Genomic DNA, 60,000 nt, shown 5'->3' with positions numbered 1-60,000 from the left:
CAAGCTACCCATCCATACCCCCCTTAATAGTACGGCCAAAAGAAAAACAAAGTCCTAAACTACTCTAAGTGTCTCTTCAACACCAAACGACACTTAGAACTAGTCCATCCTTAACCTTGTCGTCCATCCTTTGAAAACTAAAACGATTTCCATCGTAGGGGCATGACCACCATGATAGCCAAATTGATCTATATTACTATGACCTAACTTAATTGTCTCTATAAAACACACGTTAGTCATAGTAATCACGTATTGTCACTAATCACCGAAACCCAACTAGGGGCCCAGATGCTTTCAATCTCCCCTTTTTGGTGATTGATGATAATACCACCTCGAGTATGTGAAAGAGTTAAGGTTTTTAACATGTTTAGTTCATACAAGCTTTTGACAATAAGAACAAAAGAGTCAGACATACTTATATAACCCAAGCCAATATAATGTACTCAAAAGATATAAAATAAGCAGGAGTACAAGAAATAAAGCTCATTTGCATCGGAGTAAAACGTGAAAGCAAAGCAAATGAGCATAGCACAAGTGATATAACATATAAATAATTCAAAGTAGAGAGCACACATGTCATATATCACGATCACGTAGATATCACTATCACATAAATATAGTTTGATGCACAAAAGTAAACACGCGAATGCATAATAGTGTATCACACATAGAAACCAAATATAATAGATAATCTAATAGATAAACAAAGCTCCCCCTAAGACTATCATACTCGATCCCTCTCCCCCTTTGGCGTCAAACACCAAAACCTAAGGGTCGATCAGCGGGGCTGCAGCGGACGAGTCGGGCGTTGAGGTACGATCGTGGTGATTGTGAAGGGGTTCTTGACCTTTCCCCAATGGAGAGTGAAAGGTCCTAATGGCTAGAGAGGGGTGAATAGCCTAATAAAATTTCTACAACAACACTTAACAAAATGGTTAGACAATTATGAGGCGAAGCAAGTGTTGTGCTAGCCTACTCAAAAAGCAAGCCACCTACCACAATTCTAGTTTAGATAGTATCTATTCACATAATAGCTATGATACTACTCTATGTTAGTGTGCTCTCAAAGGCTAACTAACGAGCCACACCAACCAAGCAAGCAAGCTCTCACAACTAGTTACACTAAAGAGCTTGTCAACTAGTCTACGATAATATAAAGAGAGTGGTCAAGAAGATTATACCGCCGTGTAGATGAAGAAACTAATCAATCACAAGGATGAATAACAATAAAGACTAATCACCTCGGAATCAATGATGAACACAATGATTTTTACCGAGGTTCACTTGCTTGCCGGCAAGCTAGTCCTCGTCGTGGTGATTCACTCACTTGGAGGTTCACGTGCTAATTAGCTTCACACGCCAAACCCCCAATAGGGTGCCACACAACTAACATAAGATGATGATCACACAAGCCATGAGCAATCCACTAGAGAACCTTTTGGCTCTCTATCGGGGAAAGGTCAAGAATCCCTCACAATCACCACGATTGGAGCCGGAGACAATCACCAACCTTCGCTCAACGATCCTCGCTGCTCCAAGCCATCTAGGTGGCAGCAACCATCAAGAGTAACAAACGAAATCCATAGCAAAACACGAACACTAAGTGCCTCTAGATGCAATCACTCAAGCAATACACTTGGATTCACTTCTAATCTCACAAAGATGATGAATCTATGATGCAGATGAGTTGGAGAGCTTTGGGTAAGCTCACAAGGTTGCTATGTCAATAAAAATAGCCAAAGGTGTGAGCTACAATCAGCCATAGGGCTTAAATAAAAGCCCCCACGAAATAGAGCCGTTGTACTCCTTCACTGGGCACAACGCGGGCTGACCGGAAAATTCGGTCATGTTGACCGAACGCTAGACCTCAGCGTCCGGTCGCTCGACGACCGCCATGTGTCACACTGTGTTCAACAGGAGTCGTCTGATCTCAACGGTCATCTGTTGACCGGATGCTCTGTTATAACTGACCGGACTCTGAGCCTCCAGCGTCCGGTCATTTCCAGTAAGGTTCTAGAAATGTATTTTGCCGACCAGACTTGTCCAGTCGTGCTTGACTGGACCCTGCCAGCATCCGGTCAGACGATGTCTCCTCTGTGCGCCTCATGTCAGCGTACGTCAGCACTGACCGGACACACCCTGCCAGCGTCCGGCCACAGAGCAACCCAGCGTCCGGTCATTTGACCGACGCCACCGTCTTTGCTATTACACCTGACCGGACACGCTGGTCCAACCAAGGCCATCATCCAGTCACTTCTAGTGACCTTTGTCTTTTCTGTCTAGGGCATCGGTGGCACCGTCAGACTGTCCGCACTCTACGGGCGGACACTCTGCCGGTGGAGTTACTTACCCTTGCACCTAAACTTCACCACCCTTGATTAAATATGCCAACCACCAAGTGTATCACCTTGTGCACATGTGTTAGCGTACTTTCACAAACATTTTCAAGGGTGTTAGCACTCCACTAGATCCTAAATGCATATGCAATGAGTTAGAGCATCTAGTGGCACTTTCATAACCGCATTCCGATACGAGTTTCACCCCTCTTAATAGTACGGCTATCAAACCTAAATGTGATCACACTCTCTAAGTGTCTTGATCACTAAAACAAAATGGCTTCTACAATTTATACCTTTGCCCTGAGTCTTTTATTTTTCTCTTTCTTCTTTCTAAGTCCAAGCACTTGATCATCACCATGGTATCATCATCATCATGCTATGATCTTCATTTGCTTCACCACTTGGAGTGTGCTACCTATCTCCTGATCACTTGATAAACTAGGTTAGCACTTAGGGTTTCATCAAACCACCAAAACCAAACTAGAGCTTTCAGAGAGTCAAAAGGTACTCTAGTGGATTGCTCGTGGCTTGTATGATCCTCATCTTGTGTTGGTTGTGCAGCACCCTATTGAGGGTTTGGCGTATGATACCAATTAGTGCGTGAACCTCCAAGTGAGTGAATCGCCACAACGAGGAGTAGCTTGTCGGCAAGCAAGTAAACCTCGGTAAAAAATCGTTGTGTTCATCATTTGATTCCAAGGTGATTGGTCTTCATTGTTATTCATTCTTATGATTGATTAGCTCCTTTCTCGATACGGCGGTATAACCTTATTGCTCACTCTCTTTATATTACCGCAAACTAGTTGCCAATCTCTTTAGTGTAGCTAGTTGTGAGAGCTTGTTAGTTTGGTTAGTGTGGCTCTTTAGTTAGCCTTTGAGAGCACATTAACTTAGTGTAGTGACATAGCTATTGTGTGGATAGAAACTATATCAACTAGAATTATGGTAGGTGGCTTGTATTTTTAGTAGACTAGCGCAATACTTGCTTTGCCTCATAATTGTCTAACCGGTTTACTAAGTGTTGTTGTAGAAACTTTTATTAGGCTATTCACCCCCCTCTAGCCATTAGGACCTTTCAACGGGGACGGCGTCATGGGGCATGGCGGTGGTGGCGCACGGCGCGGAGGCGCGAGCGGTGGCGTGGGCGCGGCATAGAGAAGCTTGGTGGCGGCGCTCAACGCGGGCAGCGGCGGCGGTGGTGCATGACGTAGAGGCGCGAGCGATGGCGCAGGTGCGATGTGGAGAAGCTCGGTGGCGTGGGATCAGGGCGAGCATGGTGGCGTGGTGGCTCGAGTAGGAGCAGCGACGATGCGGAATAGGATAGGTCATCCACATGCGTGGCGATTTATAGTGGCCCCCGCGGAATAGAATAGGAAACGGAGAAGAGAGTTCGATTCCCGCAAGTTTTCTTCTAACCGGACGCTCCGGTGACACCCAGCGTCCGGTCGATTCCTAAGAGGTCCAAATCCTATAGAATCGCGACTGGACGTGTCCGTTGAACACCAACCGGACGTACCCAGAGTTCGGTGCAAGCTGCCTTCATCGTCTTCGATCGACCAGACGCTGAATCGCCATCTGACCGGACGTTGGGAAGACACTGTTTCAGTGTCCAGTCACTCCTCAGTAGCAATTCACCTCATGTGAACCGACCGGACGCTGGACTACAGAGTCCGGTGCAGCGTCCGGTCACTCTTTTTTCTAGCAAATCTTCAAAGTCCTTTGTGTTGTCTATTCCCAATCAAGTTCCAACTCCAATAAGATGCTCAAAGTAAATGCTCAAAGTAAAGAGAGAAGGAGGAACACGATGATGTTTTGCTAAGGTATCGGAGAGTCGTCACTCCCCACTAGTCCTCGTTGGAGCACCCGTGCAAGGGTGTAGCTCCCTCTTGATCCGTGGAAGGATCAAGTGCTCTCCACGGGTTGATTCTTTGACACTCTGTCGCAGTGAATCACCTACAACCACTCATAACTTGAGTTGAGCTATCCACAAGCACCGCCGAATGATCACCAAGCTTTTAATCACCATCAAGCCATTTAGGTGATGACGATCACCAAGAGTAACAAGCACAAACTCTCACTTGACCACGACAAGCCTAATGAGAAGGGTGGATGCACACTTTGCTACTATTGATCTCACTAATGAGGGCTCTCTTTGGGATTCTTAAATCTCAATCACCTCACTAGGGCCTTGCTCTTTTTGGCACTCTCAAAGGTGTTTCTCAGCTGTTGGAATGAGCAAAAGTACCCACACACGAATGGAGGAAGTATTTATAAACATGGCTGAAAAACAAACCGTTATGTGCCTCTGTGGGGTGACCGGACGCTCTAGTCATGTTGACCAGACACGCCGGTCAGTTCACCCTGAATTCCAGTGATCAAATGGTGACCGGACACTGGACAGTGTTCGGTCATCACTGACCGGATGCGTCCGGTCATGATTTTCCCTCTCTAGAACCTTACTGGAGTCGACCGGACGCTGGCCCTCAGCGTCCGGTCAATTCACCTCTTAGCGTCCGGTCACTTTCAGACGACTTCACCTTGATCAAATGAACTGACCAGACTCTATGTCAACGTCCGGTCAGTATTTGACCCTCTATTCACTTCCAATTTTCGATCGTACGTGAATGAAGTTTGCTCCAATAGATCTAAGGGTTTTTTAGGAGCTACCTAGTGCTAGGTTTAGCAATTGTGCACCACACCTAACCCACTAGACTCATCTAGGTCAAGCTACCCATCCATACCCCCCTTAATAGTACGGCTAAAGGAAAAACAAAGTCCTAAACTACTCTAAGTATCTCTTCAACATCAAATGACACTTAAAACTAGTCCATCCTTAACCTTATCATCCATCCTTTGAAAACTGAAACGATTTCTATCGTAGGGGCATGACCACCATGATAGCCTAATCGATCTCCATTACCATGACCTAACTTAATTGCCTCTATAAAACACACGTTAGTTATAGTAATCACGTATTGTCATTAATCACCTAAACTCAACTAGGGGCCTAGATGCTTTCACCATTATAATGGATGACATCTCCTGAGATAACAGCCTTAGGATCGACGATACGATTTTAGCAGCAGAGAAAGAAAATCGATACACATTCGCTATTTATACATTCGCTATTTTTGCTCACGTGACACGCCAGCACCTCATACCAGCGTGGATCCGAGTCAGCAGCACCATGTGAAATGACCGCCTCTGGCCCTGGTGTCTTTCTACTCCAGTACTCCTGAAAGCTCTAGTTTGGTTTTGGTTAATTGATGAAACCATAAGTGCTAACCTAGTTGATCAAGATGATTACGAGATAGGTAGCACTACTCCAAGTGATGAAGCAATGGCGAAGATCATGACAATGGTGATGGCATGGTGATGGTCAAATGCTTAAACTTGGAAAAGAAGAAAGAGAAAAACAAAAAGCTCAAGGTAAAGGTATAAAATGTAGGAGCTATTTTGTTTTGGTGATCAAGACACTTAGAGAGTGTGATCACATTTAGGATTGATAGCCGTACTATTAAGAGGGGTGAAACTCGTATCGGAATGCGGTTATCAAAGTGCCACTAGATGCTCGAACTCATTGCATATGCATTTAGGATCTAGTGGAGTGCTAACACCCTTGATAATATTTGTGAAAATATGCTAACACATGTGCACAAGGTGTTTGCAGGGTTGAGATGGGTTTGGGTCCCTCGGATTTGGCGCTTTTGGGAAAATAAAATGTCTATTTTCTATTACGCCGGATGCAAAATTCTTGGTGGTTGGCACATTTGAGCAAGGGTGAAGAAGTTAGAGTTGAAATAGAGTTGGTCAAAATAATGCTGGCGTTGGTCTACTGACCGGACGCTGGGTCACTCAGCGACCAGACGCTAAAAGGCTGTGTCCGATCGAGCTGTCAGACGGCACAGTGGCTAGGGTTGAGCACCGGATGTTGGTCTGCGTCCGGTCAAGGTGGACCGGACGCGTCCGGTCGAAAAAATATGCCTCGGGGAGCTTACTAGAAATGACCGGACGTTGGGGCTTCAGCGTCCGGTCAGTTTTATCGGAGCATCCGGTCAGCTTCGTAGCCGTTGAAATCTGACGAACAGCGTTTGAAGCTGGTGACGCGTGGTGTCCATCGGGCGACCGGACGCTGAGGGCCAGCGTCCGGTCAGTATGACCGGAGCGTCCGATCAGAGCGCGTTTTGCCCAGTGAAGGGGTATAACGGCTCTATTTGATGGGGGCTCTATTTATAGTCCCATGGCCGGCTCAAGGGAGAACTCTTGCACATTTTCATTGACATAGCAACCTTGTGAGCTTAGCCAAAGTCCTCCCACTCATCTCCATCATTGATTCATCATCTTTATTAGATTGGGAGAGAATCCAAGTGCATTGCTTAAGTGATTGCATCTAGAGGCACTTGGTATTCGTGTTGCGCTGCGGTTTTCGCTTGTTACTCTTGGTGGTTGCCACCACCTAGACGGTTGGAGCAGCGGTGGAGGATCAGCACGAGTTGGTGATTGTTCGTGGCTGTCTCCGGTGATTGTGAGGGGAGTTGTACCTTCCCCGGCAGAGCGCCGAAAGGTAACTCTAGTAAATTGCTCATGTCATTGAGTTACCTCACTTGTGCGTCGGTTCTTGCGGTGTCCAATCGTGTGGACGAGGTTTGTGAAACACCTCTTAGCCGCCGAACCACCAAGTGTTGGTCGACACAACGGGGACGTAGCGTGTTGGCAAACACGTGAACCTCGGGAGAAAATCGATTGTCTCTTGTCTTTGGCATTCTCCCCGTGATTGGCTATATATTCATCTTGTGATTGGTTCATCCCCTACACGTCGGTATAATCACCTTACTCATTTATTTACATTCTTGTAAACTAGTTGACACAAGCTCTTTAGTGTAATTAGAATTGAGAGCTTGCTTTATTTTTTATATTCATCTAGTTGAGCTCTTTAGAGTAGCAAGGTTGAGAGCTCTTAGTGAGTAATTATATAGCAAGTTTGTGTGCCTAAGTAATCATTGCAACTAGAATTGTTGGATAGGTGGCTTGTAACCCTTGTAGAGCTAGAGCAAGTTTGCATTACGCTATTTGTCATACTAATCAAATTGCTCTAGTTGATTTGTAGATTTTTAAATAGGCTATTCACCCCCCTCTAGCCATATTAGGACCTTTCAACTCCCCCGTGCGGCCCACTCGTTTCACCCCAATCCATTCTTTCTCTACTCCAGTACTCCACAACGAGGAGTAGCTTGCCGGCAAGCAAGTGAACCTCGGTAAAAAATCGTTGTGTTCATCATTTGATTCCAAGGTGATTAGTCTTCATTGTTATTCATTCTTGTGATTGATTGGCTCCTTTTTCGATATGGCGGCATAATCTTCTTGCTCACTCTCTTTATATTACCGCAAACTAGTTGTCAAGCTCTTTAGTGTAGCTAGTTGTCAGAGCTTGTTAGTTTGGTTAGTGTGGCTCTTTAGTTAGCCTTTGAGAGGACATTAACTTAGTGTAGTGACATAGCTATTGTGTGGATAGAAACTATATCAACTAGAACTATGGTAGGTGGCTTGCATTTTTAGTAGACTAGCGCAACACTTGCTTCGCCTCATAATTGTCTAACCGGTTTGCTAAGTGTTGTTGTAGAAATTTTTATTAGGCTATTCACACCCCTCTAGCCATTAGGACCTTTCAACGGGGACGACATCATGGGGCGCGGCGACGGTGGCACAAGGCGCGAAGGCGCGTGTAGCGGCGTGGGCGCGGCATGGAGAAGCTTGGTGGCGGCGCTCAACGCAGGCAGCAGCGGCGGTGGTGCACGACGCGGAGGCGCGAGCGGCGGCGTAGGCATGGCGTGGAGAAGCTCGGCGGTGCGGGATCAGGGCGAGCATGGTGGCATGGTGGCTCAAGCAGGCGCAACGACGATGCAGAATAGGATAGGTCATCCACATGCGCGGCGATTTATAGTGGCCCCCATGGAGTAGAATAGGAAACGGAGAAGAGAGTTCGATTCCCGCACGTTTTCTTCTGACCGGACGCTCCGGTGCCTCCCAGCATCCGGTCGATTCCTGAGAGGTCCAAAATCCCCTGGAATCATGATCAGACGTGTCCGGTGAACACCGACCGGACGTGTCCGGTGAACACCAACCGGACGCAGACAGAGTTCAGTGCAAGCTACCTTCATCGTCTTCGATCGACCGGACGCTGAATCGCCATCTGACTGGACGCTGGGAAGGCACTGTTTCAGCGTCCGGTCACTCCTCAGCAGCAGTTCACCTGATGTGAACTGACCGGACGCTGGACTACAGAGTCCGGTACAGCGTTCGATCACTCTTTTTTCTAGCAAATCTTCAAAGTCCTTCGTGTTGCCTGTTCCCAATCAAGTTCCAACTCCAATAAGATGCTGAAAGTAAATGCTCAAAGTAAAGAGAGAAGGAGAAACACGATGATATTTTGCTGAGGTATCGGAGAGTCGCCACTCCCCACTAGTCCTCGTTGGAGCACCCGTGCAAGGGTGTAGCTCCCCCTTGATCCGCGTAAGGATCAAGTGCTCTCCACGGGTTGATTCTTTGACACTCCATCGCGGTGAATCACCCACAACCACTCATAACTTGAGTTGGGCCATCCAGAAGCACCGCCAGATGATCACCAAGCTCCTAATCACCACCAAGCCATTTAGGTGATGACGATCACCAAGAATAACAAGCACGAACTCTCACTTGACCACGACAAGCCTAATGAGAAGGATGGATGCACACTTTGCTACTCTTGATCTCACTAATGAGGGCTCTCTTTGAGATTCTTAAATCTCAATCACCTCACTAGGACCTTGCTCCATTTGGCACTCTCAAAGGTGTTTTTTAGCTGTTGGAATGAGCAAAAGTACCCACACACGAATAGAGGAATTATTTATAAGCATGGCTGAAAAACGAACCGTTATGTGCCTCTGCAGGGTGACCGGACGCTCTGGTCATGTTGACCGGACGCACCGGTCAGTTCACCCTGAATTCTAGTGATCAAATGGTGACCGGACGCTGGACAGCGTTCGATCATCACTGATCGGACGTGTCCGATCGTGATTTTCCCTCTCTGGAACCTTACTGGAGTCGACCGGACACTGACCCTCAGCGTTCGGTCAATTCACCTCTTAGCGTCCGGTCACTTTCAGATGACTTCACCTTGATCAAATGAACTGACCAGACTCTGCGTCAGCGTCCGGTCAATATTTGACCCTCCATTCACTTCCAATTTTTGATCGTACGTGAATGAAGTTTGCTCCAATAGATCTAAGGGCTTTTTAGGAGCTACCTAGTGCTAGATTTAGCAAGTGTGCACCACACCTAACCCACTAGACTCATCTAGATTAAGCTACCCATCTATACCCCCCTTAATAGTACGGCCAAAGGAAAAAACAAAGTCCTAAACTACTCTAAGTGTCTCTTCAACACCAAACGACACTTAAAACTAGTCCATACTTAACCTTGTCGTCCATCCTTTGAAAACTAAAACGATTTCTATCGTAGGGGCATGACCACCATGGTAGCCTAATCGATCTCCATTACCATGACCTAACTTAATTGCCTCTATCAAACATACGTTAGTCATAGTAATCACGTATTGTCATTACTCACCTAAACCCAACTAGGGGCCTAGATGCTTTCACTATTATAACGGATGACAACTCCTGAGATAACAGCCTTAGGACCGATGATACGATTTTAGCAGCAGAGAAAGAAAATCGATACACATTCGCTATTTTTACATTCGCTATTTTTGCTCACGTGACACGCCAGCACCTCATACCAGCGCGGATCCGAGTCAGCAGCGCCATGTGAAATGACCGCCTCTGGCCCTGGTGTCTTTCTACTCCAGTACTCCCCCGTGCGGCCCACTCGTTTCACCCACTCCATCCTTTCTCTACTCGTCGAGCTCGTGCTTGGCCCGTGGCTCAGGCCGGTCTGCAGCGCGCGGCGCACGGTCAGGAGGCTCGCCAGCAGCCGTGCCTCTCCCTCGTCATCTTGGCCCACTCCCACCCAGAGCATCGACCGGGGCGCGCTTGCCCCATGGTGGCCCTGTTCGCTGCCGCCTGTCTCCTGGCATGTCGCACCGTCACGGTCGTTGTGGGGCTGCCGTCGAGCGCCGACATTCCGACAACACGCGCCCGTTCGTGGTGGGCAGCGAGGGCATGGAGTGCCACAGAGCGACTTTGGGCGGGGCGCGACACCGAAGCTGGGCGAGGCGCTGGCCGCCACGACGAGCTCGAGCTCGGCCTTCCCATGACGGCACAGGACACGGTGGCTGGCCGCGCACGAGGCAACGAGGTAGGGCGGCGGGCCGGGCCGCCGGGGCAGGGAAGCCGCTAACTGCTGGGGAAGGGCAGGGCACGCCGGTGAGGCTGCTGCTTGCCCCTCACGCGCGGCCGATGTGCACGAGCTCGGTGTACGGACGGGCAGAGGAAGAAGATAATTAGCTATTTTTAGTCTATATTTAATACTTCATGTATGTATCAAATATTTGATGTGACCGGATGTAAAGTTTTGACGTGGGAACTAAATAAGGGCTTCTTATACCACAAGTCTACTATACTTTCAAACAGTTATATTTTTTTGTTCGTCCTCCCTGTGTGGGCTGTGGCTGAGGCCTTGTTTAGTTGGCTGAATTTTTTAAAAAATAGTACCGTAGCACTTTCGTTGTTATTTGGTAATTAGTGTACAATCATAGTCTAATTAGGTTTAAAAGATTCGTCTCGTGAATTTCGTCTAAACTGTGTAATTAGTTTTATTTTTTATTTATATTTAATGTTTCATGCATACGTTCAAATTTTTGATGTGACGAAAAATTTTAAAAAAATTTGCGAAATTTTAAAAAATTTTGCAAAATTTTAGAAACTAAACGGGCACCGAGGATGTGACGATACTTGGCTACTACTAGCTAGCTAACCTGTAAAGCTAGTATAGGAGGAGCTAGCCTGGTAGGACCGCCACCATATCCTCCTAGTAAAATCAAATACTGTCGACGATGCCTTTCTTCTCGCATGGGCTGCAGAGCTGCTGCAGGGAGCCAGGAAGGAAAAGGAGCACGGCCGCTTGGTCGCTACTGCCTTTTGCATGCATGCGTGTAGAGCGACGGAGACTACTCATTGCTCATTAGTCAAGCCCAAGTCCTTGTTGACTGTACCTCGGCTTAGCAAAAGACAGCAAGGCCAAATAGAAAAGCCACGACGGTGTGCGTTCACTGTGCCCTAGTTTATTTATGCCTTCCGATGTGGGTGCTTGTTAGTTTGGTAATCGAACTAGAGTAGGCCTTTTCAAGATCTTGTCTTTTCTATGGCATATAGAGAAGATGCATGCTAGCACAGGGAAGCATGCTAACCTTGCTGCTCGCAGCTCTTTAATTACGAGCATCAGGAAAAGATATTCTTGCTGAGCCTTTTTATGTTTGTGCATGTGTTTCTCCAATTTGCAAGTACGCAATGGGAGCTAGCTGATGGCTGTGAGTAACGTACCTTTGCTCGCGGGTTGGTAGCAGCCACAGCCGACAGCTGCCTATGATCTCTAGTGCATCTTTGTTTAACATTATCAGTGAAGCATTCCTCGAGTTTTTTCGCTCTCTTTTCATCACATCAAATTTTTAGACACATGCATGGAGTATTAAATGTAGATTAAAAAAATAACTAATTATACAGTTTGATTGTAAATTACGAGACGAATCTTTTAAGCCTAGTTAGACCATGATTGGACAATAATTGTCAAATACAAACGAAGTGCTACAGTGCCAAATACTGATTCCTAACAGCGATCTAAACAAGGCCCTTATCCTAGTTGGGCCGCGTTTAGGTGCCCCAAGTTGGGACTGCCGGAATCACTGTAGTGCATTGTAGCGCACTGTAGCATTTCGCTTGTATTTGGTAATAATTGTCCAATCGTTGACTAATTAGACTCAACACGTTCGTCTCGCAAAGTACAACCAAACTGTGCAATTAGTTTTGATTTCGTCAACATTTAGTACTCCATGCATGTACCGCAAGTTTGATATAATGGGGAATTTTCTTTTTACATAGTGCAAAAGTTTGAATTTTGGGGTAACTAAACAAGGGCTTGATAGAAAACCAGCTGCCAGTAGAAATAGCAGCATGTAAGAAGCAATATCACGCAGTAGTAATAAGAACTTCAAAATGCAGCAAGTGCATGCAGTAATAGACCAAACTAGAACCCGACTAAGTAAACTGAAACTATCATAACAAACCTGCAAAGACGAATTCAGCACAATCGCACTCTTTCATGCTACACTGAGAGTTTAGTCGACTCAATGTGTTCATCTTTTGTTTTTCTGAGGAGTTAGATTCAATAATAATGTTCACCAGACGAGGAGAAATGGCAGGATTTTGACAGTTGAAGAATGTAGCATAGGCAATAGCATGCAATTACGCTAGGACAGAGGCCATATGGGGCTACATAAAACCAGCATAATCGTTGTCCATATGCAGCATGTTCGTTTCATCGTAAATGATCGTGAATTATTTATTGCTGGCTAGTTTAGTGTGAGAAAAAAATATTATTCCAGATTATAATCCACGATCGTATACGAGCAAACGAACAGGCTGCCATCATGCATGGGGAATCAGGCAGCATGCATGCATGTCTTTCATCTATCTATATACAAATGCAGACAATTGTGAATTTCTCGAAACCGTTCCCCCAGAAACATTGATAAGAGATGCCCTCCTCGATTCTAAATTATAGCCCACTTTAATAGTAGCAAAAGTCATTTTTCTAACTTTAACGATGTTAATGAGTAATCTTTTTATTTGAAGCTCAAGTTAATGAATAATCAACATCTACAAGGTAAAATTAGTTTCATTGAAATGTCCATAAAATTTGTTTAATGGTGCATTTATTTAAATTTTAGATATATTAGTGTATTTCTCTAAAAAAATTATTAAAGTTAGAGAAATTTAACATAGGATAAATATAAAGTGACCTAATTTAGAACAGAGAGTATTATGTATGGTTGACCACTACTGTAACGGTAGAACATATGTAAGTAAAAAATTGCAAGTAAACCGATGCTTCCTAGTTATAGACTTACAGTGTGCATAGTACTGAAGTAATCGGTCATACCCATACGAAACAAATTGAATTGCCTGACCAATGATTTGATCAAAAGATTCACATAGGTAGTGGAAGATCCAGTAGAAAAGGATTGCATCATGTATCATAAAAATTTTGTATATGGATCTCTATTGGATTTTTTTCTTGAGATCATCATCTATATGGTTATTGCTAACACATACAACATGTCTACGACTTTAGATTAACAAAGGCAAATGGTAGGTATATGTGCAGCAAAGTATATGTAACTAAAGAAAGTGGGAGATGCAAACAGAATAGGCAGTTCCTGATCCTGCAGCGAATGGCTCCGTTAGCTTGTCTTATGAGCCGTATTATTTCAGCGAACGAACAGTATTTTTCTTTCACAACAAATCAGCGAACAACACTTTCAGCCATGACTTTTCTGTAAAGCGAACCGGGTCGATGCTCACCTCGCCTTAGCGCAGCGAGAAACTGGTCGGATCACAATTTTGCTGGTGGGTGGGCGATCGAGCTGTTCTTAAATTCTAGTATGCTAGTAAGCTTTTGGCTGGAGAGAAGTTTCGGTTCACTTGAGTAGACCGGTAAGACGAGGCTTTAATCCCATAGGCGAGTCCATGCAAACCTTGCTCAGCGTCTGAACGCCGCAAATTTCATCATCCTGAAAAGATCGAATATGACAGGCGTGCTGCTTGACTAGACATTCCATATACCCTTTGAATTTAGTACTCTACGTACACTCCTTGATCTAAATTTAGGTCCTGGTTCCGGCTGTGCCTCCTAAATTTCCTATCATATCGAATGTTTGAACACATATATGAAGTATTAAATATAAATTAATTACGAAACTAATTGTACAACTTGTGACTAATTTGCGAGACGAATCTTTTAAACCTAATTAGTCCATGATTTGACAACATGGTGCTACAATAAACATGTGCTAATGACATATTAATTAGACTTAAAAATCATCTCGCAAATTAGCCTCTATCTATATAATTGATTTTGTAATTAATCTATATTTAATGCTACTTATTAGTATCTAAATATTTGATGCGACATAAATTTTAGAAACTACTGTAGAACAAAACATCCCTTAAAACAAGGCCTTGTTTAGATGCCATCCAAATTCCAAGTTTTTTCACTCTCTCTCCATCACATCAATTTTTAGCCGTTTGCATAGAGTATCAAATGTAGGTAAAAAAAATAACTAATTGCATAGTTTAGTTCGAAATCACGAGATGAATCTTTTGAGCCTAGTTGGTCCACGATTGGATAATATTTATCAAATAAGACGAAAGTGCTACTATTTATTGGATTGAAATTTTTTCGCAATCTAAACTAAACGAGGCCCAAGCCTCAAGCCTGCCTGTGGTCCACGTGCACCACTGTCCATGGTCAGTAGCAATTATATAAAAATTCGGTTAAAGCACCATACGCAGATGCAGTACTGCACTGATCTACGATCTCTTAGCAGATGCAGGCCTAGAGATGCTTAGCAGAGCTTAGGTGGTCCTCTTAGGCATATATGCATGCGTACTTGTGCTCCTCACCTCTCACATCCAAAGCCGCGGCAGCGTACTCTCCACTCCCGGCTCACCCAGATGAGCTGGGTGCAGGTTCGCTTTGGAGGGCTAGCGGAGGGGAGGTGGTGGTACTCATATGTGAGAGCAGTGACAGCAACTCGAGCAAGACTGTCACTGTTCACTCCCTGTACTTTGACAGGACCAAAGAATGCAACGCAAGTCTGGACGGCGCCAAAATGGTGGTACTGTTTACGAGAGAATGCATTGTTTTGCCGAAATGTAACGAGCTCTACGGCCTTGCTTAGATCATCTCTAAATTCCAAAGTTTTTTCACTCTCTCTCCATCACATCAATTTTTGGACGCATGTATGGAGCATTAAATATAGGTAAAAAAATAACTAATTACACAGTTTGATTGTAAATCACGAGACGAATCTTTTGAGCCTAGTTAGTCCATGATCGGACAAAGTTTGTCAAATACAAACAAAACGTGCTACCGTGTCCAGATTGCAAAAATTTGCAATCTAAACGAGGCATACGTTTCTCTACTGTACTTTGGAGCTTTTGTACAGGCCCAGGTGAAGGCTTTTGCACTGCACACATCTGGGAACAGTGCTAGATACTTTCACCAGCCAGTAACCAGTTACCACAGTTTTGTTCTTACTCGATCTCGCTTCTATACGTTTGTTCAAACAAAAAACAAAGAACATGAAGCCATATGCAACTCCAACAGAAGAATTTATGAATACAGAATCATACCACACTGGCATGTAACAATGTCAAAGGTCAAAACAACTACATTTGTCTTTAGTTCAAGGTTCGTTAGTTTTCACATTGAGAATATTTTGATATTAATCTAACTTGGTAAATGTATCAAAGAGGTACTTCTTCCGTTTTGAAATCAAATATATAACGTTTGAGACAAGGTAATAGGTAAAAATAATAAACTAAATAGATTTTTGCAATGAGAATGAGTTATCATAATCTAATTTGATAAATGTATCAAAGAGGTACTTCCTCCGTTTAGAAATAAATACTCCTATATAACATTGAGGCAAGGTAATCAGTTAAAATGATAAACTAATTAGATTGTCCTAATTTCACAAAACATATTTTAAATCGGTGTATGACCAACTGCATTTATGCATTTATCTTTAACTTAAACTGCAAATCGTCTTAGCAGCCAAGCAAGAATATACGGAGTGGTTTGATTTCTTTGCTGAAGTTTGGAAATGGTGGGCGAGCTAAGGTAAGCATAGTTTTAAATAGAGGCATCTTTTTTTTTTCAGGGGCTATACAACTATAGCGCCGCTATAGCGGAGCTATGCCAGATAACGGTTTATAAGAAAGTCATAAAAAATATGAGTAATTGATTCATAAAAACATGGCAATCATGAAATTTGATGAACACATATCTTTTCAAGGTTCTAAGGATGTAGGAAACAAAACTTGATATGATATTAGAGCAAGATTTATAAAACTCAAGTGTTCAATTTTGCTAAATAACAACTTTAAAACAAAATATAAGTAGGTAATAATTAGATTGTTACTATTATACCCGAAATTGAAATAGCGACGCTATAGCGCAATATAGCGGTCGTAGTTGACGTAGCGGCAAAAGTGACAATAGCTTAGCGTTATCTCTCTCCGGCAGCTATAGCGTCGCGCTATTTAAAACTATGAAGGTAAGGCAAGAAATCGGAGATGAACTGAAGTTTGGAACCTGGACAAGCTCATCTCGATGCCTCTGAAGGCAAGGATTTGTTGCTGGGCGAGCATACCAAACGAGGCCATGTAGTATACTCCTATGTTGTATTTCTACTTCCACTCGCATATGAACGTAGCCAGCAGGCCATGAAAGTAATTCTAACCAGTCTGCCGCGCGCACTGGCAAAGCAGGAGTCTCGAAAATATCTCCAGCATGGGACACATTAGCCAAGCCAAGGTCAGAATCCTCAAAGATCAGGTTGCAGCTTGGTAGTAGTTTAAACCCCCCAACAACATCTGACGGCTAGTATCTAGCGCCAGCAACATGCTGACATGCGTAAGCGGCGTGTGCGCGGTGCCTTCCCGGCGTTTCCGCTGCCAATGGCGTGCACGCGTCCTCGCGCGTGCTGTGCCTGTGCGTGAGCGCGAGCGCGGGGTGGTGGTGGTGGTGGTCCTGCGCCTACTACGGTCGCCTGCATCGGCCATCAAGGAGGAGCGCAGCCGGCAGCCCTGTGCGGCGCGCGTTTGTCCATGAATGCGACTCATGTACCCCAGTCCCGTACGATCGCTCTGCTAACCTGTAGCGCCAAGCGTTGCTGAACTACCTAGCCGCGACGATTCAAACCCTAGAACAGCGCAAAGGGGCTACTACGGCGAAGACATGGTCCCGCGATCCGTGACCTAGAACTTGAGGAGGGAGCATCCATGGCTAGATTGCTACGTAGAGTAGTTGTTTAGACGGAGGTTTTATTTCAGCAATCGCACCTGTACTGACGATCGCCAGGTAGCGTGCAGCAGCGAGATCGCCGCTGCCTCCGCCGCCGCGCCGCTTCCCCGGCCCCAGGGCGCGGCGCCAGATGGAAGGGCGCACCAAAATTTCGAACGGCGTGGCCGCCCGCCGCCCGCCGTACCCCTGGTGCCGGCGCCGCGGCAGCCGCCTACTGATTGAACAGGACAGGACGGCCACGCTTTTCAACCTGGCACCTGCTGCGCCGACTGCCCGACTCGCGTCGCTTGGGCGTCTTTGCTCGGCCTCGCGGGCCTCCCCGCGTCTGGCCCATGGAAACTCCCATTCCACCTGGACTCGGTTCGGACGCGGGCAGAGTAATAGCCCAAAGCGAATTCTAAGCGATGGAAGCCCATAATGAGCAGCACAGTGCCAAGCTGCTAATTCTTAGCCCAGGTCGGATCCGCGGAAACCGGCACAGGCCCAAGGCAGACACGACCACGAATGAAAAACGCGAATCAAGGCTCAAGGGAGGGGTGCGGACGAGACGGCAAATTCGAGCTGCGAGTCCCGGCGCTCGGACCAAACAACCGGGTGGCACTGGCACCGGTACTGGCATGTATCCTAGACCGCGTTTAGTTGCCCCGAATCAGCGCCGCCCGATTCACTGTTTATAACTGTAGCGCACTGTAGTTTTTCGTTTGTATTTGGTAATAATTGTCCAATCGTTGACTAATTAGGCTCAAAACGTTCGTCTCGCAAAGTACAACCAAACTGTGCAATTAGTTTTTGATTTCGTCAACATTTAGTACTCTATGCATGTACCGCAAGTTTGATGTGACGGGGAATCTTCTTTTTGCATAGTGCCAAAGTTTGGATTTTGGTGAAACTAAACATGGCCCTAGTTGAATGAATTCTTGGTCTGGCGTAGGCGCTCAGCGAGCGCCATTGCCACGAGCTCATGATCACAGATCACGCCAAGCTAAGCCACGGCAGCGGCCTTTCTCGACTTTGGGAGCTCCTTGTTGAAACTGAAAGCAAACATGTACAACCGTGAACAGCATGCGTGCTAACTACTTTGTACACTCCTACGTGGTTCCTCCACACGCCGCCCGCCCTGCCCACCTGCTCTGACCCGCGCCGTCGACGGACGGCGTGTCTACACAAAGGGAGGCGGCACCATCGCGGCTGCGGCGGGACGACCTCGGGCGGCGGCCTGGGCGGGTCCACCTCTGGGAGCTGCGGCGGCGGGTTGGTGCCGTGCCAGGCGACATACAGTGAGCAGGGAAGCCGTGTCATATAAACAGTTAGCGTAAAAGTCTATTTACGTTTTCCTGTGAGACACTGTCGTGTGGGCCCTGATGGCCAGTCTCTATAATAGCACATAAGTGCTGCTCCGTTTACTGTACCGACATACATTCATCATAAATTAAACACAGCCAAGGTAGAGGGGTTTACCCTATTAGCGTCTTCGTCACCGATTCCTCTTGCGTGCTCATGTCGACGGCGATCGCCGGCGGCCAATGGTGTGACAAGTGGTATCAGAGACAACCTATCCTCGGCATGGGTGACGAGCGCAACGCTCTTCCTCATCGCTTCCTACCCGCAACTCCGACGAATCCAGCAGCGGATCCAGTGGTCCGACGCCCTACCACCACCCCACCTTCACCATCCCCGCAGTTGACTGTTCATGCTCGCCGTCTGCTCTTCACTCTCAGGTACCGTCTCGATCCCGTCACTTCGATCTACAGCTCGTAATTCCGGTGGGCAGGTTGATCTTAGTCACACCCGTGTGGTGTTCGACGAGAGGTCCCAGAGGTCCCTCCTTTGGGTTGAGTTGGGTCAGTGATGGTTTTGGTGTCGGCTACCTGCTCCTCCCCATCTCCACTACTCCAGCAGCCCCCATCACTCCCACCAAACCCTACCCTTCCTCCGGTTATACCGAGTTGATTCAGATTCTGCCCATCAGTCACCATGGCTCCACTTAAACCATCGAAACAGACCCAGATTCTGTTGGACACCATGGCTAGAAGTGCTGACGACGAGAAGCAGTTCATGGACCAGGTCATGGAGCAATTCAATATGTTGTTCACCAGAGTCAATGATATTGGGGAACTTCAACAACAGATGAAAGCCCAAATGGATATCAGGGGAGCAGCCATGGATAACTACTCTGTTGAACAACACATGATAGCCCAACAAGTCAAAGCCAATGGAGCAGCAGTGGCACAGTTGACGATGAGACAGTTTGATAATGAGGTTGCATATGATGATGATGATGGGGTATTCATGTTGTTTGAGGAGAAGGCATCATTTCAAAATGTCTTTGCTAAGGATAAAGGAACTGTTAAGGCAGAAACTTCCAAGATCAGGAGACCGCCATCAAGAATTGGGAAAAGAGACACATTGCCTAGCCAAGCTATGCCCAAAATGTAGTTTCCCAAATTTGATGGTACACACCACAAGATATGGAAGGACAATTGTCATAGTTACTTTGAGCTTTACCAGCTGCCAGAGGGCATGTGGATTACAGCTGCTCATTTGCATTTTGAGGGTAATGCTGCTAAGTGGTACCAAGCTTACAAACTAAACCATACTTTCAGGGATTGGGATCATTTTTGTGCTGTGGTAGAAGAGGAGTTTAGAGCTGATGACTATCGAACAACAATGAATGACTTATTGGACCTCAAACAGACTAGGACAGTGGCAGAATACACCACCCAGTTCCAAGCCTTGCAATTCGCTGTAACCATGCACAATCCTAATTATGATGACATGTTTTTCATAACTCATTACATCAGAGGACTCAAGGAAGAAATCAGAAGGACAGTAGAGAGTTAGATGCCACCAACGGTGCATAAAGCTTCAATCATTGCTAAGATCTAGTAAGGAGTGCATGACAGAAGCAAGGCTAGATATCAATGAAATGTCACTCAACCAAAACCATACATGCCACCAAGACTTGAAACCAAGCCAGCACCTCAACCCACTTCTCTATGGAAGGATAGGCAATTAAGGGACTACAGGAAGGCAAATGACCTTTGTTTCAATTGTGGTGATAAATTTGTACCTGGCCACCTAGAAGTGTGTCCTAAGAGAAACAAGCCTCAAGCCAATGCATTGGTCATTAATGACCTTGATCGAGAAGTATCTGATGATGTCCTCAATCAACTGGCAGCTGAAGACACACTTCATGAGGAATTTTGCCAGTTGTCACTACATGCTATTTCTAGTGTGGACAACACAAACTGTATCAAGCTGAAAGCCATAGTCCAGGATAAGGTGATGCTCATCCTTGTTGACAGTGGTAGCTAACATAGCTTCATTAGCTCTCAGTTTGTTGCTTTGGCCAAGTTACCTACAATGTCCACTCAAGATAAAAAAGTGAAACTAGCAAATGGTGAATGGATGATCACCAACAGCATGGTACAAGGCTTGTCCTGGTATTGCCAAGGCCATACACTGTCTACTGATATGGTGGTCTTGGATATGCATCCATATGATGCCATCCTTGGTTTTGATTGGCTTCAATTCAATAGTCCCATGCAATGTGATTGGCAACACAAAACTCTAGAATTTTGGGTCAAGGGCAAACCTGTCAAGCTGAACAGAATCACAGAACCCCCTCTACAACTTCAGTCCATATCAGCCACTAAGGTATTTAACTCCACCAAGGGCAATGACATCTGGGCTTTTGTTCTTCTAGACTATGTACCAGCAACCAATCCAACCACACCTAATGGCACTTCCCCACCATCTGAAATTCTTGCCATTCTTTCAACCAATAGTGATGTGTTCACTGATCCCAAAACCTTACCACCCCAAAGAGCCTATGACCATACCATCCCACTTTTGCCTGGATCTATTCCAATCAATTCTAAACCTTACCACTATTCACCATTACACAAAACTAAGATAGAGAGACAAGTCCAGGAGCTTTTGCAAGTTGGCTTGATAGCTCATAGCCAGAGACCTTTTGCTTCCCTAGTCCTTTTGGTCAAAAAGAAGGATGTCACCTGGAGATTTTATGTAGACTATAGAAAATTGAATGACATCATAATCAAAAACAGATTTCCCATGCCAGTCATTGAAGAAATCTTAGATGAATTATATGGAGCTAAGTTCTTCACCAAGCTTGATATGAGGTCAGGATATCATCAAGTGAGAATGCATCCAGAGGATGAGTACAAAACTGCATTTAAAACTCATCACGGCCACTATCAGTTCAAGGTGATGCCATTTGGACTCACAAATGCACCTGCTACTTTTCAGTGCATCATGAATCAAATTTTGCAGCCATTTCTCAGGAAATTTGTTTTGGTCTTCTTAGATGACATCCTAATTTTTAGTGCCACTATGGAAGACCACAAACATCATTTGCAGCAGGTTTTAGCCAAATTGAGAAAACCCCAATTGTTCCTCAAAGAGAGCAAATGTTCTTTTGCACAGTCAAGTTTGGAATATTTAGAACACATTATCTCAGCAGCAGGGGTGTCCACATATCCAAACAAGATCTCAGCTATGCTCCACTGGCCAGCTCCTACTTCTTTCACAGAGTTGAGAGCATTCCTAGGTCTTACAGGCTACTACAGACGCTTTATAAAAGGTTATGGAGTTCTAACCAAACCACTGACCACCTTGTTGAGGCTAAAATAGTTTACTTGGCCTCCTGAAGCCCAGTCAGCATTTGACAGTGTTAAAGTGGCAATGACAAGAACACCTGTCCTGGCTTTGCCCAACTTCCAAGAACCCATTATAAATGAAACAGATGCTTGTCATGATGGCATTGGAGCTATGTTGATGCACCAAGGTCGGTCACTTGAGCTTTTCTCTAAGAAATCGAATGGCAATACAAACTTCCCAAGGCTCTTCCACAAGATGAAAGCTCTTGGGCAATGCCTAGCCAGCTAGGGGCAAAGCCCCAAGAGTAATAGACGCAAAACCAACCGGCTTGACGAAGAAATCAAGTGCTCAAGCTTGCCAAAGTGATTCTCTGACTTAATCCACTCTCCTTTCACTCAAAACCCCAAGGGAATCAAAGATTGGAGCAAAGAATGGAGGAGAGGGGTGCTCTTGTTGCTTGGGAGCTGTTAGAACGAAGTTGGGTCAACTATGAATGAGTCCGTAACGGTTAGAAGTGAAGAGAGGGATATTTATACTCTTAATAGAAATCTAACCGTTTAGATCTACGTCGGAAGTTCTGACACAGATATTGGGACTTCCGACGTTAATATAAGGCACTGTTCACACAGAGTCAGAAGTCCGCGCGTGCAAGTCAATGTCGAAACTCCTGGCAAACGTCGGAACTTTCGACGTACGTCGGGACTTCCGACGTGCGCAGTTAAACAACCAATAAAGCTCCAGGTGTCGGGACTCCCGACAAGGTCTGGGACTTCCGACGAACGCAGACAGCCAACCAGCAGAACCATATGTGTCGAGACTCTCGGCTTGGGTCGGGACTTTCGACGTCCATAGTCACCATGCAGGCTAAGTGACTGGGAGTTAGAACTTCCGACATGAGTCGTGACTTCCGACGGTCGGGAGTTCCGGCTTACGTCGGGACTTCCGACACCGACAATCATAGAAAAATAATCTACGTGCTCGTGGAGTGCTAGAGTGTCTCTCTTTTGATTTTATTTATATGCTTGAGCACTCTATCTTCCTCAGACAACTAAGTTTGCATTCCTCTTTATAGTGCGGCGGATCCTAAACTCAAAAACAAAAATAAAACCTTTGAAGAACGTTTTGAGTTCGTCCATTTTTACAACTTCAAGAATTGAGGGATACCATTTCATCTTTATCAACTCTTTGAATCTTTCATGGGACTAATAGCTGCGATATATCTCATTAAGATCACATTAGCCCCTAATTTGGATGTCATTAATACACCAAAACCCACATAGGGGGCAAATGCACTTTCAATCATATTTTACAATTCCAGTTTGGGTGTAAATTCTGTGTTTAATTGGTGTAAATTGATTGTTCGTAAATGAGAATGATCAGGATTACTTGAACAGTTATCTGATCTTTTTTTTTACTTTTTTTTAATTTTTTGTATGTTTTATTTGGTTATCCTTTGAAATTTTCCAATTTGCCTTCCATAAAAATAATCCGGCTATTTTTTTGTTTTATTTGTTTATTATTATTTTTATTATTTGAATAATCTTTTTTGTTCATTTAATCTAGATCTAACGGTCATGCAATCGAGCGATGCTTAGGCTCCGTTCGCTTCGCTAAAAAAATTAGCCAAAATATTATTCTGTCTAAAAAAACAAGCTAAAAAGACGGATTATAAGAGAAGCTAACATGGCCTTAAACGAGAAACACTCGATTTTCTTTTTTTGTCCCAATCGAGTGAGCATGTGGTGTTGAACACTCAGGTGTTAGCTGACCCTGGAACACCCGACCGTGCTATAGACAGACCCATTTAGTTTGGGTGGTAGTTTGGTTCTTAACCATCCTTTGGGTACAGAAAGTTTGGCACGTGCAACACCCTTGGTAAGGAATTCTCATCAAAGATCTGCCAAGCGAATCGATTGCCAAACTCCTCACGAGACTCCCGGACGTCGTGCTATGGCTACCGGTCAGGAAAAATAGTGGGCACCGAAGGCCACGTTTGGCCAGGCTCCGCCCGCGGTGAGCCGGAGCCGGAGCCGGAGCCGGAGCCGGACCGTACGTGCAAAAGGGCTTCGGCTCCTCCGGTAGACGGGCAGAAGCGGCTCCTCCGGCCAGCGTGTTTGGTGCGGCTCATCCGTCGGAGCTGCCGCCGAGCTGGAGCTAGAGCCCGGCCAAACACTGTCTAAGACAGTACGCCATTACCGGTCATTGTGAGCAAAAGTGGTGCGCAGGGTCTTTTTGATCGTCTTACTACTTAGAACTGAAAATTAATTTAAATTAGTTAAAGTTGGCTGACGAGTACTTTAGTTCGCTAAGATGTTTGAGCTAGTTACTAGCTGAGGCTTGAACCGCGTAATTAGTTATAGGTGAATGTAAAATCATATATAACATATATAATTGATGCAAAAAAAAGAAAAATAGTTGAAACGAAAAAACTATGATATTTTTTTCCACATTTCCTATTGTACAGTCGCCTGAAATCTGGGCTCTCTCTCAGGCGACGTTCGTGCGCTTTGGGTATGATCTTTCTTATCGGGTCCGGGCACTGGAGGCCGCATCCGCTACTACCCAACGGACCGAGAACCCAATTCGGAGACTGTTCGTATTCCTCGATCCCCGCGCACAGAAAGGTATCGTGCTTTCTGGAGCTCGTCGCGGTGGCGATTGTTCTGCCCCTCTCTGTGGTCCTCCCCGTCGAGGCTCGTCGACGTCCCCTCCTCGGCGATTCGGAGGCTCGCTGCTCCGCCATTCGGAGGCTCGCTGTCCGCAGGTACCTTCTTACGCTGCGCTCTCTTCCCTGATTCGAGCTCTGTTTTTTTGGGTCATCTGTGTTTATGGTTCAGTAGATCTACGATTTGATTGCATCTTTGATGTATTTGTGGTTCGATTTCATGGAGGATGAGTCTGCTTGCTTTCGCCTCACCTGGACGGGCGTTGTCTCGCCGAGGATGAGTCTGCTTGTGTCGTCGCTTCAGCGGCAGCCGACGAGCGACCGGGCGGAAGCAAGGTGGGGTGGGGATGATGTCAGGCGAGGTGGAGGAGGGATGATTTGCGCTTATTTAGCCCCTTGATTTTGCGCTTGTTTGATTTTGTTGCGGGTTTTCAGAAGTCCCCCTGCTTGAGGGGTAGCAGGACAGGCACCAGGGCAGCTGCAGCTTGCCTCCATGCTGGGTCTGGTTCGATTTGCGGCTGGGGTCGAGGGGGAGCTAGGATTTGTTTGATTTTTCATTTTTTTAGTCGCCCTGAAGGAGCCTGACAATTGTGAAGATGCTTGCATTGCTGGTAGAAGATTGGATCCAGGTGAAGTATAGGGGATCCAACAGATCCGGAGGAGCATTGCAATATGGTGTCGATTTGCATATGCTGCTACATGATGTGGTGTCGATTTGCTTGATTGGTAAAATCTTCTAGCGTCAGGAGGTCATAGGGTTAGAGATTGGTGGTGTTTATGTTTGTTGTGTTGGGTTGAGCGAGCTAGCTACGACCCGTGATGTGCGCCATGGTGTAGTAGCCTGAGCATTAGGGCGATTTGTTATTGTTCTTTGTGCGCAATGGTTTTATGGTCAGCAATGGTGCTTGCTTTTTTTTGCTTGGTATGCTTGTTCAATGGTTTATTTGATCTATAGTTGAAGAGAGGACTATACCACAACATATTGAAAAATTGAAAAGGGCTATTCTCTACCTGAATGTGCTGCTTACTGATCTATTATTGGTTTTATCCTTAACAAAATGCTCTGCAATATAGATTATCATCATATATGTGTGAGGACATTTTTTTACATTTACCAATGCTTGTGTTTTTAGTTCCATTTTTTTCAACAGTCAGATTTCTTGCTTTTGGTTGGTGGTCTAGCCATGATTTATCCTTGTGCAGGTCCTCTACTGAACCTATTTCCTGATCTATCTAAATAAATCACTGGTGTTTCATGTACATGCACAGCTTATTTCAAAATTATTTCTGATCATTGGTTTTGTATTGCTAGGCTATCTTGTGGCTGTTGTAGTAGAATAGTAGGAGCTTACATCTTTTAACTGTGTGTTGCATATACTGTACAATAAATATGTGTGTAGTATGCATTTCTTGATTGCACATTTATAAGTAGTAAATTGCACACTTAAATTACTGCAATTATGGTGTTTAACATGTGTAATATCCAGTCTTTATCTGTGTGTTCCATTCTTTTTTGTTCATTTCATATTCATATACTAGTTTTGATTTACGGTGAGTTGTTTGGTAACTTGATTAGTTTTAATTTTTTTATGGTACTGAGCTTCCATCAGAGTATGGTTCTCTATTGAATATATGCTATTGCTATTGCTAATGCTATGATATGATTTTAGATTCAGATATAATGTATGCTATATATGCTATTGCTAATGCTATGACATGATTTCGATCCTCCATGTATGTGCAGATGTGCTCGTTGATTCACATGCTTAAATAGGACTGTCATTTAGTAGTTTTTGTTTATTTGGTTCTGTCAGATACGTTAAATAGGACTGAATTGATTTGTGTTTGTGTCTGCATGTGTCTGTGTTCTTCATGTGATTGGTTCTTGCATGCAATATGCCTCTTCTAAGATAACATAGCTGACAAAATTGCAATGGACCACATGGTGTTTGAGGTTGCACAATTGGATGGAGCAATATTGATTTGTTACAATAACATTTTTTAGTAATTGCATGGAGCTCATCTAGTTTTTACCGTCTCCTGACTTTGGCAAGTACTGCATATATTGGGATCTATTTTTATAAGTTTGAGCTCACATGCATAGTTTATTTTAGAAATTTGTTTAAGCTCCCACAACTTACTGCATGTTTTGGAGTTTTATGGGCTCCTGGTATTTCAGTCAGTCCTTGTGGACTCTCTTGACATAGGTGATACACATGTGGCACCTGATTTTGTGTGCCTTTGTTATGTAATTTTGATAACTGAATTATGTGTTGTACTATACTATTGTACTATCTGCATATTAATAACAAACCATGAGAGTGCTATGCATTCCGCATTTCAGGACTGAATTTCCTTTGCACAATATATGAAAATTCTATAGGGTGAGTAATACTGTCCACAAGCAGCATGTCAAGCATCTAGGTGTTCTGGTCAAAATCATGCTCCTGTTCTAGTAATTTTCTTCTTTATATAGAAGTCCTTGTACTAGTAATTTTAGCTTCTTATGCACTTGACATGCTAGGCCCTGACCCCTCATCTGTAGAGAGCTTTGCTAAATTTCAATTCGATTAGTTTTTTACTGCAGCTAGCAATGAGATCATTAACCATTTTTTGTTATATAGCCATGGATGATGATGAGTTTCTTTCTGATGGTGAGTCTACAAATGGTGAGAGTGAGGACGATCTTCCTAACAACTCAGAAGAGGAAACCTCTGATCCTTTCAATGATGGCGAGGTACTAAGTTCATTTTGACTTTGTTTTTGTGTGTGCACTTGTGTATTATAATAATTTGATATTTGATATATCTTGTTGCCTTTTTTAGGATCCAAATCCTGAAGATGATAATATTGATACTAGTGAAATGCTGAAAACTTTGAAGCATGTTCAAAAAGCCGTTTGTGGAGTATGTTCTGAAACCTTTGTCTGTTAATATCTGATATATCGTGTTGTGGATGTTTTAGTTTTGTATTACTCCTGTAGTAGTAGTAGTTTAGGGTCCATGCTAGTTTTATTGTTCGTGTATATACTGCATGATTATTATACTATAGATGATTGAGTGATACTGGTGTCATTGGTCCTTGCCTATTTTTCTTTTCTGTTCTTGAATGCTTGATCTCATCATGCACTTTTGTTCTTGTATAGTGCTATTTGCATTTGAACTATACCTGATATTTTTGTTTCTATTATGTATTCTCAGTTTGCTAAGTTTGTTGAGAAGAAAGGGAAAGCAAGGGGTTCAGGTGTCCAGACTGGAAAGGTAAATTCAGTAGCATTACGATTGAGCGGATGCATGATGAGCATGATATTTCAGGGAATAGGTTTTGTTCAAAAAACATAGCCAACTAATCAAGTTTTTTGCTAAATTTGTCACCATGTTTAGTGATTCTAGTATCCTAACTAGATTTTCTTTTTTGTTGCATTGTTTTACAGAGTATCAGAACAGTTAGAGGTAGAGGTAAAGGGAAATTGAGTGGCGCTGCAGGTACATCAGAGAGACCAGGAAGTAGGTTTAATAGCAAGTACTTTGGAGAAAAGATAATAGCAAAGTTGGATGAGCGCAAAAAGAAAATTATCAGGCATCATGGCTTTGGAATTTTACTGGAGTACGCTGGTTGCTCAACACCCAGAGAATTTGTGCAATGGATAGCAGATCAAGTAGATGTGAGTTGTAGTGACATAGTAGTTGGAGGGAAAGTGATTCCATTGGATCCATTGTCAGTCCATCTCTTTTTAGGGCTTCCAAATGATGGTGAAGATATTAAGGAGAATTATACTGAGTCTACGAAGAGCAATTTCCTTTCAGCAATCAAAGAGCCCTCTTTGCCCACGATCAAGACATTTGGGGACAAGTTGGTAGGAGGCACGTTATCTAATGATGACGTGCTTCGATACTTCATGGTTGTAGCCTTGTCTACATTTCTTTGTACTAATTCTAGTACTTATCCGAGCCCACAGTATCTAGGTTCATTGATTGATGTATCTAAGGTGAAAGAATGGAATTGGTTAAAGTTCATCTATGATTGGATGTTTTCTTCCATTACAAACTACAGAAAGAAGCATCGGAGTACAATTGGTGGTTGCAGATACTTTCTAGCTGTAAGTGTGCCTATATTTGTATTTTTTTCCTTTATTCAGTTGTCCATTTTTTGGTTATGCAACATGTTTTAGTGATGCCTTTGAAATCATATGTAGGGTTATTATCTTGATTATATCAACTTTGGAGTACGTAATCAGCTGCCCCTAGATCTGCCAAGAATCCATTGTTGGAAGGGCTCGATGATCAAGACCTTTGCTTCATATGATCGTGTGTCTGGTGAGATTTATGGAAAGCGACCGGTGAGTAGTGAACCTAAAAATTCATATTTGTAGTTGTGATGTTGTGTATCCATGAGCTTTATTGATGTATCATGTATCCTTGCTGCATGAGTTTAGATCTTTTTAGAGTTGTATAAATGTTTCTTAGTCTTAGTGCCCTAAGGCTCTTCTGATTCTTACTGTCAGCAAAATGTTGATCTTGTGCTTTCTTAGAAAAAATTCTCTTCTGATTCTGCTAACACAACTTTTCATCTATTTATTTTGGTTTTGCTTGCCCAATATACATTGGTGTTGTATTGTCTAGTATGAAAAAAATCTACCAAAAATCTTGAGTGTTGATCTTAGGTTGCTTACTTGATCAAAGGCATCTATTGCAATCACCAATAATATAAATTACAAGCTACGACCATTGCAATTTTAGTTATAAGCATGTGCAATATGCATGTTAAATCTGTGCAAGTGTCATTCTTGTATTAAGTTCATAGCTCAAGATTGTGATTTCTGTAGCGATGTTGTTGGTCTGACTGTGATTAATTTCAGAGGCTGCCTATTTAGTTTTTAGAACCAGTGGCTATCTATTTAGTGAAATTTGGTAATACATTGAAGAAGCATGTTTTAGCCAATTATCTTGATGGATTGATAATGTTCTGTAGTCATACAAGAACAAATCTTTCTTTAACTTTTTCCTTTTTTTATATCTTTGTAGTAGTTGCAGGCAGTGTTTCATTTTGTCCTGTGCAGTATTTATTAAGATTTAGAAGTAATTTATCTGCTGTGTGATATCTCAAAACTTTCTACATCTACTTGTCCTATCCAAATAAAAGCTCTCCTTTACTTCTCTTAGCCAAATAAATGGTCTGAACACCCTACTAAAAGAAAGCTGTGTTGAAATAGAAAATATCTTCCTCTAAATTTTATTCTAAAAATCATACATGCATGATGAATCCTAGGGCGTTGGATGGTAATCTAATAGCCCCTAGTTCTCTATGAAGTTTGTGTGGCTGCCCATGCCTTGTTAACATTCTATTATTGGGTTTTTGTTGACTTCTAATGCACATCTAGAGTTGTATTAGCTATAAGGATTTTTTGAGATTACTAGTTGAGTTGATTTTATGTAGGTGAAATCCATCGATGACACATGCTATGCTGAAGAGTATCTACCGGAAGAGGCTTGTGCTCTTTTTAGGAGAACTTTGGATAGACGTTGTGATTTCATCAGGACAAATGTATGTGTCTTTGTGCAATCCTTTGATTTGATCATTTCATTACTCTTGTATAATGAAATTTACATGATTCATATGTTACTATTAACTTGGCATTACAGGACATGGATAACATGTGCAATATTTTTGAAAACCACCATACAAGACTAGGCTTTAGGAGCCCGGGCACACTTGTTGCTAAGATGTTTATGTACATGCATAGGACTCATGTAATTAATCGTGGTGGTGATGCTTCTGATGAGGCTGAGGGTTCTGCTGCTAGAGTGCCCCCTCCAAGACATGATGATGGTGATGATGGAGTTGTTGATGGTATCCCTGCTGAATATGAAGCTCCTCTTCCTTCTCCAGCACATCATAATGGTGATGATGATGCTGTCCGTGCTGAATATGAAGCCCCACTGCCTTCTCCAGGACATTTTGTTGTGCAAGATGATGTCTTTGATGCAGGAATGACCGGTGATACAAGTAAAATAGCTGTGAAAGAAGTGGATGGTGCTGCTACTACTGCAAATAATACCATTATTGAAGATGTGCATCCTACAGTTGCTGCTCCTACTGAAACAAATGAAGAAGAATGCTCTGTGATTGATAAAATTGAATCTGATGGATTATACGATGGATCTGGTGGTGAGAATTGTCGTGCTTCTTAGTCAACTGAAATTATTCCTTCCAAAGACTCATCAGCTGAAGGTACATGGAATGTTGTGTAACATTTATTTCTGCATTTAGTTGATTTGTTTGTATGTGTGTTTATAATCTTATGATTATTTTCAGGTTTAGCTATAAGTAAAAGGAAGAGGAAAAGATGTGCATCACAATATTCGAGCACCAATAGTGTAGCGTCTAGGACTCGACTCTCTCAACGTCTTGGCAAGTCCCCTCTGAGTCACATTGAAAGCATCTAGGCCCCTAGTTGGGTTTCGGTGATTAATGACAATACAAGATTACTATAACTAACATGTGTTTTGTAGATGCAATTAAGTTAGGTCATGGTAATGGAGATCGATCGGGCAATCAAAGTTGTCAAGCCCCTACGATGGAAATCGTTTCGATTTTCAAAGGATGGACGACAAGGTTAAGGATGACTAGTTCTAAGTGTCGATTGGAGTTGGAGAGACACTTAGAGTAGTTTATGACTTTGTTTTTCCTTTGGCTGTACTATTAAGGGGGGTATGGACGGGTAGCTTGACCTAGTTGAGTCTAGTGAGTTAGGTGTGGTGCACACTTGTTAAAACTAGCTCTAGATAGCTCCTACGAAGCCCTTTGATCCCATGGAGCAAACTTCATTCACAAATGATCGAGAGTTGGAAGTGAATGGAGGGTCAAATACTGACCGGACGCTGGCTTTGGTACGACCGGACGCTGGCCGCAGGGTCCGGTCAGTTCATTTGACCAAGGAGAACAAGTCTGGTGTGACCGGACGCTGGAAGGTCAATGTGACCGGACACTGGCCCTGAGAAAGTGTGACCGGACGCGTCCGGTCAATACTGACCGGACCCTGAGGGTTTAGCGTCCGGTGGAGTCCAGTAAGGTTCCAGTAAGGGTTTTATGCGACCGGACGCGTCCGATCAGTGCTGATCGGACCCTGCCAGCGTCCGGTCAACTCATTACTACTGGTTCGCGGGTTGAACTGACCAGAGCGTCCGGTCAACATGATCGGAGCGCCCAGTCACCCCGCAGAAGCTCATAACGGTTCGTTTTTTAGGCTGCCTTATAAATAGAAGCTCCACTCGTGTGTGGAGTCACTTTTGCTCATTTCAACAGCTGAGAAACATGTTTGTGAGTGCCAAGAAGAGCAAGATCCTAGTGAGGTGTTTGTGATTTGAGAATCCAAGAGTGAAACCTCATTAGTGAATCAAGAGTAGACAAGTGTGCATCCATCTTCTCATTAGGCTTCGCGTGGTCAAGTGAGAGTTCGTGCTTGTTACTCTTGGTGATCGCCATCACCTAGATGGCTTGGTGGTGATTGGGAGCTTGGTGTTCACCCGGCGAAGCTTGTGGGTGACCCAACTCAAGTTGTGAGCGGCTTTGGGTGATTCGCCGCGACGGAGTGTCGAAAAATCAACCCGTAGAGAGCACTTAATCCTTGCGTGGATCAAGGGGGAGCTACACCCTTGCGCAGGTGCTCCAACGAGGATAAGTGGGGAGTGGTGACTCTCCGATACCTCGGCAAAACATCGCCGCATTCCTCTCTCCATTTACTTTGAGCATTTACTTTAAGTATTTACTTTGAGCAATTCAATACTTGTCTTTACATTCATAGAATTGCCATGCTAGAGTAAGTTTGGAACATAGGTTGCAAGTCTTTTGTGCATTAATTTGATAGAAACACTTTTCTAGGCATAAGGGGTTAATTGGGCTATCCATAGGATTTGATTATTGCAAGAAATTTAGAATTAGCCCAATTCACCCCCCCTCTTGGGCATCTTGATCCTTTCAATTGGTATCAGAGCCTCGTGCTCATGTTTTTAAGCTTAACCGCTTAGAGTAAGATGTCTCACGGGGATGGACCTCCTCCTATCTTCGAGGGGGATGATTTTCCATATTGGAAAATTCGCATGGAGGCATACCTAGAAGCTCTAGACGTTGGAATTCTTAGAGCCGCCTCTCAAGGGTTCTCAACCCCTAAGAATGCCGCACAACTTTAAGGCGATGAAGTGAACTATGAAAAATGGAATGCAAAGGCTCGCAACACCATCTTTAGAGGCCTTTGCAAAGATGTGTTCAATCGTGTAAGGAACCACAAAGACGCCCATGCACTATGGTCGGATGTTTGTGCGCTCCATGAGGAAACCAAGAGTGAGCGTGAGGAACGCTATCATCTTATAATTAAAAAGCTAAATTCTTTTGAGATGCTTCCCAAAGAAAGTGCTAATGAAATGTATTCTCGTTTAAATGTTCTTGTAGAGGAAGTCAATGGGCTTGGACTTACTCAAATGTCACCATCCGACGTTGTGAGAAAGATCTTGAGTGTCCTCCCCATTGACAAATATGGGCACATTGTGACCATGCTACATCAAGGTGATCTTTCCGCTGCTACACCGACACAAATCTTGGGAAAGATCAATGCTCATGAGATGTACATGCACATCACGCCACAAGATGGCTCATCCTCTACAAAGAAGAAAGAGAAAGACTTAGCATTCAAAGCTAGCCAAGATAAAGGCAAGGCAAGACTTGAGTATGAGAGCTCAAGTGATGAAGATGATGAAGAAAGTCTTGCTCTCATGGTGAAGAAGACCGCCAAGATGCTAAAGAAGCTAAACAAGAGTGGCATCAAGTTTGACGGCAAGAAGAAGAAGTTCTTCACTAGCTCAAGAAGAAAGCCAATCTCCGAGATGGATTGCTACAATTGTGGCAAACTTGGCCATCTAGCTCATCAATGTACAAAGCCCAAGAAAGACAAGTTTAAAAACAAGGGCAAGAAAGATGATTCAAGCAATGAAGATGAAGATGAGAAGAAAAAGAACAAGCCATACAAGAAGAGAGATGGCAAAAAGAGGGACTTCTACAAGAAGAAGAAGGGTGGCAAGGCCTACATTATCGGTGATTGGCTCACGGACATTGATTCATCAAGCAGATCATCCGATGATGATAGTGACAATGAGAAGGTGGCCGCCATTGCTATTGATCTTGCATCCTCACCGCCACCATCGCCATCATCCTCTGCACACCTATGCCTTATGGCCAAGGGTGAACGCAAGGTAACTAAGAGTGATGATAGTAGTGATGATGAGCAAGCTAGTGATGATAATAGCGATAGCGATGATGATTCACCTACATATGATGATCTTGTCAAAATACTAAGAAAATACACTAAGATCATTAGAAAGAGTAGAGCTACAAATGAAAAACTTGATGCTAAAAATGATTCACTCTTAGCTAAGTGTGATACATTAGAAAAGGCTAATGATGAGCTCAAAGAAATAAATGATTCTATATCATCCAAACTCAAGGAGCTCAAATTCTTCAAGAAAGAGCTTAAAGATAAATATGATAAACTTGAGTGGGTGCACAATGAACTCATCACTAACCACAACAAGCTAAAAGATGAATACACTACTCTTAAGATTAATCATGATACTCTTGTTATTGCTCAAGAATTTTTACCAAATGAGCCACATGATGCTACTAACCATGTTGTCAAGATTGATATAGCTACTTCATGTGATGATTTAATTGATGAAAGCATTGAGCATGGATCTAGTAGCAAAGGCAAGCAAGTGGTTGAGTGCAATGACTATAATGAGTATGTCAAGCTCAAGAGTGACAATGAGAAGCTCATGAAAGATCTTGAAGAGATGAAAAGTCACAACACCATTGTGCTAGAAACTCTTGATCATGACAAAGAGTTGATCCTTGAGAATGAGAAGCTCAAAGAAGAAAACAAGAAACTCAAGGAAGAGAAGAACAATGATATTCTCAAGGAAGAGAATAAGAAGCTCAAGATGGAGAAAGAGCATCTCAAGGTGGGATTGAGCAAGTTTGCTAGAGGCAAGCATCTCCAAAGTGAGCTACTCATGAATACCGTCATGAAGATGGATAGAAGTGGCATTGGATATATGGCAAGTGTAGAGAAGATGAAGGCCCAAGCTCAACACCAACAATCAAAGCCAAAGCCAAAGCCAAAGAGATGTTTTGAGTGTGGACAAGAAGGCCACTTTGCTCATGAGTGTCAAACTCCCCCACCACAACCCTTGCCCAAGCATGCTAGACCCTTTGCTTTCAATGCTCACTACATGCTTAGAAAAGATTCTAGTGGAAAGATGAAAGTCATGTTCTTAGGACCTCCCAACAAGAGTAGGCCTAAGAAGATTTGGGTGGCTAAGTCACTTGTTGAGAAGGTAAAGGGCCCTCAACAAGTTTGGATCCCTAAAGCTTGAATCTCTTGTGTGTAGGTGAACTACAAGACCGGTGGAAGTCATTGGGTTATTGATAGTGGTTGCACTCAACATATGACCGGTGATCCTCGTATATTCACCTCACTAGATGAAGAGGTAGATGGATAAGAGAAAATAACATTTGGAGATAATTCAAAGGGCAAGGTTAAAGGATTGGGCAAAGTGGCAATATCAAATGATCATTCCATCTCCAATGTGCTCTATGTTGCTTCATTGAGCTTCAACTTGCTATTCGTTGGGCAATTGTGTGATCTTGGCTTTCAATGCTTGTTCACCGAGAAGGAGGTTGTTGTATCCAAGGTAGATGATAATCAAGTGATATTCAATGGATTTAGATACAACAACTTATATCTAGTTGACTTCACCTTTGAAGATGCAAACTTGAAGACTTGCCTATTCACTAAAACAACACTTGGGTGGCTATGGCATAGAAGACTTGCTCATGTTGGGATGAGCTCACTCAAGAAGCTTATGAAGAATGATTTGGTGAGAGGGTTGAAGGATGTGAAGTTTGAGAAGGACAAGCTCTGTAGTGCATGTCAAGCCAGCAAGCAAGTTGCAAACACTCATCTAACCAAAGCTTTCATGTCAACCACAAGAGTGCTAGAACTCCTACATATGGATTTATTTGGACCAATAACATACAAGAGTTTGGGAGGAAATCTCTATTGTCTTGTGATTGTGGATGACTATTCAAGGTATACATGGGTGTTCTTCCTTCATGACAAATCCGAAGTTGCATCTTGCTTCAAGAAATTTGCCAAGAGAGCTCAAAATGAATTTGAAGTGAAGCTTAAGAAGATAAGAAGTGACAATGGCAAAGAGTTTGACAACACAAGCATAGAAACTTATTGTGATGAAGTTGGAATCAAACATGAAGTCTCCACAACGTATACTCCTCAACAAAATGGTGTAGTTGAGAGGAAGAACCGGACTTTGATCACTCTTGCAAGGACAATGCTAGATGAGTACAACACCTCCGAAGCTCTATGGGCAGAAGCAATCAACACCGCATGTTATGCATCCAACCGCCTATTCCTTCAAAAGTTCCTTGGCAAGACACCTTATGAGTTGCTCAATGGGAAGAAGCCGGACGTCTCATTCTTTAGGGTATTTGGTTGCAAATGCTACATCTACAAGAAGCAGCAACACCTAGGGAAGTTTCAAAGATGTTGTGATATAGGTTTTCTTGTTGGTTACTCATTGAAGTCCAAAGCATATAGAGTATTTAATCATGCCACCGGCTTGGTTGAAGAAACATATAATGTGGAATTTGATGAATCTAACGGCTCCCAAGGAGCACATGAGAATCTTAATGATGTAGGTGATGAACCATTGAGAGAGGCTATGAAGAATATTCCGGTAGGAGACATCAAGCCAAAAGATGATGAAGATGATGTACAAGTCATTAACCAACCTTCTTCATCAAGTGTGCCATAAGATGGTAAAAAAGATGGGAGAGTAGAAAATGAAGATACTCATATCTCCCATGAGCAAATAGTGGTACAAGCACAAGATGTTGATGCTCCATAACCTCCTCCTCAAGTGGTCAATAGAAGAAATACACCTCTCCTACAAGATCATCCACAAGATCTCATCATAGAGAGTCCATCAAAGGGTGTAATGACTCGATCTCAAAAACTTACTTCATTTATTGCTCATCACTCTTTTGTCTCTTGCTATGAGCCTACCAAGGTAGAAGAAGCTCTTAAAGATCTAGATTGGATCAATGCCATGCATGAAGAGTTAAACAACTTCACTCGCAATGAAGTTTAGACTCTTGAAGAGCGACCAAAAGGTGCAAGAGTCATTGGAACAAAGTGGGTGTTCCGCAATAAGCAAGATGATCAAGGTGTTGTTGTGAGGAACAAGGCAAGACTAGTTGCAAAGGGGTTCTCTCAAGTTGAAGGCTTGGATTTTAGAGAGACCTTTGCACCGGTTGCAAGATTAGAAGCCATTCGTATCCTACTTGCATATGCATCACATCATGAAATGAAACTATATCAAATGGATGTGAAAAGTGCATTTTTAAATGGCTTTATTAATGAACTAGTCTATGTTGATTAACCTCCCAGGTTTAAAGACCCTAGATATCCTAATCATGTTTATAGGTTGTCCAAGGCACTATATGGACTTAAGCAAGCCCCAAGAACTTGGTATGAGCGCCTTTGGGACTTTCTTATTGAGAAGGGCTTCACCATTGGGAAGGTCGACACTACACTATTCATCAAGAAGCTTGATGGGCATATCTTCATTTGTCAAGTATATGTTGATGATATCATCTTTGGATCATCAAATGAAGACTCATGCAAAAAATTTGATGAATTGATGTCAAAGGAGTTTGAGATGTCCATGATTGGTGAGCTTACATTCTTTCTTGGTTTTCAAGTCAAGCAAATGAAAGAAGGCATCTTCATATCTCAAGAGAAATACACTAAAGATCTTCTCAAGAGATTCAAGATGGATGAATGTAAGCCAATCAAGACCCCAATGCCTACTAATGGACATCTCGACCTAGATGAGGGAGGTAACCCGGTTGATCAAACTCTCTACCGTTCTATGATTGGTAGCTTGTTATATTTAACCACATCTAGGCCCGACATCATGTTTAGTGTGTGTATGTGTGCTAGATTTCAAGCTAGTCCTAAGGAAACACATTTAATTGCTGTAAAAAGAATCCTTAGATATCTTAAGCACACACCAAGCATTGGCCTTTGGTATCCTAAAGGAGCTTTATTTGAATTAATTGGCTATTCCGATTCGGATTACGCCGGATGCAAAGTTGATAGAAAAAGCACATCCGGAGGGTGCCATTTGCTTGGTAGATCACTTATGTCTTGGTCCTCCAAGAAACAAAATAGTGTGGCTTTGTCCACCGCTGAAGCGGAATACATTGCCGTGGGTGCATGTTGTGCACAAATTTTATACATGAAACAAACTTTGCTAGACTATGGTGTAGTTCTAGAAAATGTACCTCTTTTGTGCGACAATGAAAGTGCGGTAAATCTTGCAAATAATCTAGTTCAACACTCTCGCACCAAGCATATAGATATCCGCCATCACTTTCTAAGAGATCATGTGGCTAAAAATGATATATCACTAGAAGGTGTAAGATCCGAAGATCAATTAGCGGATATCTTCACTAAACCGCTAGATGAGGCTACTTTTTGTAGATTGCGGAATGAGCTCAATGTACTTGATTTTAGTAACTTCACTAAAAATTGAGCTTGTGTTGTCCCTTGCATTCATTGTAATATACAACATGCTTAATTTGTGGCAATGCATATAGGGCTTGTCTAACATGGTTAAGATAACCGCCGCAAAGCGTGTGAAGAAGCTTAACCTTGGATCAAACTTGACAAGCAACTAGATTTACTTACAAGTATTGCATATGCATGAATGTTGTTTTGTCATTTTGTTCCATTTGCCCTCTTGTTGCCTATTTTCTTAAAAAGAATTATAGCCTAAGGCAAAATATTTTGAAAAATATGAGAGTTTGAGAGAGGTCACTCACATCAGTCCCAATTGGTGTTTATTTGGATCTCATTCAAGTTGGGACTTGATTGGGAACAGGCAGCGCGAAGGAAGTTTGAAGATTTGCTGGAAAAAGTGCACCGGACGCTGCACCGGACGCTCAGTTCACAGGAGGTGAACTGCTGCCGAAGGAGTGACCGGACACTGCGTCTGTGCGTCTGGTCAGGAGGACCTTTAGCGTCCGGTCGATCGAAGGAAGGAAAGGCAGTACTGACTGGACCCTGCCTGCGTCCGGTCATGGACCACCGGACGCGTCCGGTCCCGATTCTAGAGGAATTGGACCTCTCTAGAATCGACCGGACGCTGGGTGGTAGCGTCCGGTCGCTACCACCGGAGCGTCCGGTCAGTGGATCTCGCACGGCTTCAGGACTCTTTTCTCCGTTTCCTTCTCTATCGCGTTTGGGACCCTCATATAACCGCTGCCTTCGATTTGTTTCCCCGTGACCTAGCCCTAGCCCTTGCCGCCGCTAGGTCGCCGCCGCTGCTCACCCACGCCAACGCCGCCGTCCAGCACGCCGCGCCACCGCAGCCTAGCCCACAGCCGAGCTCCTTGCGTCGGCCACGCACGCCACCACGCCTCCCTTGCCCGCGCTCGCTAGGCCCTCTCGCCACCGCGCCGCCTAAGCCGAGCCCGCTGCCAAGCCTCACCGCACGCCTCCAGTATTCCTGCTGGTCATCAAGCGCCGTGTGCCCAAGCCCTACCTCCCTCATCTTGGTAAGACCAGATCAATGCTCCAAATTCAATTTGCCTGTGAACCTAGATCAACTGCATTGTTCTGATTCTAAATCGCATTCAGGTTTTGCAATCTCTAACCCTAGCTCGGTTTCGAGGATCCCCCGCATGACATCTCATCTTTTCTCGGATCGCTGTTCGTCAGGTAGAAAGCCATTCGATTCAAGTTCGCATCTACATTGCTTTCTCTATTAGGGTTTCACATCTATTAGACATATTGTATTTATTTATATATCCATCTATTCTATCATGCAGCGAGTCGGTGCCGTTGTGGTTCTTGTGGCAGCTGGCAGTCAACTCGGAGCCAATCTCGCGAGTAAGGATCGAGGCCAAGCCTCTAGAGTGTCAGTTTGTCTGTTGATCTTCATCAGCGTCAGTTCATCATCTTGTCAGTTCAGATGGCTCGCACCAAGAACGTTGGTGGTGGCCCAGGTGATGATGATCGGAGGCCCCCGCCTCGCCAGCCAGTAGGATCAAATGGCAAGTCAACCAAGCAGGTGACATCCAAGAAGCGCAAGTACCCCGACGCAGAGACAGCAAGAGCAGCAGCTGTTGCAGCGGCCGCAAAGCGTGCCGAGAGAGGTGGTGCCCGCAGCGGAGTTGTCATTGCAGATCAGCCGGTTTCACCAGCAGTGAGAGCAGCGCTTGAGGAGGTTGAGCATCATCACAGTAGTCCAGCTAGGACTGCCATGGTTGTAGGACGATGGGTTGCCATTGAGGAGGGTCAGTCAGCAGAGCAGGAGCCAGTTCAGTAGACTCAGGAGGGCGAGCAGGCACAGCAGACCTAGGAGGCCGAGGGGACAGAGCCGGCACCCCAACTTTGCCGCTCTGGACGGACCCGTGTACTAGTCTCGCCGAGGCCGCCGACACAGCAGAGGGGATCATGTCCACCACGTGGACCACAGGGTCCATCTCTAGTGGTGCATCTTGACTTGAGGGCCACCATGGCTAGACAGGTTCAGCAGCTGCGATTTGTAAAGTTTGAGGTTTGGTTTCCTCTAAGGAGGGATGAGAGAGCAACTGAGGGTTTCTACATGCCACTGCAGGAAGATTTCTATAATGCTTATCTCAACAGTGGGGCAGTGTTTAGATCTCAGAGAGTCTGTCGGATAGAGTCTATTGTGGCAGGAGCCAGAGAGCACATTCGGCCTTACTTATTATATTTGCCAGGGTTGACAGATTTGATTGGATGGATGGGAATATATGTACCATCTTGGGTTCGTCAGTTTTATGCTTCACTCTTCATCGATCCACATCACAGATTTATTCACTTTGCTTTTAGAGGCAAAGACTACAGAGGATGAGTGGCAGGGCTAGAGAGATACTGAGGCTACAGGATCAGCCTGTCAAGATGCATGAGGTTTGTTATGGACAGCAGGAGCCTCCCAGGCGTCCTCATGGAGGGTTGGTGCCCCCTATAGATTTAGTGCGATATTGCTTCAAGGAGCCTTTGGTGAGGGGTCGAGCAGGAAACCCCAGTGACTTGACTCCTACAGCGAGAGTGCTAGAGGCCATTATTCAGGAGGACACTGCTTCCTAGGTTGGGATACAGGGAGGGCCTGACTCGCTTACAGCTCTGGCTTCTCAATGCCCTGATGCAGCAGACAGTATTTGATATCTGGGATCCTCCTTCTTTCAGAGATGGAGGATACAATAGCTGAGGGATTCAAGGGTCACAGGCAGCTTCCCTATGCTCACTGGATCATGTTTCTCATCCACAGAGTAGTGCTTGATAAGCCCCCAGGTATGATGGACGAGTATACAGGTGCCACCACAGAGTTCCCAACTTACAACTTGTCACAGAGGATCAGACACAGCACTCCTCAGGCACCCAGATAGCCTAGCCATCGTCCCGACGTGCCAGAGTCCACAGCTCAGCAGGATGAGATTATAAGAGGGATTGCAGCCACTGAGGAGGAGGAGCTAGAGGCACAGCAGGAGGTGAGCGAGTATAGTGACAGCTCTGACGACGACTACCAGCCTATTCCTCAGATGCCTCCACGCAGACACGATGCAGAGGCCGGTAGCTCCAGTTCTGCTCCACCTACTCCACAGACAGACTCCGCTCTCATTGCTATTCTTGAGCGGATGCAGTAGACACAGGATAGACAGGCACAGGAGACAGCTGCTACATTTGCCCAGTTTCAGGCTCGACAGGATGAGTTCCAGAGGCAGCAGCAGGCCATGCAGCAGCAGCAATAGTAGATGCATCAGCAGTAGATACTCTTGTAGCAGTAGCTTATGGGTTTCATGCAGCATGTAGTGACAGCTCTTGGGGCCCCATAGCCACAGCCTTTGCCCCAGCTTGCTCAGCCGGCTACCACTTCAACGACTCCAGTAGTATAGCCCAGTGGGCTCTAGAGTCAGGGACAGCCTCCAGCTTAGTTTGCTTCACCTCTTGTATAGGTGTCCCAGTGGTTAGCCTCACCTGTGGTAGCCCCGCAGTTCACTCCACTTCAGACGGGCTTCACACCAGAGCAGTCTTCCTCGCTATTCGTGCCTGACACGTCAGTCTCCAGGAGTCTTGGAGCATCCTTTAGCGAGTTGACCGGCATGCCTACTCCGCCTCATATGCATACCGCCGGTCCGTCCACAGCAGCTCCAGTCGCAGTGACTACTCAGAGGCTCCCCTCGTCTGTCGCCTCGTCAGATCCTACGACAGACATACTAGCAGCTTCACAGGTAGCACCAGTCCCAGCCCAGACCCAGACCGCTTCAGCGATACTTCCTACCACAGAGGGCCAGTCAGTTCAGAGCTCAGGGTCAGATGATGATGGTGCCCAGTTCCAGCTTGCCCCACGTTCTTCAGCGCCCGGCTCGTCCGCTGCAGCCCCGCCGACCGACCCCTAGGTTTTGGTGTTTGACGCCAAAGGGGGAGAGGGTTCGAGTATGTAGACTCAGGGGGAGCTACATTTAGGGGGAGCTAGTTATCTAGTATTAGCTTATTATATACATTTGGAGTTCTATTTGTGTGATACACTATTACTTATGCATTCATGTGTTCACTTTCAGGCATACTATTATATATATGTGATAGTGCTATCTATGTGATTGTGATATATGACATGTGTGCTTTCTACTTTGCATTATTTAAATGTCATATCACTTGTGTTATGCTCATTTGCCTTTGCTTCCGCGTTTATAACTCCGTTGCAAATGAGCTTTGTTAATCGTACTCATGCTAATTCACATCCTTTGAGTACATTATGTTGGCTTGGGTCATATAAGCTTGACTAACACTTTTGTTCTTATTGACAAAAGCTTATATGAACTAAGCCCATCAAAAACCTCACTCTTTCACATACTCGAGGTGGTATTGCCATCAATCACCAAAAAGGGGGAGATTGAAAGCATCTAGGCCCCTAGTTGGGTTTCGGTGATTAATGACAATACAAGATTACTATGACTAACGTGTGTTTTGCAGATGCAATTAAGTTAGGTCATGGTAATGGAGATCAATCGGGCAATCAAAGTTGTCATGCCCCTACGATGGAAATCGTTTTGGTTTTCAAAGGATGGACGGCAAGGTTAAGGATGACTAGTTCTAAGTGTCGATTGGAGTTGGAGAGACACTTAGAGTAGCTTAGGACTTTGTTTTTCCTTTGGTCGTACTATTAAGGGGGGTATGGACGGGTAGCTTGACCTAGTTGAGTCTAGTGAGTTAGGTGTGGTGCACACTTGTTAAAACTAGCTCTAGGTAGCTCCTACGAAGCCCTTTGATCCCATGGAGCAAACTTCATTCACAATTGATCGAGAGTTGGAAGTGAATGGAGGGTCAAATACTGACCGGACGCTGGCTCCGGTGCGACCGAACGCTGGCCGCAGGGTCCGGTCAGTTCATTTGGCCAAGAAGAACAAGTCTGGTGTGACCGGACGCTAGAAGGTCAATGTGACCGAACGCTGAGGGCCAGCGGATGTTGTTTGGCCTTTCAATAAATATATATATATATATATATATATATATATATATATAAAGTTCGTTGCGATCCGACCCTTGTTTTATGTTAAGGCATTAGAAACTTAAGTTGCAAGTGACTAAGTAATAATCACGCTGGTGAGCAAGCGATGTCGTAGCCCTCGGGGCGTAGGCTTTTTGCATTCTGACCTGTTTTACTCATTGTTAGTTTTCGGCAACTCTTATTTCTAGGTCTTGTCATAAAAAGAAGGGTTGGATGGGAAAATGTTCCTAAGTAAATGTACTCCTATCAGCCCCCAAGTAAAACCCGACCCTAGGTAGTTGCCGGGGTTGAGTGTTACTAAAGACTGATCATATCAGAAGCGAACCCGATAGGAGGTAACATTTTTTGGTTTTTGTAGAAATATTACTTAGTTTGGTAAGCATATTGGAAGCTTTGGAACGGGAAGACTAAGGGTAAAAACAACGTAGTTGTTCGATGTTCCAGGCGTTAGCGATGGCTTTGCCATCATCAGTCTTGAGCTTGTAGGTGCCGGGTCAGAGTACTTCTGTGATGATGTACGGTCCTTCCCATGGCGCCGAAAGCTTGTGGTGATTTTTGTTGGTCTGGATGTGGCGAAGGACTAAATTGCCTACGCGAAGGTGCGACCCCGCATGCATTGGCTATGGTACCGTCATAGCGCCTGCTGGTATTTGGCCGAACGGAGTAGGGCGACATCGCGTGCTTCATCAAGCAGGTCCATGGCATCTTCCAAAGATGCTTCATTTCCCTGCTCATTGTAGGCCTTGACCCTTGGCGCTCCATAGTAGAAGTTAGTCGAGAGGATGGCTTTGGAGCCATAGACCATGAAAAATGGCGTGTAACCGGTTGCCCAACTGCTGGACGTCCTTAGGCTCTAGAGTACCGAGGGGAGCTCTACGACCCACCGTCCACCAGCTTTGTTGAGCCGGTTGAAGATCCTAGGCTTGAGGCCTTGGAGGACCATGTCGTTCGCGCACTCGACCTACCCGTTCGTGCGAGGGTGCGCTACGGTAGCCCAATCAACGCAGATGTGGTGGTCATCGCAGAACTAGAGGAATTTATTCCCCATGAACTGTGTGCCATTGTCGGTTATGATGGAGTTTGGGACCCTGATCGGTGGATGATGTCCGTGAAGAACAACACGGCCTGCTCGGATTTGATCACGGTGATCGGTCGAGCCTCTATCCGCTTTGTAAACTTGTCCACGGTGAAAAGTAAGTGTGTAAATCCCCCGGGTGCCTTCTTGAGGGGCCCTACCAGGTCGAGCCCTAGACCACGAATGGCCACATGATGGGGATCATGTGGAGCGCTTGGGCTAGTAGGTGATCATGTGGATCATGGTGTGAGTCGAAGTAGTGGCGCAACTTTCTCTTGGTGATCAGGATGACGTATAGGAGCTTATTGATCTAGGGGTAGCGTGTCTTGGAGTCAAACAAGACTTTGCTAATGAAGTACATGGGGCACTATACCTTTAGGGTGTGTCCCTCTTCTCCCCATTCTACAACCAAGGCGGCACTGACCACCAGAGTTGTAGCTGCGACGTAGAGTAGGAGCGTCTCTCCCTCAGCCGATAGGACCAGAATCGGGGCCTTCGTCAGGAGCACTTTGAGCTTGTCAAGCGCCTCCTGAGCCTTAGGCATCCATGTGAATTGGTTGGTTTTCTTCAAGAGCCGGTAAAGGTGGAGCCCCCATTCGCCGAGGCACGAAATGAAGCGACTAAGCGCTGTGAGGCACCCGGTAATCTTCCGAACTCCCTTTAGGTTCGAAATCAGGCCCATCTTCGTGATGGCTAAGATTTTTACCGGGTTGGCTTTGATGCCATGCTCGGAGATGATGAATCCAAGCAGCATGCCCATTGGGACCCCAAAGACGCATTTCTCAAGGTTGAGCTTGATGCCGTTCTCCCAGAGCTTCCTGAAGGTCTGCTCTAGGTTAGCCACGAGTTGGTTGGTCTGCTTGGACTTGACTACGATGTCATCCACGTAAGCCTCAACGGTCCGCCCGATGAGGTCTCCAAAGCATTTGGTCATGCAATGTTGGTACGTAGCCCTAGCGTTCTTAAGTCTGAACGGCATTGTAACATAGTAGAACGATCCGAACAGGGTGATAAAAGAGGTCACGAGTTGGTCGGACTCTTTCATCGTGATCTAATGGTACCTAGAGTATGCATCAAGGAAGCATAGGGATACGCACCCCGAGGTCGAGTCAACTACCTGATCTATATGTGGTAAAGGAAATGAATCCTTCGGGCATGCCTTATTGAGGCTCATGTAGTCAACGCACATTCTCTATTTCCTACTTTTCTTTTCTACTAGAATAGGATTGGGCAACCACTCTGGGTGGTATACTTCCTTGATGAAACTAGCCTCCAAGAGCTTAGCGATTTCCTCACCGATGAGCCTTTGCTTCTCCTTGTTGAAGTGGCACAGGCGTTGTTTGACCGGCCTAGAACCTGGCCTGATCTTCAAGGCATGCTCGGCGATTTCCCTTGGAATTCTTGGCATATCCGAGGGTTTCCATGCAAAGATGTCTCGATTGGCGTGGAGGAAGACAACGAGCGTGCCTTCCTACTTGGGGGAGAGGGCTGTGCCGATGCACACTGTCTTGTCGGTGGAGTTGTCAGGGTCGATGAGGACCTCCTTGACATTCTCCATTGGCTCACAGGATCCGGTCGCCCGCTTCGCGTCAGGCGCTCCTTCAGTGATGTCCTTCCTGATGGCTGCGAGCTCCTCGGAAGTGAGGGTTGCTGAAGCAAGCTCACAGCTCTCGATCTCACACTCGTAGGCCCTCTAAAAAGAAGTGCCGACGGTGATGACCCCGCATAGGCTCGGCATCTTGAGCTTGAGGTAGGTGTAGATGGGGATGGCCATGAACTTCATGTAGCATGGTCATCCTAGGATGGCATGGTAGGTTCCATGGAACCCAACCACTTCGAAGGTGAGGGTCTCCGTCCTATAGTTGGATGGAGACCCAAAGGGGATGGGCACATCGATCTGCCCAAGTGGCACGGCCTGCTTTCTAGGCACGATGCCGTGGAAAGGCGCTCCGGTCGGTCGGATGCGCACTTGATCGATGCCCATGGCGTCGAGCGTCTTGGCGTACATGATGTTGAGGCCGCTGCCTCCATCCATCAGTACCTTGGTGAGCCACTTCGTGCCAACGATAGGGTCAACCACAAGTGGGTACCTGCCTAGGTGTGTGATGTTACCCAGGTGGTCGGATCGGCCGAAGGTTATGGGAGACCCTGACCATTTAAGGAAAGTGGGCGTGGTAGGCTCAACTTCGTAAACCTCTCAGTGCACGAGCTTCTGTCGGCCCTTGGAGCCATATGCCTCCGGCCCACCAAAGATCATGAGGCAGCCATCCGACAATGGAAAGCCGCCGTCCTTGGAGCCTCGGGCTTCTTCTTCTGCTCCCATTTCTTGGAGCCTCTGGTGAAGAAGCGCTTCATGAGGGAGCAGTCCTTGTACATGTGTTTAACGAGGAAAGCATGGTTTGGGCATGGCCCCTCGAGCAGCTTGTCGAAGTGATCGGGGGTGCCCTTGGCCAGCACTCGATCAGCTTTTTGCTCGGCGGTGGCCATGAGTGAGCCCCCCCGCTATTTTTGATTCTTCTTCTTATTTGAGAGGTCGGAGGGGCCTTTGTCAGCGTCCACGTTCTGCTTTGCCTTGCCTCTTGAGCGATAAAAAATTGCTCCAACCGCCTCCTCATCGGAAGAGTGACTGGTCACGATGTCGATGAGTTCCTTGGTAGTCCATGGGCCCTTATGTCCCAACTTATGGACCAGGGACTCATAGGTGGTCCCTGATAGGAAGGCTTCGATGACGTCGACATCGACGATATTGGGGAGCTCGTTGCACTATCGGGAGAAGCATCGGATGTACTCACAGAGAGTCTCTCCTAACTTCTATCGGTAGTTCTTCAAGTCCTAGGGGTTCCTAGAGCGCGTGTAAGTGCCCTAGAAGTTCCCCACGAAGATTTGTTTCAGGTCCACCCATCTCTAAATGTAGTTGGGCGAAAGTTGCTCCAGCTATGTTCATGCCAAGTTGGCCAGGAACAGGGGGAGATTGTGGATGATGAAGTCGTCACTGGCCGCACCGCTGGCTCGATAGGCGAGTCAGTAGTCCTCGAGCCACAAGCCAGGGTTCATTTCCCTAGAGTATTTTGGGATGCTAGTTGACAGGCGGTATCGGGGCAGGAGCGCTGCCTTGAGGATATGCCAACCGAAGGCCTAGGGCCCCATTGGTTTAGGGCTATGACTCTGGTCCTCCTCACAGTCATATCATCCGCCCCGTCGAGGGTGGTAACCATGGCTAGCCCTCTCCCCCGCATCGCTACGCACATCACGGTTGTGCCCGAGATGCTCCTGCACCAGAACTATGATGCATGGCCTGCTACCATGTGGCGCCTAGTGGACTAATGCGTCCTTGTCAAGTTGCATTGAGGGCGTGCGCTGGCTGGCGTCAAGCTCCCATCGCTGAGACAGCGAGCTCTCGACCTGCTGCGGAGCCACACGCTCGAGCAGCGTGTGAATCTCATGATGGGCCCGTTGATCCTCGAGCATCGTAGGCACTAGAAGCCCCCCGAGCAAGGCTACCATAGCAGCAATGTTCTAGCTTCCCCTGGTGAAGTGCGGGAGCACTTGATCATCCTCGATGATCCACCGGTTCACGTCATGGCCATGGCGCATGCACGCCCCCTGGAGTCACGCTTCCTCAAGCTCTAGGTGCCAGGCCTTCAGCTGCTCCACCCATAGGCGGGATGGGGCTCCTGTATCTCCCTCGACCTCGTCGTCGAGGTCATTCATCGAGGTAGCCTCCTTCTCATGGATGCTTTCGATGTGTCCCTCAGAGGTACCTATCATAAAGTATTCACGAGAGGGGTGATGGCTCCCCCTACTGGAGTTAGAGCCAGAGGGCGACTCTGGCTCCTCTACAAGGATGTCATGAAAAGACTCCACGACATGTTCGATCACCCCCATGAACTCGTTGTTCGTGGGGGATGGAATCATTCATTATGCCACAAGGTGGCCAATGGTCTCTGTAGCGTTGCGAAGACCGAACGGGAGCACTGTCGGGATGCTCCGGATGAGGTATTCTGGAGAGAGCGGTTCTCCCCCAGTAAGCTATGCCACGACATTGGCGAACAAGAAGGTGAGATGATACAGGCCCTCCCGGGATGGTTGGGGTCCCAGGAAGACACCGAGCTGACGCTTTAACCTCCCATAGTCGAAGTCGAGGAGCTGGCCACTCCCGGGGGCACGAGCCTCTGGTGCGTGCAGCCGTAGCTCCTCAAGCGTCTCGGTGATCATGTCGAGGCCGGTGGAGTGGAGAGGTTGAATGACAATGGGTGCCCACGCCAGCTCTCCCTCCATCGTGATGATAAAGTCTAGGTCCTCAAAGCGCACGTGCTCGCCCGGGACCCAGGTGATGTCGTGACTAGTCATCCGAGGCCTGGTGTTGATGTCGAGACGTGCAAAAGGCCCCTACCTAGCACGCCAACTATCGGTGTTTTGAGTAAACACCAACGAGTAAATTTGTAATATTGCGTGTCTGACCCGAATGGTGTGCTAAGAGGACACAAAGATTATATTGGTTCGGGCTGAATATCCCTACCTCTAGTTTCGGACTGCTCGTGTTACTAGCACTGAGTTTGTAGTAGGGGGTACAAAACTAGCGAGAGAGGGAGGAGCTCCTAAGTCCCTATGGTTCGATTGCTCGATGCTTCTATTGCTCGATCTATCGGTCGATCGATCTCCCTTCCTAAATGGTGCTCGGCCATCCCTTTTATAGACCAAGGGGAGAGAACAGGATACCAGAGACCCAGAGAAGGAAAGAAGGAAAAAAGAAAGAGAAATAAGGCTCCCGGGGGTGTGCCGTCCTCCTCTTCGTGTGGGTCCCAATGACCCTATAGATCATGGTGGCAGCGGAGTTGCACCGGGGTCCTATTGGCCGCTGCAGCATACGTGCAGGCGTCGTGCGCCGTTCTTGTCTTCCATCCCATCTAAGCGGATGAAATGGTCAAAGGGTCCCCTGACAGAGGCCATACTGGGGGCTGGTGGTACAGTGCCAGTCAACTAACGCTGGTTGATTGGCGTTGGATAGTGGTCAAGCAGGGAGTTGGCCTGCATAGTGCTAGCCTGTAGACGCAATGGGCGACGTGAGTCTCCTAGCATGGCCTAATGCGACCGCCAGTAGCATCAGGACGCGCCCGAGACGTGCTCCTGGGTGTGTGCCTCCATGCCGTAGTGGATGAAGCGGTTTGGGTCCCACCCTGGGGCCACTGCTTTTGTCCGGTAGCAAATCCAACCCCTAGGGAATGGGCGAGGTAGAAATCTCTCCCTAGGGGCCGGGCGAGATGGAATCTGACCCTCGGGGTCGAACGAGGCGGAGCCCTCCCCATGGGACCGGACAAGTTGGAGCCTAGGCCCTAGGGTTGAAGGAGTCGGAGCCCATGCCTTGGGGTCGAACAAGGTGAAAACCTCATCCTCGGAGTCAGAGACCACGCCCGGGGTCAGACGAGGCAGAAACCTCATCCTCGGAGTCGGAGCCCACGCCTCAGGCTCGGACAAGGTGAAAACCTCATCCTCAGAGACAGAGCCCACGCCTCAGGGTCAAATGAGGTGGAAACCTCATCCTTAGAGTTGGATGAGGCATGGCCTGGCCCCTGGTGGTCGGACGAGGCTACAGTTGCGTCCTTAACCATCGGATGAGCCGACATGACGCTCGTAAATCCTTTAGCTCGGATACCCAGATATAGATATCTGACACCCCCTCTCGGTGGCCACCACGCCATTCGACGTTGTCGCGAGGGCTGGGGATGCTGTCGTGGGGTCCAGATCTAGGGCTCCCCATCCACTGCTGCCACCGCACGGTTTGGGTTCCTCCACCGGCGCCCCTCCGGATGTCGACGCTGCTGGCTCTTCCTATGCTAGCACTCCAATGACCCTGCCACAGCAGGGGTCACGCAGGGCCACTAGCTCCTCGCCTCTGGCTGCGCCTGATGGCAGCTCGTTGCCCCTAATCGGGTCTAAGGATGTCCGACCTACCGTCGGGGGAACCTCCTTCGTCTAGCTCAAGACGCGGCTGATGGAGGATGAGTCGTAGGTCCTCGTCGAGGACGTCTTGGATGATGAAGATGACTCGGCGCCTAGCTCGCCACAGCAGCCTCCTCCGGCATTGGGGCTCGACATCTTCCTCGTCCATCCCTTCATGCCTAGCCCGTCGTCATCTCTATCCCCCTCGCCTTCCCCTTCCACCCTAGGGATGGCTCTATGGGGTGTTCCAAGGCTCATCGTTTGGTGGATGAGGACCTTGAGGACTCCGACGTGGAGAGGTTGTCGGTCAACTCCCCAATCTCCTACCTCAACGTAGTTCGCCAAGGGTCGCAGCTCTAGATGTCGCCTTTGCTGAGCGTGCCAAGCCACGCCTCATCGTCGGAGGTTCTCACGGCAACGTTGCTGCTGAGCGGGGCAAGCGCCCCCTGGTTGAGGGAGCCCGGCCAGCCAACATCGCCGGAGGCACGCACAATAGTGCTACTGGTGCTGGCGTTGTGCACGGGTGGTGCAACCATAGGTCTCGCCAGCCACGGCCGCGCCCCCAGCTGGTGTACGGCCTGCCTGCTCGGCCCGTGGATGGCCGTGTACCCGAATGCCAATGCCTCGGACGTCGCGGACAGGGCTCAGCCCGCCAGCGCATCTCCGCTCCAGATGCCAATGGGTGGAGTGAGGTCTTGTCGCAGGGGTTGTCAAGAAGTGTCGGCGGGGCCGCTCCACCCACACTGCATCGGTGAACTAGCGGCCTCTTACCCGCTATCCGGCGGGGTCTACACAGGAAGTGCTTCAACTCTCTCCACCGCGCACATGGTGTCAACCTGCAAGCTACCTCCACACTGCCTTCGATGCAAGAGGTTCCGACACCTCGCGTGGGACTATAAGCGGCGACGGACGGTGCCACCTTCTAGCTCCGGCACATTTGGTGCCCTAGAAGGTCGACAACGATGACCTGTCCAGGAGCGTATCTTGGGAAACCGGCCGCATGCTCAGGGCGACACACCGAGCGCGTCCGGAGCTATGTCGGGTGCGGCTGCAGCTGTGCCAGGTGCGACTACGCGCGGTGGCAGTGGGCGCAGGCGGCGGAGACGTCGAAGATGTCGGCACCGACTGAAGGGGGATGGCACCATTGCGGCAACGAGTGTCACCACCAACAGTCACGGGCGGTCGACAAGGGCCGCCCAAGCGGCACCGGACCTCACCTCGGTCGCTACTGGAGCTCAGGCAAGGCACGGTGGGCTGACCAATGAGACGGGCATCGTTGAGCCCGACCTGTTGACGCTCACGCTGTACTCGGGCGCCACGCATGATCACGACATCTCGGAGGACCTGATGGTTGAGGAGTTCGGAGCCTCGCTCGTCGGCAGTCGGTTCATCGCGTGGCTTCCCTTGAGCGCCTACCGTCACCTTCGCCGCCTCCAGCTACAGGATGAGGCCCCGACAGTGGTGGTCCCTCAGCTAGAGGATGTGGACCTAGCGGTGGTCTACTATGAGTTGCAGACACCACCCCCGTGCCCTATTCAGTGGGGGACTCGCCAAAGATGCACATGGTCGACCTAACGGTGGATGCTGGCCCTCCCAGTTCACCACTAGGGGTTACCCACTAGGCGGTGGACAACGACTCCGCCAAACGCCGCCTTGACAGCTTCATCAACAATGTCACACGTAAGAGGGACTCTCCGCTGATTCGCGAGCCTCCCAAGCAACCTCTTGCTAAGCCGGTACTACCATGATGGAGCAGACGGTTGGCACCTCACAGCCTCTCCCGAGTGCCAGCTTCCAAGCAAGGTGAGGTGTGATCATGCAGCGTATGGACAATATCAAGGGTCCATCAGCGCGATCCGCTTCGGAGCAGGAGGCCTTTGACAAACTCTTCGACGACAACCTGACTGTATCCGAAGCCGAAGCGCTGGATGAGCTCTTCCAGGCCGTTGGAAAAGCCCCGTCCAGACAACCGTGAAGACACAAGGCCACCTCCTAGGTCATAAAGCTACGTCAATATTGGTTGTTTCCTTTTATGTAAATATCGAAACAAGAGCTCTTTTGCTAGGATGGTCCAGCTTCAGCTGTCTTAGATCGACCTCCCTTCAGCACTCGATAAAAGCGCGTTGTATGTTTATTTAATCTCCTTAATACAATGATACGCAAATCTTTTGTGTATTCGAGAGAAAAAAAAGATTTAAAAAGCTGGTGGATGGTAGCTTCTGCTTCTCACTGCTCAGAATCTGCTTACTTAAGCTGCTGTAGAATCCTCGGAGAAGCCGAGAAATAAGCTGTGCAAAATAGCTGTATGTCAAGGGTCAGCGGTACTGTTAACGCCAACACGGACATCTTTTTGAACGCAACACGGGCATCTTCAATTGAAAGCACCCATAAACTCTAAATAATATGATAATTTACAAGAATAAGCATGTCATAATTGCCCATAATTCTCTTCTTTTTCTTACAGTTCCTCCAATGCACTTACACTGGAAGGCAGCAATCAATGGCCTGCTCCTTTTCTCTTCTCAAATTATAAAAACGGAGAGAAGAAACAACATGTAAACCTAGAAGTGGTAGCAAAAAGAATTCGGGGAACCACAAAGGGAAAGGGGGAGGGGGGAAACCGGAGTATTTCAAAACTTAGGCCACCCTTGGTGCTGCCACCAACTGGGCACCGTGTAATCAGATCATAAATACACTGATAGTGGCGAAGATATTTGGACTGGGTGACATTGTGCTTATCAATCCAGTTTAATTTCTTGCATCTGTTCATGGTGCCCATTCAAATTGTCCATGGCTAGTTGGACCCCTGGCAGATCGTTGTCTTTCTCAGGCGTCTCTGCTCTCATCTTGCCATCTTCTTTGGGTGATTCTGCTCTCTGTTCATTATCTAGATCTAGTGTTTCTCCCTGCTTCTCATCTTCTCTGCTGGAGGTTTCTACCATTTCATCATTATTGGTAAACTTTGTGTTCGCAGAGTCATCAGCATTGTTCTGCTTTTCCTGTGAGGAATCCATGGGGAAAACAAGTTTAAAGGTGAGTAGAAAGCAACAGCGTGCTTTTGCGCATATATAAAACAACAATGGAAAATGTTGTGCATGCTAAAAGAATTCAAAATCACGACAATAACCAGAGGCTCTCAGATTGGAAGAAATGAAAATAAGGTGATTTTTGGTCCTTGAAGGAAACAGGTAGAATACACACCCTAGAAATTGGTGTAAAACGTAACGCATTCATATGGAATTCGGGGACAGAGCTTTACCATTGATGTTAGATAAAATAAATCTAATGTTTTAAACTAAAAGGATGGAATTCCATACTAAAAATATTTAACTTATTTTTTTATATATGCAGTTTTAAGTGGCAATAACAACCAACCATAAACATGTTTCTTATGTCTCAGAGTTGTTATCTTTCAGTCAGAAAAAATTACCTTGTTCTTATCACGCCAACTCAGGGAAAATGGGCCAAGCAAGTTTTTCCTTCTTGGCTGGAACTCCTGCGATGAATTCTGGCTTGCCTGAGTAGGGGATGCATCGAGCATTGATGGCCTAGAAGGGTACAGGGGCAGCAAATATATCAACATTAGAAAATTATGTCAATAAAGTGCCAGGAAGCTATGTAACTAAAATTAATCATCATGATGTTACATTATGTTAGTTTTCAGTTGAAAAACCATAGGAGGACAGAAGCGGCATTAAACAAAGTTCAATTGCCAACGGTGAGAAGTTAACAATAGAAAAATGACTGGTATATTAGCACTGCCTTATTGCTAGTTTTAAGAGTTGTCCATCTCACACTAAGAATTGTGAGAATAGATAAGACTGAGATACCTTGGAGAAGGGCAAGGGGACAGTGCTTTCTGCTGGCTAGATTGGTACTGCAGTGTAGCCTCTAACATTGTTTCTGCCATTACCGCTCTATTCTCCATTTGGGCAAGTGAAGCCATAGCTTCCTCATACTTTTCCTGCACATATGTCATGATCTTGTAAGTGCGGAACAAGCTAGGGTAAAAGAAGAGTAGAAGAAGACACATACTAATTTTGCTATTTCTGATAAAAACGATAATAAGTAGTCACAACAGTATAATTGAATCAGTACCCAGCTCTACAGTAATACAGGCATTACTAGTTTGAACAATTAAAAAAAAGGAACAAAACAGGATGCTTTCATTGTTTAGAGACCACTTGTTCTAAAGAATATCCCTAAAATAATGTGATTGGTGCAACTTGCAAGCCAGGTTCATGCCTGTTTACCCTAAGAAAGCCAGTACATGGCAGGCGGTCAGTGAAAGCCATCCAATTGAGCTTCTTAATTTTTGGATCATGCCTAAGGAGGAAAAAATACATATATAGCGACAATAGTCGTGATCAAAGGTATCATTCAACAGTACTACTTTACAAAAGGAAAAATATTTGACAGGTTTTCAACGAGAATCAGATAATTTCTGAACTATCGTTGCAAGATTTATTTTGAATTAGTAGTCAAACAGGTTACCTCAGCCAGGTACATTTGTTTCAATTAGTTTGCTTACGAGGAACAGACCCTAGCTAAGGCCAAAACTGTTTCAATTTTACTGAGCATTTTCCAAGCGCTAATATTACAGCTGCTGCTTTGATAAGTCTATGTTTATATGTTAACAAACACTATAAAAGTTATCTTTTGCTACACTGTGTAACAGACCTAGCTCAACTGGAAATAGCTTATGGATAAAACAAGAGAGCTGATGTTCAAAATAGATCAAGTCATTGATTAACCTGTAGAACATTTGCTGCGTATCTCTGAGCAGCAGCATCCTGCTCGGCTGAGATGCGAGCTTCCTCTGCAATTTTCAGTTCTTGTTCGACACGCATCAGGACCTTTAACAAGACTCCTGGTTAGGGTATATGTAGTATAGAAATGCATATAGATAATGGACAGAGAGCAACTTTACCTGAAACATTGCTTGCTCCTGTTCCTGCTTGTCTGACAGAGCCTGTCTTAGTTCAGATATTTCTTGTTCCAACTGCTCAACCTGAAAGAAAAAAGTGCAAATATGTTCAGTTCCATTGCTCTAAGAACACAAAAGGTCCTTAGCCTACCAATAAAACTTTGATAAATTTGCTAAATTATTCTTAAAAGTCATATAGTAACTTATACTCCATAAATTTTACTTCATTTAATGGTGAAATGTCTATTAATAACAGATTCATACTTATGCTGTTATACCTTATGAAGACAAGCTAAATAAACATAGTTAGAAGCGATTTTCCCAACGAACTAAATAGTACTCCCTACATTACAACATAGACCTTTTGCTCAGGAGTTTCAAAATAAATGTTCTTATGTTCATTAATGAAAGCAAGAGTGCAGTCCGACCTCTACCACTAATTTAATATGTCAAAGAGGTTTCGTTACGTTATCGTAGCATGTATTGCAATTTGCAAGTTGATAGGGCACTTTTGCATGTGTTGCCATTTCTCATTAACTTTTCTTTCATTCCTATGCGTATGCGCATGACTGTTGTGGGCTTGAACGAGATACGAAGATAATACCGTGCAATCTAGATTCTAGATATTTCCATAATTGAATATTTTTCTCTGTAAATAACAGGAAAGTACTCTATACCTTTGCACTTAATTGGCGCCTATTGTCTTGCTTAACCATTTCCATAAGTGCTGTTTCTAGTTCATCAGCTCTGCAAAAGCAAAAAGAAGAAAGAAAAAGGTAAAAGAACAGTTCAACTGAAAAGAAAATACTCAGCTGAAAGGGCATGATTGTACTGTTTAAAAATATCTCGTGTTTAACAGTTTCACAGCATGAGTAACAATGGCTAGAACTTTACATCAGTAAATAGTTTGCTCATGCTTGCTTCCAAAAACAGTCGATTCTTTTTTTTATATTTCGTACAATGTATGTGGTCAACCAAGTCAGGAATTTTGGATATATTTCCAGCGATGATGGTGGATTTGTGAGGTGAAAAAAAAATTAGCAGCTTCAGTTCATATTACTAAAGAAAACTACGGAGTAGTCCCCAGGAAGCACATGAAAAGAAAAGGAGAAAATTACCCATCCCAATGCATCAATTATAACATTAACTGCTGGTTAAATCTAGTGAGAAACTCAAACTGTAATCACATGTAAAACTTTTCCAGCATCTTATGACAAAACAAGTGATGGAGACTTGGAAAGGAATAACCGAATAAGCAGACCTGAGAACAGCTGATCTTCTCTCCTCTAGGAGTCGGCACAACTCCAACTTCAGCCAGGCAACCTGTGGTGTTAAAACTAAGCATTACTACCATGGGACGATAAACTACAGAAAATTCTTGTCTTGATCAAACACAAGGAAAAGAAGATGGCAGTGGCAAAGATGAAACTCTTCGAGTATATAGATAACAGAATTTAGAGACTATGATTGAGAAGGCTACCTGGTCCTTTGGATCAGGCAAAGAATCAATCTCAGAATTCACTGTCACGCCACCATACTCGTCATCCATGTTTCCAGGATCACTTTCTTGATTGCCATCCCCATCTCCCACATCACTCAACTGGTCTGCTGAATCGCTTAAAGAAACCAGCGGTTCAGGGTCACGTTTAAAGTTATACAGTTTTGATGCAAGACCATTGGTATCCGTCCAAACACCTAGACCTTTCGCTCTTTCTTCCATCGCAGATATAACAGGTGGGCGGTGTTTATTACTCAGTTTTTGCAATATTGTTTCATTTACGGATTGATATCCCATACGAGCTGTCAAGACAAGCTGACTGCTGTCAAAAGTGGAACCAGCTAAAGATTGCAAAAGGGTAACTGCATCACCGGCATCTTTTGTAGTCACAAGTGCATGGCCTGCAATTAACACAAGCATGAGTCTACAGACATCCTTAGAAGAATTCTGTCTATCTGGCTACAATTTTTTGTTTTTGGAAATTGAAATGAAGCAAAAGTATTTCCCAGTACCATAGAACTCCAGTAGCGCAAGAGCTGTTCGGAACAGCATTACTCTGTTTCCATCGAACAAAAGTACATCCCAGACACGGAGAACTGAAATGTAAAATTCAGAAGTAAACATGATGTAAAGTTTTGTCGAATATATGTCTGTGATCACTACAAGCAGGTTTCATTGCTTACATAGAGTTAGTGTGTTTTATATGGTCTTCCTGGGTACCCTATAAGCACCAATAATATATAATACAGGCCTAGTTATCTTTCACACCTTTTAGTGAATGCTTACTTTACCACTTCTCAATTCTCATTCGCTCTCAGTCTCTCCTTTTAAAGACCTAGATCAGAATCATCTAGTTTCCTTTTCTTAGATAGAGGTTTTGATCACTATTTCCCTTGCATGAGATCACGATTGTTCATGTGTACATTAGAAGCAATGCCGAGTCCAAAATTAGAAATGTCAATGTGCTTGGTGAAGTTAACCCCATCACATTAGCTAAACCATACTTATAGACAATGTTCTTCTACAAGTACTCGGTAATGGAAATAATGTAAAATAAAGTCTAACCACTTTCCCAGGGAAGCACATTTGTGAAGATGGATAAGAACCATGGCCCAGTAACCCATGCAACTTGAAGACCAAGGTAATCCAGGTGATTTGCTGCATCAAGAAAGTATGTTAAATCCTAATGCTTGGATTTTTTTCACATTAGGGCAGAAAGAGTTACATGCCACCAATATTAAAATTTATTCATGATAGGTTGCTAACCTAATTTAGGGAACTTCTCTCGAACTAACTCCTCTAAAACAAGCTGGTCCACCTGAAGGACAACCAAAATTTGGCCTCCGCATGAGAATGAATTGAACTGGGGGCTTCAAGCACCCCTAACATGCAAAACAAACATTACTGAGTGAGAAACAGACAATTCACGATACCTGTGACTCGATCATTTCTTCAGAAAAGTAGCCATCAAAATAGTCATCCATAATCCCAACCAATGTCCTGTAACATACACCAGCCATAAATTTAACAGATTATTTAATCCAACAACAACATGAAATACAACAAATTGTCCTGGGGCATACCAAAATGCATTCTCCTCTGGCATCAATAGAAGCAAGAGACCAGCAAAAAAATTCATTGCCTACAGTATTCAATAGACAAATCTATACTGAGAGAAATGTTGGATTTCTGAGATAAAATGCTGATAAACAATAAAGTACACACAGAACATTGATTGAGAAAGACTGCAATTATTTCATATTTGTTGGAAGCATTAAATGTTAGGTTTTAGATTCACTTGTGTGGAGTGAGATGAGGTATTCAAGCAACAAATCTATGCTAAGAGAAATGTTGGATTTCTGAGATAAAATGTTGGTAAACAATAATGTCACAGAATATTGATTGAGAAAGACTGTAATTATTTCATATTTGTTGGAAGCATTGAATGTTAGATTTTCGATTCACTTATGTAGGGTGAGATGAGAACTAAAAAATATATATTCGTCCGCCTTTTTGGAGATCCAAAGAAGCAATTGACTTTTGGTAAGATAAAAGGCAATAATGAGGATCAATGTGTGAAGGGTAGATTTACCTGGCAGTAACCAACTGATGGGTTGTGTTTCGCATAAGCTATAAGCAAGCGTCTCAAAGCATTTCTTCCATCCTCATCTAAAGCAGGATGACCAGGAAAAGTTCTGGGCAAGTCCTATAAGGACCAAGGTATTAGACTTTCCAGCACAACAGTATATTTTATCTAAAAAATACAAGACGCTTCACCGTGAAAATGTCCATAAACAGCTACCTTATCTATTTGCCCAATCCACTTTTCGTGGACACCTTCGGAGGTTGGAGAATCTGAACATTTGTTATCTAATTCACCCTCTGCTGCAAGACTATCATAATACCCTTCTACTCTGCGAGCTCCAGTACCAACAAAAGCTTGCCATAGCTGTCACCGGAAAAGCACAAAGCTGCTGAATGAGCTGAATAAATCAAAACTAAAAGAATGAAAGAAAATGCTCCAGGTGATCAGGCTGCACCTCTCCCCTCAAAGCCATTGGTAGTCCACCATGGACCAGACACTCCAACTCTTCCTTTGAAATGTAATTTTCTTCTTGACTCCTGCTTCCGACATCAGCATTCCCAGTATCACTCGACTGCACTTCTTGGCTCGGATCAACCTTATCTACATCATAGAATTCGTCATCTGAATCCTCTGACAACTTGCCCTCTTCAACTTTCACAGGATGGGTTCCGTCCTTTGCTTGCTGCTTGCCAGCAGAAGATTGCTTCTTCTCAATGCGCAGGCTCATCATCTGCTCGATGTTGTTCAAGGACGATCTAATTGGCGTCCATATTTCAATCTTCCGTGGCCCTGCTACCGTCTTCTCATGCAGCGATTCAGAACCAGCGTCCTGCCCAGATGACTCAGGCTGCCTCTCCAGAAAATTCTTCCATCTATCAGATCTCTCCTCCTCTTCCTCCTACAAGTACAGGACCAAATAGGTGTGCAGCATGTCAAGATCAGACAATGCAGATGAAAATTGAGGAGTGTGTCTTCTACCTTGTAGATGCCAGCGTACTCCTTGTAACGCTGCAGGTGTTGCGGCCGCACAGCAAAGCCGTATGCATCCCTGATTCAATCACATAGCATCAAAAAGGAGTGTTTCCAACTAAAATGCAGCAACCTAGCGCTTGAAACATGTGCATCCCCTCCCAGATTCAAAGCAGCGAGAGGTAC

At 45.4% G+C, this 60,000-nt stretch overlaps 3 protein-coding genes across 3 annotated transcripts; 1 reads left to right on the top strand and 2 right to left on the bottom strand.

Annotated features, from left to right (window-relative positions):
• The first annotated feature begins 24,872 nt into the window (after nucleotides 1-24,872).
• LOC136531813 (uncharacterized) lies at nucleotides 24,873-30,842 on the top strand. Its single transcript, XM_066524448.1, has 8 exons — nucleotides 24,873-24,987; nucleotides 27,276-27,388; nucleotides 27,477-27,557; nucleotides 27,852-27,911; nucleotides 28,085-28,750; nucleotides 28,847-28,990; nucleotides 30,088-30,195; nucleotides 30,294-30,842. The coding sequence occupies exons 2-8, from the start codon at nucleotides 27,278-27,280 to the stop codon at nucleotides 30,840-30,842; spliced, it is 1,719 nt and encodes a 572-aa protein (XP_066380545.1). The 5' UTR covers nucleotides 24,873-24,987; nucleotides 27,276-27,277.
• A 15,023-nt stretch (nucleotides 30,843-45,865) lies between these two features.
• On the bottom strand, nucleotides 45,866-46,429 carry LOC136531812 (uncharacterized). Its single transcript, XM_066524447.1, has 2 exons — nucleotides 46,229-46,429; nucleotides 45,866-46,087 (listed from the first exon to the last, which is right to left on the bottom strand). The coding sequence occupies exons 1-2, from the start codon at nucleotides 46,427-46,429 to the stop codon at nucleotides 45,866-45,868; spliced, it is 423 nt and encodes a 140-aa protein (XP_066380544.1).
• A 6,260-nt stretch (nucleotides 46,430-52,689) lies between these two features.
• Nucleotides 52,690-59,949, bottom strand: LOC136531811 (uncharacterized). The gene is made up of 17 exons (XM_066524446.1): nucleotides 59,824-59,949; nucleotides 59,300-59,743; nucleotides 59,062-59,208; nucleotides 58,852-58,965; nucleotides 58,343-58,401; nucleotides 58,193-58,259; nucleotides 58,026-58,077; nucleotides 57,825-57,917; nucleotides 57,272-57,355; nucleotides 56,742-57,160; nucleotides 56,523-56,584; nucleotides 55,939-56,008; nucleotides 55,265-55,345; nucleotides 55,089-55,190; nucleotides 54,165-54,298; nucleotides 53,765-53,882; nucleotides 52,690-53,333 (listed from the first exon to the last, which is right to left on the bottom strand). The coding sequence occupies exons 2-17, from the start codon at nucleotides 59,573-59,575 to the stop codon at nucleotides 53,073-53,075; spliced, it is 2,139 nt and encodes a 712-aa protein (XP_066380543.1). The 5' UTR covers nucleotides 59,576-59,743; nucleotides 59,824-59,949; the 3' UTR covers nucleotides 52,690-53,072.
• Between the last annotated feature and the right edge of the window lie 51 nt (nucleotides 59,950-60,000).

This window comes from Miscanthus floridulus, unplaced genomic scaffold (genome assembly GCF_019320115.1).
Source record: "Miscanthus floridulus cultivar M001 unplaced genomic scaffold, ASM1932011v1 fs_452_1_2, whole genome shotgun sequence".
Classification (NCBI taxonomy): Eukaryota; Viridiplantae; Streptophyta; class Magnoliopsida; order Poales; family Poaceae; genus Miscanthus; species Miscanthus floridulus.
This window is presented reverse-complemented; position numbering and strand designations above follow the sequence as displayed.

Excerpts from the sequence above, each read along its gene's own strand:
- LOC136531813 (XM_066524448.1), top strand. The coding sequence starts at position 27,278 with ATGGATGATGATGAGTTTCTTTCTGATGGTGAGTCTACAAATGGTGAG. Across the intron at positions 27,389-27,476 it reads ATCCTTTCAATGATGGCGAG|GATCCAAATCCTGAAGATGA; the intron begins GTACTAAGTTCA and ends TGCCTTTTTTAG. Across the intron at positions 28,991-30,087 it reads AGATTTATGGAAAGCGACCG|GTGAAATCCATCGATGACAC; the intron begins GTGAGTAGTGAA and ends GATTTTATGTAG.
- LOC136531812 (XM_066524447.1), bottom strand. The coding sequence starts at position 46,429 with ATGGATGGAGGCAGCGGCCTCAACATCATGTACGCCAAGACGCTCGAC. Across the intron at positions 46,088-46,228 it reads CGGAGACCCTCACCTTCGAA|AGGGCCTACGAGTGTGAGAT; the intron begins GTGGTTGGGTTC and ends ACTTCTTTTTAG.
- LOC136531811 (XM_066524446.1), bottom strand. The coding sequence starts at position 59,575 with ATGATGAGCCTGCGCATTGAGAAGAAGCAATCTTCTGCTGGCAAGCAG. Across the intron at positions 58,402-58,851 it reads CATCAGTTGGTTACTGCCAG|GCAATGAATTTTTTTGCTGG; the intron begins GTAAATCTACCC and ends TGAATACTGTAG. Across the intron at positions 55,191-55,264 it reads AGGAGCAAGCAATGTTTCAG|GTCCTGATGCGTGTCGAACA; the intron begins GTAAAGTTGCTC and ends GTCTTGTTAAAG.